General features: G+C 36.2%; 4 protein-coding genes across 6 annotated transcripts in view; 3 read left to right on the top strand and 1 right to left on the bottom strand.

Moving 5' to 3' along the window:
- lrrc9 (leucine rich repeat containing 9) overlaps positions 1–2391 on the top strand; it is a 37717-nt gene extending 35326 nt beyond the window's left edge. Inside the window, exons 28-32 of the mRNA XM_056470872.1 lie at positions 140–208; positions 310–435; positions 521–653; positions 1412–1568; positions 2222–2391. Of these exons, the coding sequence (XP_056326847.1) occupies positions 140–208; positions 310–435; positions 521–653; positions 1412–1568; positions 2222–2270 (534 nt within the window). The 3' untranslated portion in view covers positions 2271–2391. The remainder of the gene's footprint in view (positions 1–139; positions 209–309; positions 436–520; positions 654–1411; positions 1569–2221) is intronic.
- A 7247-nt stretch (positions 2392–9638) lies between these two features.
- pcnx4 (pecanex 4) lies at positions 9639–24099 on the top strand. Its single transcript, XM_056470401.1, has 11 exons — positions 9639–9750; positions 12427–13223; positions 14819–15001; positions 16229–16752; positions 18154–18254; positions 18352–18471; positions 18565–18925; positions 20246–20349; positions 20427–21568; positions 21668–21854; positions 23340–24099. The coding sequence occupies exons 2-11, from the start codon at positions 12520–12522 to the stop codon at positions 23589–23591; spliced, it is 3678 nt and encodes a 1225-aa protein (XP_056326376.1). The 5' UTR covers positions 9639–9750; positions 12427–12519; the 3' UTR covers positions 23592–24099.
- Positions 24100–25123: 1024 nt separating this feature from the next.
- On the bottom strand, positions 25124–32865 carry dhrs7 (dehydrogenase/reductase (SDR family) member 7). Its single transcript, XM_056470402.1, has 7 exons — positions 32590–32865; positions 30178–30330; positions 29873–29979; positions 27795–28034; positions 27560–27682; positions 25667–25882; positions 25124–25589 (listed from the first exon to the last, which is right to left on the bottom strand). The coding sequence occupies exons 1-7, from the start codon at positions 32717–32719 to the stop codon at positions 25542–25544; spliced, it is 1017 nt and encodes a 338-aa protein (XP_056326377.1). The 5' UTR covers positions 32720–32865; the 3' UTR covers positions 25124–25541.
- A 1646-nt stretch (positions 32866–34511) lies between these two features.
- On the top strand, positions 34512–57651 carry ppm1aa (protein phosphatase, Mg2+/Mn2+ dependent, 1Aa). Of its 3 annotated transcripts, none has more exons than XR_008838685.1 (7): positions 34512–34835; positions 37873–38744; positions 40430–40547; positions 40630–40741; positions 43399–43456; positions 45978–46990; positions 47089–47153. XR_008838685.1 is itself a non-coding variant. In XM_056470351.1 (6 exons), exons 2-6 carry the CDS (start codon positions 37890–37892, stop codon positions 57382–57384), a joined length of 1179 nt encoding a protein of 392 aa, XP_056326326.1. In that variant the 5' UTR covers positions 34512–34835; positions 37873–37889; the 3' UTR covers positions 57385–57651. The 3 variants fall into 3 exon arrangements, 1 of the variants encoding a protein (XP_056326326.1); XR_008838686.1 differs by having other exon boundaries at positions 45978–47006; positions 47089–47124; XM_056470351.1 differs by lacking the exons at positions 45978–46990; positions 47089–47153 and adding an exon at positions 57349–57651.
- Positions 57652–70303: the final 12652 nt, after the last annotated feature.

Raw genomic sequence — 70303 nt, 5'->3', positions numbered from 1 at the left:
GGGTGCTGTGTGTACATTGATGATGAAAAAAATGATTTTAGCAAATGGCTTCAATATAACAAAGAGTGAAAAAATTAAGAGAGTCTGAATACTTTCCATACCCACTGTACATCTAAAGTGCTTTTTACTTGTGTTATAGGATATTTCAGAGCTGGAGAAACTGGAGACACTGCCTTCCCTCCTAGAACTGTCTGTAATGGGCAATCCAGTGAGTCCCCCCACCCACACAATCAATGCTCTGCATGAAGAGACTTCACACTGAGCTCCTGACTGAACAACAAACCAACCATAATTACTACCATGTTGCAGGTGACACGGCGATCTCTGCACAGGCCGCCAGTGATACTGCATCTGTCCATACTGCAGGTTCTGGATGGAGTAACTGTCAGCCTGGAGGAAAGAACCAGGGCAGAGCTTTTAAATAATGAAGCACAGGTAACTCACACTTACTCTCCAGATCAACTGAACTGATCACATACAACTGACACAGTAAATAGAAACATTTACCTTGTGTGTGAAGAGTTCTAGTTCAGGTGGTGAAATGACGTTACCGGGTTTAGTACCAATGGTGACCCGACCGACTCCTTTAAGAAGTACAGGAATGCACACACTTGTAGCTGACCAGCAGGATGACACACACGATACCAGCAGATGTACGTATACATACAATTCATACAGACACACACTGTATGTGTAATATACTGAAGGTAAAAAAAATCAACAAATGATCTCTCCATACTTCTTTAGCTGATTAATTACACCACAAGTTGCTACCTTTTTTGTATTACAAGTTTTCTACAGTGTTTTGTTTAAATTTAGTTTAATTACATGCTAATTTGAATACATTTTTATTCTTAAATTTGAACACTGCATGAAATCAACCTCAGAGTTATTTTATTAAATTTTTTCTCAGTCCATAGTTCAGAAAATACTGCAAACAGACTGAAATAAAATACTTTTAAAAAAATTTTTGTTGAACAAAATGCTTTAACTGAACAGGCAAGTTGGGTATGAACACATGCCCCTGTAGAAACCTTCAGAATACAGATATGAATTAAAATGTGAAGTTTGTAGTATGTATAAGTGCTGCTGAAGTGGAGATTTATGCAGGGTGAAAAAAAAACTCATTTTGAAAAATGGCCTTTCAGAGTCTACAGTAATGATTTGTGTATGGTAATTGAAATCTACAGACACAATGATATACTTAGGATACTTAAACGTGTATTTATTTATTTATTTTACATTATACTGAATAAAAAACACTATGAAAAGCCAAAAAGCCCAAAATCTTAACATTGAGAGGTGTCTGAAAAAACGGTTTTTGCCTCGCGTTGTCTCGCCTTAAACACAAACGGATGCCTAGTAGACATTTCAAATCAAATCAAATCAGGCCTTTTTCGTGTGTTTCTAGATAAGAAGCAGAGAGCAGTTGCCTCTCTATTACGTGGAGTTCAGAGTGACGTTAACTTCAGACAGTTTAGAGGATCTTCCAGTCACTACATGACAGCACTGCAGCAAAGCGGATACAGAGTTCTGTCCACTTTCCCTAACACTGATTCTGAGACCAGGTCTGTAAACACACACAAAAACACACACACACACACACACAACCTTTATGTAAAGGTAAAATGTGAAGCCCGATTCACACCAAAGATGATAACTATACCATAACAATAAAATATGTGTGTATTCTAAGATGGACAAAAAAAAGACTTTTGTGTGTTTTTCTGTTGGTAGCTTGACTAGTTAATTTTATCAGTTTATTATCACACCAAAACCCCCAGTAGGTGGAAACAAGTCACTAATGAGTAATTCATTCAAACAATTTGTGCTAAATGTGTTCATAAATGGATCAGGGGCTAATTGTTTTGATCAAAAACAGATTCATTCAGAAACAGTAATACAGAACAAATTATGTCTAAAATGTAACTCACTCTTTATTAACTCGTTTGCTGAACTGTGGTATAAAGTGAATGTCAATGTCAATTTGTTTACATGCTGATATTCAGAGAAAAGTGCATTTTGCTTTTGTGATATTACTTAATTATTTCATGTATCAAATATATATAAAACAAACTCATACAATGATTTTTTACGTTCTAACAGGTTTTATCACACTGAATCATTTGTGCACTATCATACATTTGTATAGATAATAATATATATATTTATTTGATTGAATGGACCTTGATGGGGTTAATAATCATGGTGTTCTCTACAGGTATCAGTGTCACAGTGGACCCAGACCACCTCCTCCTCCTCCTCTGTAACATCAGGGCTATAGAAAGTATGTGTGCCACGAGTTTCAGCTTTGATCTTGTGTATTGTTGTTTACTGAGGCTCTCACATTTATAAACTCTGAATCTTAATATGTATTTATTTAAGATAGCAGTATCAAAGATATTAAATGTGTATTTTGCATTTAAGTCTCTGAGTGGGACCATTCTTTTAACAAATCAATGAATTCATGAACAGTATAGAGACATAGACAGTATATATTAGAGTTCATACAAGACATTTGTTAAAAATATTTAACTGTAGTTGCAAAACTTGGCCATTGAGGGGTCCCAGAGGACTGATTCATGCAAATTTATTTGACAAGTCTGTGAAAATCAGTAGCATATTTAAAATATTATCATACTACATATACACACTCATTGGCCACTTTATTAGGTACACCTGTCCAAGTGCTTGTTAACGCACTGAGCATCAGAATGGGGAACATGGCATGGTTGTTGGTGCCAGATGGGCTGGTCTGAGTATCTGCTGATTTACTGGGATTTTCACACACAACCATCTCTAGTGTTTACAGAGAAAAAGGTCAGAAAAAGAGAAAATATCCATTGAGCGGCAGTTCTATGGGCGCAAATGCCTTGTTGATGCCAGAGGTCAGAGGAGAATGGTCAGACTGGTTCAAGCTGATAGAAAGGCAACAGTAACTCAAATAACCAATCGTTACAACCGAGGTATGCAGAAGAGCATCACTGAATGCACAACATGTCGAACCTTGAGGTGGATGGCCTACATCAGCAGAAGACCACAACGGGTGCCACTTCTGTTAGCTAAGAAGAGGAAACTGAGGCCACAATTCACACAGGCTCAAGAAAATTGGACAATAGAAAATTAATAGAAGAAAACGCTGCCTGGTCTGATGAGTCTTGATTTCTGCTGCGCCATTCAGATGGTAGGGTCAGAATTTGGCATCAACACCATGATAGAATGGATCTATCCTGACTTGCATCAACGGTTCAGGCTGGTGATGTTGGTGTAATGCTGTGGGGGATATTATCTTGGCACACTTTGGGCCCTTTATAACCAACTGAGCATCGTGTCAACGCCACAGCCACCTGAGTATTGTTGCTGACCATGTCCAGCCCTTTATGACCACAGTGTACCCATCTTCTGATGGCTACTTTCAGCAGAATAATGCACCATGTCATATAACGAATGATCTCAGACTTGTTTCTTGAACATGAAAATGAGTTCACTGTACTCAAATGGCCTCCACAGTCACCAGATCTCACTCCAATAGAGCATCTTTGGGATGAAAGGGAGATTCACATCATGGATGTGCAGTCGATATATCTGCAGCAACTGCATAATGCTATCATATTAATATAGACCAAAATCTCTAAGGAATATTTCCAGTACCTTGTTGAATCTATGCCACGAAGGATTAAGGAAGTTCTGAAAGCAAAAGGGAGTCCAACCCGGTACGAGTAAGGTGTACCTAATAAAGTGGCCGGTGAGTGTATGTTATAATATACCAAAAAAGTGAATTAATCATCATGTGTATTTTGCATCATGTGTCAGATTTGCCAGTTGTTTGTAATTATAATGACCAGAAAGTAAAAGCTCATCTAGACTGTCTTTTTGATACATTTAGCGTTTTTCTTTACCCTAAACATTGTAGATATTCTAATTCCCAAACTAGCAGATGAGTGTATCTGGAATCTGGAAAAAAAACCCTGAAGGAATGAATGAATGAATGAATGAATAAAGTTTAATTCATTCATTCATTTTTTTTTCTCCAGATTTTGGCTGATATTTTTTAAATGTTTCCTTGATTTAAGTATATTAGAAAGATAATTAATAGAAAACAGACAGCAGTCATGATTTTTTATCAATACTACTATTCTAATAATGATAATAGGTTACTGTTTTTACAGTATAATACAATCTGCATTACTGTACATAATCAATTATGTAATTAAATATATTATTTTATGAAGGTTTGGTTAGTATTCTGTAAGTGTTTACACAATAATACAATATTGTATAATCTAATTACACAAATCTAAAATATAATAGTATAAAATAATACGGTCTGCATGATTGTACATGAGCACTGAGAAAAAAAACATTTCCTGATATTTTATACACACTAAACTACTGGTGGATTTGAGCTTTTGTGTTGGTTTTTCTTTTTAGGACAAACACATCACACACACACACACACACACACACACACACACACACACACTCACACAGTTCAGAGTTTTGCCATCAGCTTTTCTCCAAGACATAAAAGCCCACTCTGGGGTGAAATAGTTCTCGTTACAGCTCTAGCAAACAGTGATTTGTGTCAGACTGTGACACTGAAAAGAGAGCAGAGGTTTTAGTCTGATGTGTTTATTTTCAGTCGGCTGTATTATGAGGGCAGTTTAGCAGCACAGCTGAAAATCCAATGGCTGGAGAAATTCAAAGGCAATCACGCACATAATGTGTTCAGTAAAAACCTGTTATCACAGCTCAAGGTAATTCTCTTCCTGTTTTCCTCTGCAGTGTAATGGTGGGGGGTCGGGATAAAAAAGGGAAGAGAGAGAACCAAAACCGACAGAATAAAAGAAGATATATTAAAATGTGTGGAGAATGAGAAAGGAAGGCCAGAGTGAATGCTGTTGAATTTAATGTCGGACCTGCTGTGGAAATAACACAGAACAGGACAGAGATACACCTGAGCATTTGGCAGTAGGATTGCTTCTATTTGAGTTCTCTTTTTGCTCTCAGATTTGCCTGTAATTATAAGGAAATTAAAGATTAAACAATTTTTTACAAGTCATCATAACATCATAGATTTTTTAACTGTTATAATATTAAGAAGAACTAGAAAAGTAAAGTTTGTAGACAAACTTTATGGTGGCTTGAGAAAGCCTCGTCTGAAAGTCTGAAGTAGTTTCAAAGTTTAAATAATTGAAGTAGTTTAAGACGTTTGAAACAGTCGGCATAGATAGAGAACTACAAATATGTCAGCATGTTTCTAGTATGGATTGGCATGTTTCTTGCTAGGCAGTTGAGAGGGGGTACTGATTGGTTGCTAGGGTGTTCTGAATGGTTGCTAAGGCGTTGCTAGGGTTTTCTGAGTGGTTGCTAAGGTGTTGCTAGGCAGTTGCTAGGGTGTTCTGAGTGGTTGCTAGGTGGTTTCTAAGGCGTTGCTCGGGTGTTTTGACTGGTTGTTAAGACGTTGCTAGGCAGTTGCTTAGGGTGTTCTGAGTGATTGCTAGGCAGTTGCTAGGGTGTTCTTTGTGGTTGTTAAGGTGTTTTATGTTGTTGTAAGATGTTGCTAGGTGGTTGCTAGGTTGTTCTGAGTGGTTGCTAAGGTGTTGCTATGTTGTTGCTAGGTTGTTGCTAGGCAGTTGCTTGGCTGTTTTTTTAGTGGTTGCTAGGGTGTCCCAGGTGGTTGCTAAGGTGTTGCTATGCGGTTGGTAAGGTTTTCTGAGTGGTTGCTAAGGCGTTGCTAGGCAGTTGCTAAGGTGTTCTAAGTGGTTGCTAAGGTATTGCTAGGGTGTTCTGAGTGGTTGCTAGGATGTTGCTATGGTGTTTTGAGTGGTTACTAAGGTGTTGCTATACGGTTGCTAGGGTGTCCTAGGTGGTTTCTAAGGCGTTGTTAGGTGGTTGCCAAGGTGTACTGAGTGGTTGCTAGTGTGTTCTAGGTGGTTGCTAAGGTATTGCTATGGTGTCCTAGGTGGTTACTAATGTGTTGCTAGACGGTTGCTAAGGTGTTCTGAGTGGTTGCTAGGGCGTTGGTAGGTAATTGCTAAGGTGTTCTGAGTGGTTGCTAGGTGGTTGTGAAGGCATCGCTAAGTGGTTGCTTAGGGGTTGTTAGGCAGTTGTTAAGGTGTTCTGAGTAATTGCTAGGCAGTTGCTAACATAAATTTGCATGGTTTCTAGAATGAATTGGCATGTTGCTAGCATGTTTCTATTTATAGTATAAAGTAGCATGTTGTTAGCATGAATTTAGTATGAGTTAGCATGTTGCTAGTATGATTAGTATGTCTTTAGTATGTTTCTAGTATGGATCAGTGTGTTGTTAGTATGGATTGGTTTGTTGTCAGTTAGTCCAATGTTAAGTCAATGGCAGTTTTTTTTACAATAGTAGTTTATGGGACAGTTGCTAGGGTGCCATAAGTGGTTGTTAGGGTGTGGCTAGTAAGTTGAAAGGTCATCTGTGATTGGCAGATTGGTAGTCTTTGAGTTAAATGAGCCCAACCTTTAGTCTGTGACAGTCTAGCAAAAAAGTTATGAGGTCAGAATATTTGGTCTAATGTTAAGTCAGTGGGACTTTTCAGAATTTTCTGGGTCAGTTTTCGGAAACTGTAAGTCATATCAGTTAGAAAATATATAGCAACTTAATTCAGTATAGTTTGGAGGTTTGGAGTTAGTTTGGTGTTTGTAGTATGAATGGTAGGAGGAGATGCGTTCATAAAATAATAATATAAGAAGAAGAAGACGAAGAAGAATATTAAGTTTATGTAGTATGTTGGCTTTCTCAAGCCACCATAATAATAAATGTTTTACAAAATGGTTCATTTAAAAAAACGGTTTCAGATTACCTCATTTCTTAAAATTTTTCTGATTAGGATTCCATAATGTTTCCATATTATTAGAATCATATTATTGCATCATATTAATGCAATATTTAGTCATGTTTGCATGTGTAAATAAATAAAGAAATGTAATCCGCATGTAAAAGATAGAAATAATTAGTTTCTTTTATCTTGTAATGACGTGAACATAGAAAGAATTTTGATTAAGACATAAATAATGATTAAGAAGTGTTTCTTCGTTTTTAGGTTGAATGTAATGGCTCATTTAGTTCTTAATTTTCTTGACATTGTGTAAATACGTGGTTTCTGCAGGTATTATGGTGGCTTTTAAAAGCCTTTTCAAGACCAAGTAAAAAAGAACAATTAATTTAATAATTTGAATGGAACAAGTCAATATGTTCTCTAAATGTAAATTTCTAGGGAGCAGACAGTGAATTGTATTAGCAACATTTAAGAGCTTGAAATTACAACACATAACTACATCGATAAGGTTTGAGTTACTCTGCTCCCAAACATTAGAATATGGAAATAGATTTTACTGTATACAATCTGATCACACTGTAAAAATTATTGTGTGTGTGTGTGTGTGTGTGTGTGTGTGTGTGTGTGTGTGTGTGTGTGTGTGTGTGTGTGATTCTGGAGAAGCAAAATGTCATTTGTAAGTCTTGTTTTAAGAGAAACTGATCAAAATAAAGCAGGTTTTATCATTAAAACAAAAACAAATGCGCGACAGTGGAGACGTGTAAATGGTTTCCCGCTTTCTTCAAAAATCTTCTTTTGTGTTTAACAGAAGAAAGAAACTCATAAAGGTTTTAAACAAAGGGTGAGTAAATGATGACAGAATTTTCACTTTGGCTCACAAATACATCTTAAAGCTACCTAAAAATACATTAAAAAATGTTTTTAGATAAATGTTAAAAACTAATTTTATTATGTTAAATATTTAAGAAAACGGAAAAAAAGTCTAAATTTTGCACATCAAAAATGATTTATCCAAATATGAAAGTCGACCTCCTCAGATTGTTTCAAGCCTTTAGGCATTTCTTTCTTCAGTTGGACTCACACACACAAAATGAAGAGAGCTGAAAACCTATAACCATTGACTTCAGTAGTAGGAATAGAAAATATAAAAGTCAGTGGTTACAGGTTTCCAGATTTATGTATTTTTTTGCAGCCAAAGAACAGACAGACAAACCCACCATGTAACAATAATCTGTGCAAAATGCTAAATAAAGCATGAAACAAGGGAAAATTGTGACATACAAGACACATATGACCTACAAAAAGACACAGCAATAGATGTAAAGAAAAAAAATCACAAATCTTGAGAAATTACACAACATTATTAGTCTTTATGTTGTGTTAGGGGCATCATGGTGGTGCAGTGGGTAGCACGATTGCCTCACAGCAAGAAGGTCGCTGGTTCGAGTCTCGGCTGGGTCAGTTCTGTATGGAGTTTGTTCTCCCCGTGTTCGCGTGTATGTGTGTGGATGCAAGAGTGCATCCGCTGCATAAAACGTATGCTGGATAAGTTGGCGGTTCATTCTGCGGTGGCGACCCTTTAATAATAAAGGGACTAAGCCGAAAAGAAAATTAATGAATGTTGTGTTAGGAAAAAAAAAGACTGGATCCCAGGGTGGTAAATCTTCTTCCCAAATGTAAAGTGGAGGTGAGTCCAAGAATCCAGTCAGAAAAAAAGAGGCCTAACGTTTATCTTCAGGAAAAAGGATAACTTTCTTGCCATACTGAACAGGTAACTACATTTCAGTTTAGAGTCTCTAAAAACTCTGACCAACCAAAAATTGCAACCATTGGGCCAGGAAGGAAAACACAATCGTAAACCTTAGCAAAGAACTTCAATATTTCGAACCAAAAACACTGAATTTGTGCAGGACCAAAAAAGATGTGCTTAAGTACCCTCGGCAGCTAACATGTGTCGCATGTGGGGAAAACAGATAGAGGTAAAGTTAGTTTTATATTTGGATATTCAGACATTCTCCTTAATAATGGAATTTCAGAGAAGTATTCTTTGCAATTTTTAAATAGGGAAATCATATTAGAAGCAAATGACTATCAAACAGGGGCGTAGCAACTGGGGGGATGCGTCTCCCTCACTTTTAGAGACAGACCATTTAGAAACAGGTGATTAATAATTATATGAACGTATGATCTCATACAGCCGTCCCCCCACTTTTAAAATGTCTGCTACGCCCCTGCTATCAAAGTACAACATTGTTCACAGTGAATTAAATAGTGTTAATGTTGTTTAAAAGTCAAGCTTGCATGCTAATTCCGATTGAAAATTCAAGGTAACATGGTAAACAATATAAAGACTGCTAGATGAACGAATGTAAATATAAAACCAACTTTACCTCTATGGGAAACAGGGATAGAATTCACTAAGCTTTGTTTTAGTATATAGGGAAGTCTGTGTAATACTTTGTACTGAATAAGGTTGTGTCTAGAATGTATAGAACATGAACAGATAAAAGGCATTGATCCCAATCAGTGTCGGAGATTAAATTTGGTCTTCTTCCCAAGTGACTTTCAAATGAAAGGCGACTATTAGGACCACCGCAAAACATTAAATAAAACCGTATATCAGAACCGAAACTTGCTTGACCTGAATTAGTGTTTAGGTTACTGCATAAATAGGCCTCTTTAAGTTACAGTACAAATGTAAAGATGCTACCACATGAGAAGAAATATCTTGCTGACTTTGTAAGTTGTAATTTTGCCATCTTTTTTGTGAGGAACAATGGATTGCACACATGTAAGCAGTTATGCAGTCTAGCGCCGCCCTTTAGGCCGCATTATCCAACTGCAGCATAAGCAGGAGCGATGATGGATAACGGGTCCTCTTTATCCCCACACAAACCCTCTACTCGCCCGCCAGCACCTTTCCAGACCTTCTAATTTAGAGGTATGTGGTGTTAAAAACAAGAGACTGTTTTAGCTCATTTTCTCGCCCCGTGGGATAATAAACCGCTTTCTAAACCCAAGCGAGCTGCTAACGCTAGCCGCGCTAACCTTTATAGCCTCTTCATCGCCTCTGTTCTTCATCTGTTGTGTTTGGAGGAAACCAAGACGATGATATATTAAGTTAAGATATAATAGCTGTGTGCTTGGTTACTGTAATGAACTGTAAACCGGTTGTCATGTTCATGTTTGTCTCTTGTTGTCATAGCTGCTTCAGTGTTAGCATGAACAGATCCGAGGATACAAATCATCAACAAGCATGCCTGCATTAAAACATAAATCTGAGGATTATATCTAGAAATCAAGGGCTAAGAGCACATAATTTACAGGATAAAACCGTGAAGTCGCTGGTTTGGTGCTGATTGACTCCAGTGTTTATTTTGGCTCTAATCATGTATCCGCTTGTCATTTTGCTCGAGTAACGTCAACAAACAGGTAATTTAAACTAGGAAACAAGTGTAAAAATACACAGATGGTTTCAGGTTATTGTTACAACACTAAGCATGAATATGTTATATTGTTAACTAATATATTACCGATCTAGTTTCCTAGAAGATTGATTATTTTTATTAATTCATGATGTGATTTATTTTTGGCCTTTTTACAAATGTGTATATTAACATTATGATATTGTGAAATTCACCATTTCTTGTAAACGTTGTGCACCAAGTGATATCGGAAATGATCTATTTCAAATGCATATTTTGGTGAAAAATGAATAGGAAATTATTTACTGCAAAAATCTGAAATGTCTATAGTTAACTTGTTAGTATAGTTAATTATAGTTATTTTTTAATTTTCCTCAACTCTAGTTAGCATGAAAAAAGTACCTCATCCTTATCTCCAACATCACAAAGTGAATGCATAAGTGTAAAATGTTTTAGCAAAACTGTGTTCATAGATGTTAAAGCAGCAGATTCTTATTGTGTGTTTCTGTGTTTGGGGTGTGTGTCTGTGTGCCAGTAGGTTTTGTGATGTAAAAAAAAATGCTTTTATAGTTTTGGTGGGATGAAATTGACCCAAAGGACAACCGTTGTACCCTAAATGTGTAAAACCTTCATGAAATATAGAAATAGAATATAATTCATTTAATTTCAAATGTTGGGGTAATTAAAAAAAGTCATCAAAACTTCAAGATTAAAAAAAAAACATTGTTTAGTTTTTTCCGCTGTAAAAATGGTGCCCAGGTCATTTTGACCCATAAGACAACAGGAGGGTTAAAGCTTTAAAGATTTGAATGTGTTAAAATTGTAACAAAACCTACCCATTGATTTTTTTTTAAATACCAAGAACAAAAATCTTTGTGAAAATATATCTCAGAAAACAATTACCTCACATTAGGGCTGGGCCGATAAAAAAATATTGTATCGAATTGCAAAAAAAAAAATTGTTTATAAAAATTATAAGCTCTGGACTTTTTTTTTACTCTATATTAATCCAAAAGTCAATCACAGTGCAGAAATGTGCAACAATGGTAATCTGGAAGTGTGTTGATATTAGAGATGCACCGAATTTTCAGCCACCAAATATTATCTAAAAATATGTTGCACGCAAAATAGGCTTTGCTATTTATAGAACCTTTAATTTGTGGCTTGAGTAATTGTTACTCTTTTAAATCTGGAAGCATTACCAACTGATATCAAAATATATTTTGTTATTGTTCAATATGGAAAATAATTATTGGACCCGCTTTTCCTTCAGAACTGCCTTAATCCTTAGAGGCATAGATTCAACAAGATACTGGAAATATTCCTCAGAGATTTTGATTCATATTGACATGATAGCATCACGCAGTTGCTGCAGATTTGTTGGCTGCACATCCATGATACGAATCTCCCGTTCCGACACATCCCAAAGGTGCACTATTGGATTGAGGTTTGGTGACTGTGGAGGCCATTTGAGTACAGTGAACTCATTGTCATGTGTCATGTTCAAGAAAGCAGTCTGAGATGATTCACGCTTTATGACATGGCGCGTTATTCAGCTGGGAGTAGCCATCAGAAGATGGGTACACTGTGGTCATAAAGGGATGGACATGCTTTCATGTTTTTGATGCCAAATTCTGACGCTACCATCCAAATTTAGCTGCAGAAATCGAGGCTCACTGGATATTTTCTCCTTTTCGGACCATTCTCTGTAAACTCTAGAGATGGTTGTGCATGAAAATCTTAGTAGATCAGTAGTTTCTGAAATTCTCAGACCCGTTCATGCCACGTTCAGAGTCACTTAAATCACATTTCTTTGCCATTCTGATGCTTGGTTTGAACTGCAGCAGATCGTCTTGACCATGTCTACATGCCTAAATGCATTGAGTTGCTGCCATGTGATTGGCTGATTAGAAATTCGCGTTAACAATCAGTTGGACAGGTGTACCTAATAAAGTGGCCGGTGAGTGTATGTCCCTGAATACTACAATTTAATTGTGTGCATATAGCTTTGCTGTGATTAAGGACATTAGCTCTGAACAGATCTTATCTAAAAAAATATTCATTTTATATTACAAAATATACTTGTGATTTTTATTTAAAATTCTCTTGTTTTTGATTGGACAAAAATGATTCATAAAAGAAAATACCACATGCACATTATAATATCGTATTTTATCTGTGTGTGTTTCCAGTGACGCTGTGTCAGCGGGGCATGTGTATGTGTTGTGTAGCCTCTGGGAGGAGATGACTGAGTCTGTTCCTCCTGCGCTGCTGCGTTCATCATCATGGGGCCTGATGTGCCCCTGCTCAATGACTACAAACAGGAGTTCTTCTGGAAGCGTTTCCCTCAGACTGTCCTGGGGGGACCAAGGCTGAAACTCGGTTACTGTGCTCCGCCATATGTCTACGTGCACCAGCTGGTGTTATTCCTGACACCATGGTTATTGGGAGGCATCGGGACCCTCCTGTACCAGCTGAGGGTGCTGGATGAAGCCTTTGTAGGCATTGTTTCCGGTGCGCTCATGCTGGGAGTCGGTGCGATCGTTCAGGGAATGGCTCGATGCATGGCACGTAGGACCGGAGTGGTCCAAAGACTGCATGCTGCCAATAACATCCTTGCAGATGAGGAAGAGGTGGAGTTTACTCACTGCGTGGCCCCTGAGACGGTACGATTTGTGGTACCTGGGAAGAGGTTTATGGGTAATGTAGTTTTGCACACGTGTCTTGCTGGAGCTCTCTGTGGGTTGTCAACATGGTACCTGCTGCCGCACAGACTGAGCAGTTTGTATGGGCACACGGGTGCAGGATTGGGTGCTGTTGTGTCTTTGTTTGCTCTGAGCTGGGTGACGGTCTGTATTGGGGAGTATTCGCTCATCGTGAACACGGCTACCGAAACGGCCACATTTCAGCCACAGGACACGTATGAGATCACGCCGCTCAACAGGCCCATGTACATACTTGCCTTCATCGCCGTGGATCTGGCTTTAAGGTACAGTATAAACCCCACAATTCACCACTGATGAAGGATAGTGGGAAGGGCAATGATAAATAAGCTGGTTCACATAAAAGAAAAGGAAACAAGTTACATGTTTGTTTTAAATATCTTTAATATTTGGGGTTTTATACGTTTATTTTTACAATTTTTAAGAAAATATTAACATAGATGTTAGGCATAGGCAGGTATAATATTCTAACGGTGTGATAAGCTTGGATAAAAACATCACGGTGTTGTGATTGTGATTACGGCTGTAAAATATATTTTATATATTTTAAAATTTCTGGTTAAAAAACAAAACTTTTTTCACTTTGAACTCAATGGCTGCATCCGAAACCACATACTTGCATACTGTATATGCTAAAAACAATATGCAAGCTGAGTAGTATGTCTGAATTCATGGTGAGATTCTGAAGTGCACATCCGATGGACACTATGCTATCCCATGATGCACCGCAAGAGAATTCATGAATGGGAGTGAAGAGGGAATCATTGACTTCTGCTGTGTTCATTAGTTTCAAAAACACAAAATGGCATCTTTGGTTATCTTTTCTGCTGGAGATACTGTTGTCCTAAAAATAAATTAATAAATAAATCTTACATATACCATAGAAACAGTATAACAGAAAATTCTGGTGGTTTTAAAACCTTGACTTTTCCAAACCGCAGTATACCTTGAAAACGGTGATCGTCCCATGCCTAATAGATGTATAAACAAAAAAATAAAAGTTAATGGAAAATTAGTCTTGAAAATGGTTGTATATGGAGAATACTGTTTTAAATAATTGTACTTTTTAATACTTTACATAAATAGTACTTATGGATAAATCATTAATTTAGAGATTTGTTGTTTTACTCACTAAAGCTACATTCATTTGAAAATCTATAATAAAAGGAGTAACGTTGTGTAAATGAATACTTTTTAATAGGGCTGGGTGATTTAGCCTAAAATCTAAATCTTGATTAATTGAACATTTTAACTCGATTTTGATTAATGAACTATTATTTTATTTATTTATTAAACAAGTTTTGTACAGTAAATATACTCATATTACAAGTGAGAGATTTTTGAATGAAGGGTGCATTACTTGATTAAAAGTAATTGCACACTATCTACTATCTATGATTATTTATTGAACATCAATGTTGAACAGCTGATATTAAAACACACGTTGTCTTAAAACCAACAGTTACTGTCACAGGTGAAAATAAATAACTTGCACTTTTGGAAACAAAATTAATTATTTTAAATGTAAAAAATGTAATATTAAAAATATAAAATAAGCAACATCTCTTCTAAAGAAAATAACTATTGTATTTTCTGTAAATATTAGTTTAAACAGTTAATTTCTTGAATCTTCTGTAAACAAATACTGTAATGTAAATAATAGTTTTATTGTAATGAAAAATATGCCGTCTCTGGCGCAGCTACCAGTCATCGTTAATGACCGGAAGCTTTCATTTTTAATCAATTTAAATCTTTTGACATCAATTTGAGGGTTTTGTTATTGTACCTAAATTATTGACATATATAATGTCTGAGTATGAATGTCTTCTCATCCAGCGGATCTCAGTCTCTCTCCTCTCAGGTTTTCAGGTTCTGGTGTGGTGGAACTGCAGGTTGCATCTCAGGTGCTTCATGTGCTGTTTGTAGTTCTGCCAGTACTCTGGGCTTTGGGAATGCTCTCTCCGCTGGACGCTCTTCTGCTGTGGGCCATGGAGCAGATCTTGGTGTATGGTCTGGGTGGATCGGCCATGTCCACCAACATCAGGTGAGTCATGAACACTTATTTCACTGGTACTTAGATTTCTAAAATCAGATGTTAGGTCAACTTCACAGTCATAGAAGATTGATCTATGCTTATAAGTAAAAAGGAAAAGAAAAGGGTGAATACATTATATTTATATACTGATAATGAAAATACAGATTCTGCCCATGCTGCTTAGAGCAACATTTAGATGAGTATGTAAATATTAGAGATGCACCAATGCTTTATTTTAAATAGTTGATTATTCAGTAATATCTTCCAGCTAGCTCTCTGCAACTCTTACAAGGTCACCCACCGAAGCTAAGCAGGGCTGCACCCGGTCAGTACCTGAAGACCACATGGGAAAGCTAGGTTGCTGCTGGAACTGGTGTTAGTGAGGCCAGCAGGGGCGCCCAACCTGTGATTTGTGTGGGTCCTAATGCCCCCGTATATTTATGGGGACTCTATACTGCTCAGTGAGTGCTGTCTTTCGGATGAGATGATAAACCGAGGTCCTGACTCTTTGTGATTGTTAAAAATCCCATCCTGGCCAAATGGCCTCTGTCCATCATGGCCTCCTAACCATCCCCATATCATAATTGGCTTAATCACTCTGTCTCCTCTCCACCAATCAGCTGGTGTGTTGTGTGCAATCTGGCGCAATGTGGCTGCCGTCACGTCATCCAGGTGGATGCTGCACACTGGTGATGGATGAGGAGATTGTGTTAAGTGCTTTGAGTGTCTAGAAAAAGCGCTATATAAATGTAAGGAATTATTATTATTAGTGATACTAATAGTTTAGTAACTACCTGGTTGACATTATATCCACAGGTTATCATTAAAACAAAAAACTCCACATTTGCTTAGAGTGTGTCTGGAACACAGTCTAGCCAGAGAAACGGTGAGATATTTTTCCTTCAAGTGCAAGTTAAAGGATTAATTACACAATTTTAAAATAAATTCAAATAAAAACCTTTAGTCCATTTAACCAAGTTGTTTCAGAGAAACTGCATAAATAGAAAAAACAAACTCAAATGAGTGTTCTTAACAAATTATGAAGATTCAAGTAACAATTAATTTGATTCATATTCGCTCACCACAAATACTAACTGCAGTTTTGCCTTTGTCTCCCAACTAAAAGCAATCTCACACAAGAGACATTTTCCTTAATAACAGCACAAATGTACACTTTTCTAATTTTTAGTGTGACCCCTATAGTGATGATCCTGTGCTTTTTGTTTCCTCCATCAGGCTCTTAGTGATGTTTTTTTCATCAGTGTGTGTTGCCATCTGCACCTACTTCATTCCCTCTTCACTCGGTGTGGTTCTGTTCACCGTGGCCATGGGTTTCCTCCTCAGCCAGGACCTGACCCAGCTGCTGGTGCTGGTTAAGGGGGTCTCTCCGACCCTGGGACTGGGCTGGTGGGGGCTTCCTCTTTCCCTGCTCTTCATAATAGGAGCCTTGACCGAGGCTGGACTCCTTCATCAGCTGTACCTTGTCAACTCAGGGAATCTAACATTGAATACGAACTCTGTAGAGGACTGGGAGTCTTCCAGTGTGGTTCCTCCAAACCCACAGGAGGTGCTTGGCTGGCTTCTTATTGCTTTGTTTCTTGTCACTCGTCTGCTGAGAGAGCTTCAGGGGGCTTGCATTATTGGAGGAGCCATGCTCAACCCACTCTACCCCAAACGGGTAACAACTGCACAGGCTTTCAGGAGGAAAACCCGTGGCCTGCGTGTTGCAGGGATAATTCGGAGGATCCTATTGAGCTTTGGTAAGGAGACACGATACTGTACCAATCAATCAGTCATTTGTGTCTGTCAGAGATTTGCTCAGTTTATCAATATGATCTGTTGGAGTGAGATGTTGACAGGAAATAATAAAACATACACTCAAAAAAATGATGTTTTCTATTTGTTCAAACTACTTATTTAAGATTAGCTGAAACAACACAATTCTTGAGTTTTTTTTTTTTTTTTGGGACAACTTAATTGTTTTATGTTCAATCCACTTAAATTTGTAAAAACCAGTAACTTAATTTCTTTATGTTGCCCAAACTCAAATCACTTGTATGGAAACCTTTTTTATAGTGCACATAGGGATGTGTGGTATATTAATTTCAAATTTGTTATCTGTACAGTACTTGACAAAAGTCTTGTCATCAATCCCAATTTAAGAGCAACAAATAATAACTTGACTTCCAGTTGATCATTTGGAAAAGTGTCAGAAGGTAGATTTTTCCAATAAATCATCTGTTGAACTGCATCCCAATCATCACAAATACTGCAGAAGACCTATTGGAAACCACATGGACCCAAGATTCTCACAAAAATCAAGTTTGGTGAAGGGAAAATCATGGTTTGGAGTTCAGTATGGGGCGTGCAAGAGATCTGCAGAGGGGATGATAACATCAACAACCTGAGGTATCAAGAGAGGGCAAATTCTTCAGCTGGATAGCGCTTTTTCTCATACGTCAGCCTTCATATCAAAGATCCTGAAAGCTAAGAAGGTCAAGGTGCTCCAGGATTGGCCAGCCTAGACACCAGACATGAACATTATTGAACATGTCTGGGGTAAGATGAAGGAGGAGGCATTGAGGATGAATCCAAAGAATCTTGATGAACTCTGGGAGTCCTGCAAGAACGCTTTCTTTGCCATTCCAGATGAGTTTATTAATAAGTTATTTGAGTCATTGCAGAGATGTATGGATGTAGTCGTCCAAGCTTATAGGAGTCATACACAATAGTAATTCTTTTTCCACCGCACAATGACTTAATATTCTAAACTGTACATGATTTCTAGACTTCAAGACTTTTGTCTAAGCATAATCAGACCTTACTGTCCTAATTAAATAATTAAAAATCAAGGCATGATCATATTTTATTTTGGTAAAATAAGCGTAATCTAGAGGCCTTTGCCTTTCATATAACCCACTTCTGATATCATATGATCATCCAGAAGTCAAGTTATTATTTGTTGTTCCTAAAACTTGGATTGGCGCCAAGTCTTTTGTCAGGTAGTGGTAATTTAGAAAATTTAATTGCATGCATGCACATTTTGTCCTGATTTAAAATGTGTTCTTTGACATCATTTAACAGTCACTTAATCTTTAAATACTAATAATAATGATTTTATATGTGTCATTTAATGTGAACCTTCATATTTGATTTTTCAGTAAGTCCGTTGACGATGATTGCGTTTTTGTCCGTGGATGAATCTTTAGGGAAGATACACACAGCCTCTCTTGCCATTGGCTTCACTCGGGCATTCAGGATGGTATGAGATTTTATGTCTTAATAATGTCTTAAAGCATTATTAGCAGGTTTCACAAAAGTATTTTATTGATTTTTGACCTTTGGCCTTTGTGCGGCAGGTGTGGCAGAGCTCTGAGGTGGCTCTGCTACAGATGGTGTTGGTGGTGATCATCAAACGTGCAGGGGGACACAGAGTTGCACACTGGCATGACTTGGGCACTACAGTACAGCTGATACTGGTGAGAGGCAAATTAACTTAACTCATTTACTTTAATACTTTGCAGGGATGTTTGTATAATCACATGTTTTGTGTCAATCCACTTTTCTGGCAGGTCTCTCTGGTTGTGAATCGTGTCTCACAGTTTGTATGTAAGCTAATTTTTGCTCTTACGGTGTTGATCACATCCTGGACTGAGAGTAAACAGCGTCGACAGTCAGCAGGAACTCTTCTGGCACTCAATGCTGCTTTGTGCCCACTTCTACTGGCTGTTGTGGCTCTCTCTGCTCTTCTCTCTGCCCCTCTCCTTCCACTATTCACACTACCGGTGTTCCTGGTGGGATTCCCCAGGCCGCTGCGCTCATGGCCAGGCACTCCAGGCACTGCCTGCCCTTGCCCAGATTCTGTGTATTACCAGCAGCTCTGCAAAAGGCTGGCATCAGCTATTAGACCTGCACTTGCTAATGGTGCATTTGGTGAGTGAGACCTACTAAAAAGTGTATCTGAACTCCCATTTTATTGCGGTTAAAAAAAATAATAATAAGATTTCCGTCCACACTACACAGTCTAAAACATATGATACGTGACCATTCAGACTCACTGTGCATGCTTATAATATTCAAGCATCCCTATTTGCAGTCTATCAGTTGTGTAATTGTCATATGAGGGGGGCTTGCAGGGTTCATATGGTCATGGAAAACCTGGAAAAGTCATGGAATTTTGACATGGCATTTTACAGGCCTGGAAAAGTTTTGGAAAAACAGAAAAACCCTCAAAGTTTTGGAAAGTCATGGAAAATAGATATCTGTATACTTGAATATAGGTTATTTACTTCTTTTCTGTCCTTGGCCAATCACATACTCTCACAGTATTAGTGCGGTGTAAGCATTATCTAAATCATAGATATAAATATAAATTGAAACTAAATAGATTTCTGCATGTTTTACGATATGCTGCAATAAATTTGAACATGCATTGTTTTTCTTTTACCACACATATGTAGACATTGCATGAAACATTAGGTTATGAAAATTTACTTGAAAGTCATGGAAAAATCATAGAATTTTAGTAGTAAAAATGTGTATGAACCCTGGGCTTGATGAATCAGCAAATAATATGCAATATTCCAGAAGACCAGTTAGAGAGCAACTGTGGGAAGCTGCACCTCCATTTTCAAAAGTTTGTCTGTTCTGAAACAGAACACCATTTTTTTCTGAACTAAAATGGGGTCTAAATGCCAGGTCTAACAAAAAAATATGCTTTTTAAAGCAAAAATGCACTAGTGTAACCAGCACCTTAGTTAAGAATCTTCATACTAAATTGTTGGATAAATGTATAGCCATGGTAATATCAAAGCCCCTTTAAGGCAAGTCATTTCACTCGGCGGCCATCTTTGAAACACCTCTCGGCCAGTATGCTCGTGTATTCAGTCTGAATGGAAAAAGATCAAATTATCCAGAACTGCTTGCCAAGTTTACCATTTAATTTCATATTAGGAATCACCAATAAAATTAAACAACAACAGTGTCTTTAGTTTCATTTCTAAATGTCCAAATCACACATATCTGCAGGAACTCACGTCTGGTCCAAGCCCCTCCCCCGAAGTATCATCAGTCTATAGCGATCGATGATTGGCTTCTGTACTTGTAGACTGGGTTTTATTCACCATATTGACTGTTACACTTTCAAAAAGATATGAGTGACATGTCTTGTGTGTTCTATAGTCTTTGGTAATATTCATAAAACACTTTTATGCTTTATTATAAACTGATTAAAGTTTTTGTAACTGGTTGCAGGATCCTGCACTCCAGGGTCTCATTACCTTGGCCGCTTTCAAGGTCGTCTTCTGTGGATCTCAATTCTAGAAAAGGGCTATGGCTATTGCACAGTCAACATTAAGGTATACTTGTTTTATACCTTTGCTCTGAAATAAATAAACACCTTTAATTTCTCACTGGTTGGCATGTTTCACCACAGGGCCTAGAACTACAGGAGACATCATGCCACACAGTGGAAGCTCGGCGTGTGGATGAGGTTTTTGAAGGAGCGTTCGATCACGTGGAGCGGCCAGGCCAGTGTTTCAGACTATTGAACCCAAACTGGGGTAACGCTCTTACCCCCTGCTCTCTGTTGCCCGTCAAGGTTTACTCTGATGCCCAGAACGTTTTAACGGGAATTATTGACTCACCTGACCACCTGCGTCAGCTAAACTCTGACTTCCTCAAAACACTTGTCTGGATTTTATTGCGTTACTGTGTACAGGAATTCGCATGTGGTGCTCAGCGAACTAAAGGTCAGTCCTTACAGACCTCTGGACGTAAGTCACAATGCTCCCAGCATCCTGTGCCCTCAGAGGCAGGTCCAGCTGTGATTAAAGTGGAGACTCAAGTGCGCCCTGAATCCTCTTCGTCCTCTCACTTGAGGGGTCTGGACAGCTCCAGCCTCTCGTCCTTTGCTGATTGGTCAGATGAGGATGATCTGTTTGGTCCAGTCCCTGTGCGACGGCCGATGAGAATGATGGTGCGGACAGATGAAGCGCAAACAGAGTTAGGAATGGGTGTGTCTCTTCCAGGATCTGTTGAAATCCACAGCCTGTATGAGAGCATGGCTCTGTCTTCTCTACCCACCCTTAGACCTCTGGGTCTGGGTTTGGGTCTTGGCTTGCCCATTGTAGATAAAGGGAAAGAAAACATCCCTGCACCTACTTCGACAACTGTCCTGACCAACTCCCAGCCTCTCCTCTTCACCAGCCCTCACTCAGAGCTCTTCTCTCTGCCCCCAGACTGGCGAACCGCCAACTTGGCTTCCTCTAAACTCCAGGTTCTGCGACCCTGCTTCCCAGAGGCCTGGTTCTGCTTCTGTTTGTCCCAGCTGGTGGTGGAGAGTTTGGGGCAAGGAGACTTTGAGCAGGTGACACAGGGTTTACAGGAGGACCGTGCCTTGCAAGAGCTTTATACCCAGGTGGTGCTATCATGCTGTGTGGCGCTAGGGGCAGATGCTCAGGTCTTCAGCCCAAATCTGTTGTTCAGGCTGTACTGTGGGGACGGCCCCTGGACTGAGGGACTTGAGTGGCTCAGAGCCAATAAAGAGCTGCATCAGCTCACACTCCGAGCTTTCAGGTAATAGACAAACAACATTCAGTTCACATATTCAATCCTAATATCAGCTACATTCCCTAAAATATGACATCTGTTCTTTCTCTCTGTGTGTGTTTGCAGGTACAGCGTAAAACTATTGGTAGACCAGGCATCTCTTGGTCCAGTAGAGAGTCTGGATGAACTCTACACGACTTTGCAGGATTACCATAAAAACTGGTTCATCGGCCTGGTATCAGATCGCAGTTGGCAAGATAGTGTTGTACAGGAGAAGCCCTTCCTTTTCTCTCTTGGACATGACCTCACCATGGTAAGCACAGCATTACAGTGATTTCACAACAGAAGAGCGCTTTAATAGTTCCAATAATTATTTGTGAATCTACACACTTTTTGCTGTGTTTGGGAACATATTTAGTTGTAGGAATGTCTTTTGGGGGAACTGAATTAGGTATTACTTCAGAATAGGATTGGGTTTTTGATCTCAGCCTTGATGACATTTCAGTTGCATAGCTTACATTTTATCTCCATTATCGAAAACACGTTTTTACCAAACGGCAACCTCTCACTCTCCCTCGTGAAGCAAATACGCAAGTAACTGAAACTGCAACTTATCGAAATTCCGCTAGTCCTGGCTCCATAATAGAGCAGATTTCTATTGAACCCAATGTTAAAATGGCCAACTTTACTGCAGAAAAAAGGTGTTTACAGCCTTGTACAAAGAATGATATTGGTTCATATAGCTAATATTACCCTTTATTACAACTGTGAGCGGGTGAATTTTTTTATAACTCATCCGTTTCGTTTATATTAGGTATATTAAGTCTGCATAATTAAGGGCGTGGCCACTTGTGTGACAGCTAGGGCTCGCTGTCACATCACCTCAGCTGATTCTGGCTGATTAGCTGCTGAACTCAACATATTCATCGTAGTTTTGTTTTGTTTTATGTGGTTTTACACAGTCTTTTTGGTGACTTTTTGGAATTATTAGATGATATGGCATGCTGTGTGCACTTTTATTGTGCTCACAAACCATTCATGTGGCCTCCATTTGCCAGGCGAGTGAAATTAAACACTTGTATATCATCTCTTTAAATGTATTTGTTTTATTTAAGATCATTTATTATTTATATTTTTCTTTGGACCTGTAATGCACTCCAGAATCTGACAGGTTGATTTGCTGCAGGCTCTAGAACAGTCATCTGAAGCGTTGTCATACAGGGTTATGCCTGAATTTCATAAATAGCCTTGCACAGACTATATTTGAAGTATTTGGAAGTAATTTGCGTTTTCCGCCTGTAGAAAAAACAACATAAGAACGATGCTTAGTGGCTCAATGTGTTACACTAGTGTTTTAAAGCATTAAACACTTTACTGATATAGTACACAGCCAAGCACATATGGTCAGAACACAAACGAGTTGCAGGTAATGAAGTATTAAGCATTTCTCCCAAAGAAAACCTGTCTAAGCAAAATGCTAGCAGGTGTTTGTAGCTCCGCTCACTCTCTGCCTCTTTGCCCTTGTTTGGTATGCCCCAGTCTGTGCGATGACGGGCAAATAAAATGGCGATGGTTGGCCACACCTACTGGTAGCTCTTTTGCGTTCTTCAGAAACCTTTGGGTGACGTCACGGATACTACGTCCATATCTTTTACAGTCAATCGTTTTTACTCATGTTGTCATCATCATCCGGTTGTTGATTTGGCTGAATGTTTCCTGGAGTTTACAAATGTATTAAAATGTTGCAATATGATAACTTACACTTGTGGTACATGTTGTCTCTGTTTTTTTAAAATAGGGGACATACACAAGCCGTGTGTTGTCCCTGCAGGAGAATCTGGTCCAAGTGGGAGCTCTGAATGAGGAGGGGGTGAGGGGCCAGTGGGCCAACCTGTCATGGGAACTATTGTATGCCACTAATGACGATGAGGAGCGCTACAGCATTCAGGCCCATCCAGTGATGCTGAGGAACCTCACTATTCAAGCAGCAGATCCACCTCTGGGATATCCCATATACTCATCCCCTCCAATCCACCTCCGCTGCTTGTGATGCTACCAGCTAACCCATTTCACACAGTCACATAGTTGTGCATTCAATTTGCTGTTTGTGTTTAGGGTACAGAATTGCATTTTTAAATGTAAGTATGAAGCATTTACAAATGCTACAATGGTAGCAACATCTGGCTTCTGAAAGAAATGCATGAATATCTGAACATCAGCAGATCCCAGATTTTTTGGACCTCTGGTGAATCTAGACTGAATTTGAATTCACACTGAGCTTCCTTTCCACATTTTTATTTAATATTTTTTTCCCCGTCGTGTCAAGCAGAAAATATGTTGCCAATTTAAAGAGCCTGTTTGTCAAATCTCAAGGATGTGCCTTGTTTACTACTTTCATTGGTTATGAACAGTTTAGGTGACCACCTTGTGTTATAAATATCAGAGTAAACTGGCTCTTTCACCTTTGTTTATCCTATTTGGACTCTGTTATTGTATGGTTGTGTAATTGTGTGTACAGAAGAAATGCAGACGTTTCATATAAAAACAGTACATTTTAATACTGAGAACACAGAATGTACATTTATTTCTTATTGTTTTTAAGAAAGTGCTGTTGGTCTTAACATAAGTTGTTTTAATTTTTGGTTAATGAAATGACCTTGTTAGACTTGCCAGGTTTTTTTTTGAAGACATTACTGATTTTAATTTAATTCAGATTTCTTATGCATTTTATGATAGGACAGTATGCAAAAGCAAAGTTGGAAAGAAAGTGTGGAAGCAATCGAGAAGTGCACAAAATGAGACTCTAATTCGGAAAGTGTTAAAGCAGGGGTGTCCAAACTCAGTCCTGGAGATCCGGTGTCCTGCAAAGTTTAGTTCCAACCCAATCAGACGGATCTGGGCTGGCTAAACAAGCCCTAAGCTGTGGTCACACTGCACTTTTCTCCCGATAGACTTCCATTCATATGCATGCGAATGCTTCAGACCGGAAACGCAAGCTCTTGCAACAAGTTTCGCATTTCGTTGCATTGCAAAGTACAAGCTTGGTGAACTCTGACCTGCAAAATCACATCACTTGTCTTCGTGAGACCAATCAAGGATCAAAATATCACCTCTCTGAACAGAAATTTCAAACATGGACCAATTGCTCACTTTTTTTAATGTCTAATCATCTTGTTTGTGGTGTTAGTGAGGCCAGCAGGGGGTGCCCAACCTGCGGTCTGTGTGGGTCCTAATGCCCCAGTATAGTGATGGGGACTCCATACTGCTCAGTGAGTGCAGTCATTCGGATGAGATGTTAAACTGAGGTCCTGACTCTTTGTGGTTGTTAAAAATCCCAGGATGTCATTCAAAAAAGAGTAGGGGTTTAACCCCGGCATCCTGGCAAAATTTGCCCACTGGCCTCTGTCCATTATGAAGTGCTTTGAAGTGCGCATTTTTTATTCGATGTTTGACGTAATCTAAACTGAAAAATTAAGAGAGGGTGGGACATTAAGTAGCTCCAGACCTTTAAAAAAACAGCAGATAGTGTTTACTAGAGAGCATTTGAGTGGTCAGGATTTGATGAGAAACTACTGTATGAGGTGCTGTAAAAAAAAAAAAAAGTATGATCCATTTAGGCCATAGGTCACAAACTCAATTCCTGGAGGGCCACAGCTCTGCACAGTTTTACTCCAACCCTATCAAACACAGCTGATCCAACTAATGAAGCTGTTCATGACTCTTTTGAACACCTCAATTATTTGGATCAGCTGTGTTTAATAGAGTTGGAGCAAAACTGCAGAGCTGCGGCCCTCTAGGAATCAAGTTTGAGACCTAAGATTTAGGCAGAAGTAATAAACTGGGAGCTTTGGATGTTTATATGAGTTTTATATTTTGTAAATGTGAATTTTGGAGCACACAAGCTTTTTAGATATGCTTGTTTTCATTTCACTGGACCTTTAAGACACACTGCCAGCGAGGCTATCAGTGCCGACCTCATTGCAAATTGTTAAGTAGATTTTCAAGATGTCTTGGCCTTAGGCTTGCTGAAGTATGCTGAGTCTGCATCCTAGAAAAACAGAGAAGAAAAGACATTAATTCAGAAAAGACTGCATTATTTAACCTATAGTAGTCTGCACAACTCACCACTCCAGCTTTGAAGTTCTGCACACGTTTTTTGCCCAGAACATTAGTCAGGTACCAGGCCAGTGTTGGAGTGTACTGCCACACATAGCAGAAGAGCAGAAAGGGCTGCTCAGCGATCCACATCTCCTTCACACGGTTGGCCAGACCCACCAGAGTGAGGTGAACGCAGCGCTCAGTTGACATCTTATGTGTCTGATCACCAGCTGTGGCCACTGGCTTAAGAGAAAAACAAGGATACTTAATACAATATCCCTATAATCTCAATATCATTTCTGTATTTTTAGTTATCAATACTGTAAATTGTTTTTATTCTAGGGTGATGCGGTGGCGCAGTGGGTAGCACTGTTGCCTCACAGCAAGAAGATCGATTGTTCGAGCCTGGGCTGGGTAAGTTGGCATTTCTGTGTGGAGTTTGCATGTTCTTCCCGTGTTCGCGTGGGTTTCCTCCGGGTGCTTCGGTTTTCCCCACAATTCCAAAGACATGCGGTACAGGTGAACTGGGTAAGCTAAATTGTGCATAGTGTATGTGTGTGAATGAGAGTGTATGGGTGTAAATTATGATAATTTATTTTTGCTTAAGTTTTGTGTTACTATAAAATTACTTGCATTCTTACCATTTCTAAAAATGATCATAATTGCCAGATTAAAACGTGTAGGCAAATGCGTTAACCATAACTGATGGTGTACATGTATTTTGCAGCCAGTTTAGACCAGTCATTTCATCCTTTTCAAGTATACAGTGAAGTTTTAGAGTCGTTTAGATTAAAAAACAAATTATTTAAGGTTTCTCTTGTGACTGTGTGCGAGCGAAAGTAGGATTAAGTAAAAAAAGTTACAGCTATATGCTGAGTTCTGACTGCATGATTTTAGGCCCGATTTTGACACGCCAACAGGTTTTGAGAAATCGCCTACAAATGCCTGAAATCGCAGGCAAATCGGTGCTCATTTACACGAGTAACAATCACACGGTGTGAAATATCAAAGACACGATCTGAGAGAATCGCAGATGAGTCGCTGACGCCCGTGAGATATTTGGCATGCTAAATATCTGGAGCTGTCAGCGATTCAAACTCATGTAGTGTGAAATGTGTTCTGATTGAAAATAACACCGGCAGTTGCCTACAGCGAATGAGAGAGCAGCATCCACTAGTATGGGTATCTGCGGCCAGAGGGAGGTTGTGGGAGAAGTTAAAAGCGCCTGTCATCTGAGCAACAACACAATCGGGTTAAACAAGCTAAAAAGTTGATGAGAAATTGCTAATTCACTTCAAAGGCCAGGTGAGGAAAATAAGTACATTTTCTACCTCACTAAAGGCTTCCTTCTCATTATGTAGTTAATAACAAAAGATAAACTACGTCACCTCGTGTTATTATATCACATCTCACGTGTGTTTGGTTGTGAGGCGTAGTTTGGACAAAGTTGTCAGCAATTTTTCCTATTTTAAAGTCATGCAGTGACATCTTGCAGTGTGAACCCAGCACCGACAGAATGCTAGCCCAGATAGTCATGCACAGTGTGAAAACATCTGGGACACGACTACTTTAAAAAACATGCAGTCTGAACTCTGCATTAGAAAGTAAAGGCAAAAGTTGAATCCCGCATGGTTTAGGTAAGGAGATTTAAAAACCCAGGCCAAACTGTTGACAGGTCTAACGTGCACAGAACAAAACGGGTAAACAAGAGAAGATTTAACTACTTAAATCGATCGCGGATGTTTGATTATATTGGACAGATAGAAAAAGTGCAAATGGATGTTAATAATAGTGTCACTAAATATACTTGGGTAGCCGGTAATATACCTGGACATCCTGTCCAAGTAAAGTCTATGTGTGGGAAGCACTGATGATATAATTTAATTTTGAGATCATTCTAAACAGCAGTGATGTTGATACCTTTCCCAGCTCCTCAGTGAAGGCGTTCTGAACGATGCTTGATATTACAGGTCCGGGACAGATGTTACTGATCAGGATGTTTGGACAATCAGAAAGTTCAGTTCTTAGAGAATTAAAGAAACCCTGCAGAAACACAACAAATGAGGTGCATTTTCAATTGTGTATGACAGTTTCCCTTTATCTTTCTTAAGGGCTGGTGTAGTTTCAGGTCATTCTGTTACGTATTTTCCCTCACCTGCAGTGCATGCTTGCTTGCCGCATACCCCGTTGCTAAGGGTGCCCCTACAAAGCCGGCAACGCTGCTTACGGTTGCTATGATACCAGTGCCACGGCGGATCATGTGGGGCAACACCTGCTTGGTAATGGACACGGTGCCAAGATAGTTGAGCTCCATAAGAGCCTGATACACATCGACATCAGCATCAACACACAGAGCACGCTGGCTTCGGCCACCATTGTTTATCAACACATCGATCTGAAAATGCACATACAGACGCAAAAAAGTAAGAGGTTTGTTAGAGAGAATACTCCTACCTAAAGGGATAGTTCAATCAAATATAAACAGTACTGTTTATTTTAATGTCATGAATGCAGTTGGGAATGTTCATCAAGGGTGTCAAATAATGTTGGAATAAATAATGTTCAGTTTCTTGTGCATAATTTTCAGTGGTGTGAAAGAGTACTGAAAAATCATACTCAAGTCAAAGTACTATTACTGGCCTTAAAATGTAGAGCAAGTAGAGTAAAAGTATCTGTTGTAAATATTACTCAAAGTATGAGTAAAAAGACCTTTTAAAAGTACTGAAGAGTAGTGAGTATTACGCTGTAAAAAGCTGATGCATTTTCATGTATTTGTGGATGTGTGTAAACATAACATTCTGTAGTGCATTTAGTTATTGCCCAGCAGGCACACAACGTCATAAGACATTAATATTAGGCTAGATTTAGGTTGTGACGTCAGGTGACCAAAATTCAAAGTCTAGCATGTGTCTAAGTACAGTGTTGTTTCGTTGTTGATTTTTGGTTAATTGTGTGTTAGAATGTGTTAGAAAGTGACCAAAATCCAACGTCATATTGACGTCAAATACTAACATTTATTGGTCAGGTATGGCAACCAAAATCCAACATCTGATAGATGTCATAGTGGTAACGTCATTAGATGTTGATATTTGGTTGATTTTAGGTTGGACATTGACGTAGGCCTGACGTTGAGTTCTGACATCAACCTGATTTTCATTTCCAATGCAACGTCCCCACAACATTAGGGTACAACATCAATCTGACGTCATGTTGACATCTTGTGCCTGCTGGGTGTTTAAAGCTATTTCGATCATCATACAGTAAATATCTGTCGTCTTCTCATTGGTGGCATGCATCTAAACAGTCTTTGGGTCAATGCGTGTAAAGATTATGAACATCTTCTTGGACACTTTTAATGCTTTTAAACAGTTTGCTGCAATTATAAATCACCTACATCTTGAGGTAGTTCAGTATGATGCGATTTACCTTCTATGTGCAATTTGATTGGACAGGAATCACAAGGACTGAATTTTCTAATCCCCATAGACAAGAAAAAATAAAGTAGCGACTGCAGGTTAAAGGAAAGTAGTGGAGTAAAAGTATCGATACAGCACTAAAAATGTACTCAGGGGAAAGTAAAAGTACCCAACTACTCAGTAAATTACAATTCCTGAGAAAAACTACTCAATTACAGTAATTTGAGTATTTGTAATTTCTGATTATTTATCACCACTGATTATTTCCCTTCACAAGACTTCAATCAGGAGCCACAGGTATTAATTTTGTGTTGCCTGTTTGTGTTTTTTTACTCTCAAAGTAGGCATTACCTTGCATGTTATGAATCATAATGGGCCACAGATTTAACAGTTTTGTTCTATTTTCTGAAGAAAGAGTCACGTCTTGAATGACCTGAATTAAGTACATGTCCTTTTATTTTGTATGTTAAAATTAGTTTCTTCTATTTAACACAAAAGAAGATATTTCAAGGAAAGCTGAAAACCATTGACATTCATAATATTTGTTTTTCCTGTTTTCAACTTTCTTCAAAATATCTTCTGTGTTCAATAGAAGAAAGAAACTCAAGAAGATTTGGAACCACTTGAGGGAGAGTAAATAGTGAGCACATTTTCATTTTGGGGTGAACTATCTCTTTAAGTACAGCAGTGAAGTAAATATGCTTAGTTACAAAACCAAAAAAATCAAGTGTGGAAATTGTACTGTTACTGAATTGCAAATTCATAAGAAACAAACACTTCTGAAGATTGGAAATACTGAAATACAGTGGCCATTTACATCACCAAAGTGCTCCAGAGCTGCTGCAGTTTTTTCTGGATGTGATGCGCGGTCCATTAAATCCAATGGCAGAACAAGAATATCCTCATCCTTTAAAGAGGAGCGCTCTAATAAAAGGAGGGAAAGAGTGTATTTTGGGTCAGTAGGTCACAATGTGCAGGTTTTTAATCAGCAGTAAAGATACTTGTGTACACATTCTGAGCTCTGAGGGAAAGGCACGTGAATTACAGTATGGTTAATTGACCCCTGGGGGATTTAAGTGTGTTTGCTCTTGTCTGTGAAATGTTTTTCAGGATTGTTCATACCTAAACAAAGGCGCTTCACCCTCTCTAGCTCATTCTCCCTGCGTGCAGACAGAACCAGCCGAGTGCCGATCGCAGCCAGCTGAAGAGACAGCTCCTCCCCGATGCCACTGGAGGCTCCGGTAATCCACACCACTTTACCTCGGAACTTTGACTCTGTGAAAAAAATAATAACAAGATAAAAATCAACAAACATTCACACAATGTTTTTTAATGGGTTTTTTTTACAGTATTTTTTAAAATGGGTTGCAAAAATTATGCAAAAACAGCAGGGTTGTACTATAGCATAATTAATATGTTATTACATTAATAAATGAACTGTATAATAGGGCTTTACGATATTGGAAAAATCTAACATTGCCAATATTTTCTATATTGCGATATGAATACAATTTCACCAGATGACGTAATATCTCTATTTGGAAATATTTATAATGTTAGACCGATTAGGATGATTCTGCAGTGGGAGTGCATCTCCATAATATCTAATAAACAATCTATCTATAAAATCTATACAATTTTTAGGGTCCCCCGAGACATTTTTATAGTTGTCTGTGCTATTTGCAGTGCATTTCTGTATTTGCATGTGCTGTGAGTATTTTCATGCACGTTTAGTAAAAGATTGATGAAGAATGTTTACTATTTGCATGTCCATAAAATCTAATGAACAACCCGAGTATCTTTATGCATTACAATCAAGAACATGGTACAATTGAGTGTTTTATCATTTCCTGAGTCTATCAGTATTCAAGTACAGTAACTGAATGATAAAAATAAAAATAATTCAATAAAGTCAATCATAGTTAAGGTCACAAATGGTACAATTTCCTACTTGAATTAATCCTGCGATGTGACTATTGCAAATGATCACATTACGATATCAATGCTGAAACGATATATTGTGCTGCCCTACTGTATAATAAATTATATTTCAGCTATATTGGGAATCGGGATATACAGTTGAAGACAGAATTAGCCCCTTTTAATTTTTTATTCTTTTTTAAAATATTTCCCAAATGATGTTTAACAGAGCAAGGACATTTTCACAGTATGTTTGATAATATTTTTTCTTCTGGAGAAAGTCTTATTTGTTTTATTTCGGCTAGAATAAAAGCATTTTTAAATTTTTAAAAACCTATTTAAGGTCAAAATTATTAGCCCCTTTAAGCTATTTTTTTTCCCGACTGTCTACAGAACAAACCATCGTTATACAATAACTTGCCTAATTACCCTAACCTGCCTAGTTAACCTAATTAACCTAGTTAAACCTTAAATGTCACTTTAAGCTGTATAGAAGTGTCTTGAAAAATATCTAGTAAAATATTATTTACTGCCGTCATGGTAAAGATAAAATAAATCAGTTATAAGAAATTAGTTATTAAGACTATTTTGTTTAGAAATGTGTTGAAAAAATCTCTCTGTTAAACAGAAATTGGGGGGAAATAAACAGGGGGGCTCAACTGTAATTGTGCTAAGCAATAGCTAAGAGATGTACAATTATTTTGAAATTAAAATGTGGCTTATGGTGTGTGTGAAACTATTGCTAACATTTCTAGAATCACTCATTATTTATTTATTATAACTGTACTAATAAAAATAGGTTTAATTATGCAAAACAGAAAACAAAAACAGACTTTAATATACAAATAAAAATAAGTCTAGTTAATTGCTTTCTGATAACTGTTGAAAATAAAATGTCGAAATATGGCTGAAATCCATTGTCCTTCAGTGTGAATAAAATACTGTATATTCATGCAAAAGTGAACTTATTCTGTCCTGTATTTACCAAAAGATACGATAATTAATCATCCTACACTTTCATTCGTACAATTTATATAAACAAATATTTAGAAAGTTACACCATTTCTTAAATAAATAATAAATTGCTGCATTGTGATCTTTTTTAATGTTATCAAATGGTTCTTGTTCTAACTATGCCCAACCAGATTAGTTGTAGATTGTTAAATAAACTATTTTTACATTTTAAATTACATTTTTTTCTTGGTGTAGGCTATTCATGGCAAAAAATGCAAGAAAATCCCACTATTGACATTTTTTTCTACATACGTAAATAACACACACAAACAAGTATAGACATACATACATACATACCTTTTAATTCAACTATTACATAACTCATTAAACTGTACTTGTCACACATTACAATAGTGACCTCTGTACATATACACTAGTTAGGGCACTGATAGTTACTGTTAACGAGACAGTGCAAATTCCACATCTTGCAGCAGCAATGCGTCAGCACTTGACTTTGTTGCATAAATAGCCCAGAGGTTAGTCGATTTATACAGCAGCAGGTTTTTATACACTATAAACTGCAAACGTATAACAGCATAAATAGAAATGTGCTCATACTAAACTAAACTACACATTTCTAAGCGAAATCTGCGGTTTTACCTGGTGTTTTGCCGAACCTGGCCGCCCATAACAAAGTCAGATCAGCGTCGGCGAAGATGAAGCGTAAAAACTGCACTAGTAAATAAACTGCGGTCCCAGCAAGACCAACACACAGCCAGCATATATCCATCGAGACACTTCACTTGTTATGCCTTCACAGAGTGACGGAAACACTGGTGAAACTTGCGCAACCGGAGCGCTGACAAATCCCTGCGCTACAACTTATGACATGCTTAACGGCTTCTTCCGAAACAACGGCTACCCGGCAGAGTCTGGTGTGTGGTTCAAAGTCTTCCGGGTCACACCCCTGTTTCTGGTACTCACTGGAGCAGATGAACGTCGATTATCGGACTGTGATAGCTAGCTAGTAGACATGATAATAATGTGGTTTGCTATCTATCCATCGGATAGATAGATAGATAGATAGATAGATAGATAGATAGATAGATAGATAGATAGATAGATAGATAGATAGAAAATAAGAATGAATTCTTTGTTAAATAGGGCGTCATGGTGGCGCAGTGGGTAGCGTTGTCGCCTCACAGCAAGAAGATCGCTGGTTCCAGCCTTGGCTGGGTCAGTTGGCATTTGTCTGGAGTTTGCATGTTCTCCCCGTGTTCGCGTGGGTTTCCTCCAGGTGCTCTGTTTCCCCCCACAGTCCAAAGACATGCGCTATAGGTGAATTGAATTGGGTAAGCTAAATTGTCCGTGGTGTATGTGTGTGAACACTCTGGGTGTTTCCCAGTGAAGGCCATCCGCTGTGTAAATCATATGCTGAATAATTTGGTGGTTCATTCCACTAGAGACCCCTGATGAATAAAGGGACTAAGCCGAAGGAGAATGAATGAATAATATAAAAATTGGCAGTTCATTCCGCTGTGGAATTAATTGATTAATAAAGGGACTAAACCGAAAAGAAAATGAATTCTTTGTTAAATAAGAGGGTTATTGTATTACAATATATATATATATATATATTTACATTTTTACATTTACATTTAGTCATTTAGCAGACTATCTACATTTAGTCATTTATATATATATATATATATATATATATATATATATATATATATATATATATATATATATATATATATATATATATGTTGTTGTTTTTTTTTTACAAAAATTTGTACTCACCCTACACTTGTTGGAAGCCACCAGTAGCCATTGACATCCACAGAAAAAAGAAAATATTATCGGACCAAAACATTGGGTCACGCTTTACTTCACTTGTTCCAAACCTGTTTGAGTTTCTTCTGTCGAACAGAAAAGAAGATATTTTGAGAAATGTTAAAAAACGGTTTCCATTGTCAAAGTCAATAGATAAGGATTATTAACAGCCTTCAAATAATACGTAATCATCAAACATAAAAAAGTGACAATAAAATAACAATAAAACCAGCATCTATTGACAACGGATAACATTCTTCAAAATATCTTCTTTTGTGTTCAACAGATGAAACTCAAAGAGGTTTGTAACAAATTAATTTAATCAACATTTTAAATTTGGGTCGAACCATCCCTTTAAATGTCTTGGAAAAAACATTTCATTGAAAAGTTTTAGCCAATATTTTATTCACATGGTATAAGCAACACAATACACTATTCATTTAGGGCTCAAACCTTATCAAGAGTGAATGAAATATATGTTAATCTTTACACGTAACATATTATCATGCATTTATATCAGTGTTTCTGTTATTACCTGGCACTGAGAGCTTTTTTCAGCCTCACAAATGTTAGGGTTTTTTCAAAAAATGACCAGTGATTGACAAATGAAGGACGCAGGACTGATGATGAAGAGACAGTGGTGAAAGAATTATGTATTTGAGGGAAGATGCGAGACAGAATGATGTACAGATGGAGGGATGAGGTTGATGATGATGTCATTCTTTTAAGTGCGCAGCCCTGCTGAATCCACATCCGGGTCCTGCGCTGTTGCTGGTGTGCAGAGATTCGGTCCCGACCATAGCGGACCAAAACAGCGGTCAAACCCGACACTTTCCATTTCCACCAACATTCAGGACGTAGAATAAATGGGAATGATGCATCCCTGGTTTAAACAGATATGGGTGATCCGCTGTTTCATTGACTGAATGCAGAGCAAAACAGTCCGCCAGCCTGTCTCTCTCTCACCACCGCCGCGCTCGCTTTATCTCTCTCTCTTTCTTTTCGTCCTTCTCTCTAATCTGATTTTTACCTCCTCCACTACCGAACTCTCCAGGACTGATTTTTAGGGGGTAAGTGTTTGTGCTCTTATAATATACCTGTGTGAATGACAGAGCTAGCCTGTTAGCATGTTTGCTAAGGGAGTAGGCTGGCGTTGTGTGAGCTCAGCGGCCTGACCTGCCGTATGTGGCCATCGCATGGTGCACTGAGGGCCGCAGGTTTGGCAACTCAAGCCCGGGGATTCACACGATCCGCCAATTAGCATTTAGCTTGCTGTTTTGTCCTGGCTCAGATATTGGAAATGATATTCTGTTAGGCACATAGCCAATTATATGTGCTGATTACATGCACTGACATATTTTATATTGTATAAATATTTCGGTCGAGTCGATTGGTCCTAAACGTCAATGTTAGCATGAAGCTAGCGTGCTAACAGGCTCGCGACACCATGACGTAATGCGGAATACAGGCGCGTGAACGTGCAGCAGGTCTGCACGGGCAGAATTTCAGTTCACTGCTGTTCAACGCTAAGGGCAAAGAACATTGATTGCTCATATCTCGCAGTAAACCATGAATTTACTTTAGCAGTAAACCTAATCTGAGTCTAGATCATATTTACAGAGTGTATCTGTCAAACGTGTACACAGTTCAAGGCACTGGTTTTGTGGATCGAGTGAGTCGTAATTGATGTGAGCGGTGAACAATGGTCAGAATGCAACTGTACTTATCTATTTTTAGTATGTGAGTGTGTAGTGTGCTTAGCAGTGTGTTTGCTGACAGCCATACATGGCTGGGAAACCGCTTAATGTGTGACCGCCTGCCTTTGTGATGCTGTGTGTTTACACTTGTTTCTTGTGCCTGGTGGCATGCCATGGTTTATTTCTGAAGTGGCCACTGGCATGACAAGACTTTTGTAGTTTCAGTCGTCATGAATTATAAATAGAGTGATTGTGCTGGGTGTGTTACCGTGTGTGTGTTTTTAAAGTAGAAAACATTCACATTTAACATTCAAATGTAATGTAACCAGTTGTTTAAAATAAACAAATAATAAAAATGTCCCTTTTTTTCCTAAATGCAGTGTTTACATTGAGATCATATTTAAATAGCTGTGCATCCATGCATTCTTAAGATGTTATAACTCAGCTTCCATGTGTAATGATAAACTTCTGTCTAGTGATGCATGTCTGACTTCTCCAGTTATTTGGTTCACCTAAACCCTGCCTCTTTTTTCCCCAACCAACTGCAAGCTTGGATTCAGAATCGGATGCCTCCATCTAATCAACAAGCAAATTCCCATTCTCTTTTAATTTTTCTTTTTCGATCTCTTCCACTCCATATTAGAAAATCTGTACCTGTTTCCATCTCATAACAACTTTAAAGAGGCTGTTCACCCCAAGAGTAAAAAAAAATGTTGATCATGCGGTTGCATGTAAAAGAATATATTAGATTTTTTTATACGAGTATCCTTTAAAATCTGTAGCTGATATATTATTGTGCATATTAGGGCTGCACAGTATATTGTTTCAGAATTGATATCGCAATGTGATAATTCGTAGTAGTCTCATTGCAGGATATGCAGTGTTGACTCTGGATTGTAATTTATCATTTGCATGTGTGTTTGAGCCCTGTGACTATATGAGGTTTTTAAAAGTATCCAGGCATAAGAAATTATACCATTTGAAAGACTATGCAGTACTATTTTACATTTGATTACTCAATTTCAGCACCAGAATACTTCTAGACTCCTCAGAAAACAAAAAAGCACTATTTATTTAATTTGTATACATTTTTATTGCCTTCATGTATGCTTGTAGATTGTTTATTATATTTTATGGAGATGCATTTCCATACATAACTATCCCAATTAATCTAAGATTATATATTCTTTCCAAATAGAGCTATCAAAGCCATCTGGTGAAGCTGTGCCCATATTGGGAAAACAAAATATGGCAATGTCAGATTTCCCTAATTTTGTGCAGCCCTAATACATATTATGCAAAACTAATTTTTGTATTAAACCAGTAGAAAAAAAATCAAAAAGGTTTGAAACGAGCGGAGAGTGAGAGTATATAAAAATCATTTCAGAGTAAAGTCATTTAAATTAGCCTCTTCTATTATGTACATTTATACAAGTTAACTCAACTGTAGAGCTTTTATTGCTGCAAAAATATCAAGGTTGTTTGATGTTAAACAGTTGTTGCATGAAAAATTATGTAACTTGAAAGGTTATGATGAGTAAAAATATCAGTTTATTTTACTTGAGGTATATTCTTTATTTTTGGGGATAAGCACAGCATCCTGCATTATCACTGGACAACTGAATATTGCACACAGAGTTGTTTTTATTTAGGCAAATCATGCAGCCTCTTAATCCTGCCCTCTTGGTACACAAATGGTAATGTTTACCGTCAACACAGTAATATTGTAATTATTGTTTTAACAATGTGCAAGCTGACTCTGATTATGCTACTGACTATAAAAAAAAACACTTTTAAGAGTCTAAGTTATGTTTAAGAGTCTAAGTTTAAGAGTTTTTATTATTTACAAGAAATATATGATCTAGTTCAGTAATATCACACAAGCAATAGTGTAGCTTTGCAGAATACCACAGAGTGAGCACAACTGCAGTTGGAAATATTCTCTTTTTTTGTGGGAATGGAGATGGTTCCAAACAAATCGAGAGCAGATCATTTATGTATATCAGAGAAACAGTGATGTTTTGTTTCTAAATGAATCACATTGGTGTTTTGTTTCTTGAATAAATCAAGAAAGTCATTCACTGATTCAATCAGCCATTGATAAAGATGCTCAACTTGTTTCATCGTAAATGAATCCGCATGTTTGAATGAATCACTTGAATTAATCATTCAAAGTATGCATTAAGACAATAACTTATCGCTACCTACTGGTGGTTTTTAATGATATTTATGCACAAAATCCCCAAACCAGCCTAGGTATCAGCACAAAAACGCATTCAGCAAAATGTCAGTTAAATAATTGTTATTATTAACTCAAAAAGTATATATTGATGTCAGACTGATGCACAGCCCTATAAAGAATTGACCTTGTTCTGCTGTTACTCATCATTCTTGAACTTTTCTGTTTTAGATTCCTAAGCAGCAGAGATGGGTGCATTTCTGGATAAGCCAAAGATGGAGAAACATAATGCTCATGGGGATGGCAACAGTCTTCGCTACGGCCTGAGCAGCATGCAGGGCTGGCGTGTTGAGATGGAAGATGCGCACACTGCTGTCATCGGCCTGCCCAACAGTCTGGACCTCTGGTCGTTCTTTGCTGTTTATGATGGCCACGCGGGATCACAGGTGGCACGTTACTGCTGCGAGCACCTTCTGGAGCACATCACCAGCAACCCTGACTTCCAGGGCGGAGGCGGAGGAGGGGGACCAGCCGTGGAGCCCAGTGTGGACAGCGTGAAATCGGGAATTCGCACTGGTTTCCTTCAGATCGACGATCACATGCGGCAGATTTCAGAAAAGAAGCATGGTGGAGCTGACCGCAGTGGCTCGACGGCTGTCGGAGTGATGATTTCACCTCGCCATATCTACTTTATCAACTGCGGAGACTCGCGCGGGTTGCTGAGCCGCGGAGGGGCGGTGCACTTCTTCACACAGGACCACAAACCCAGCAACCCCCTCGAGAAGGAAAGGATCCAGAACGCTGGAGGGTCTGTGATGATCCAACGTGTCAATGGGTCTCTGGCGGTGTCCAGGGCTCTGGGGGACTTTGACTATAAGTGTGTACATGGTAAGGGTCCCACGGAGCAGCTGGTGTCGCCGGAGCCCGAGGTCTGTGCTATCGAGCGGTCAGAGGCGGAGGATGAGTTTATTGTTCTCGCTTGCGATGGGATCTGGGATGTGATGGCCAATGAGGAGCTGTGCGATTTTGTTCGTTCACGACTTGAGGTGACCGACGATCTGGAGAGGGTCTGCAATGAGATTGTGGATACCTGCTTGTACAAGGTGAGTACTTTTTTTTTTTTATTATTATTTTTTTATTATTAATATTTAGAAATCAGTAAGGTTTTTAGCAAGGATGTATGAAACTAATTAATCAAGTTTTCTACAACATTAATTAAAATAATAATAATAAATTGGCCATAGAATCTGCATATTAAAATCAGTATACACATTTTTTGAGCCTTTCCAATCATGAGACAGAATTTACTTGTGACATTCTTAACATTTATTAAAAGTGATCAGTTTTAACTATATTACTGATTATTTGATATTTTTTGATCGGATAAACGTCTCCTGTTCGTTCAAAACCACATTAACCCAAGCAATTGTGCTTTTTTTTTTTAAATAAAGAAATATGGCCTTTTTGCCTTTAAGTGGATAGGACAATATTTCAGACAGGAAGTGACGTGGGAGAGAGAGGAAGAGAAAGAGAGACGGTAGGGACGGGAAATGTCCTCGAGCCGGTATTCGAACTCGGTACTCCCTGAAGTGCTACTCCACCATATGTCAACGCGCTAACCACTAGGCTATCGTGCTGACCATTTGAGCTTTTTTTTTTTTTTTTTTTTTAGCATTTATTGATCTATGCCAGCATTTTGAAGTGATTTTTAAGTAGGGATGCATGGGATGATATGGATTTTTGGGTCGATATTGATAACTCTTTAGATTTAGAGGCGGATAACTGAAATATAGGCTGATAAATATAAATATTTCAAAACATTTCACATTTTTATACAGTGAACAACTAGATTTTATTTAAAACTTCATAAAAGTTTGAACTGATCTTAAAACATCCTACTCAAAGCAAAAAACTATAATATTTAAAATGGCAAGGTGATTCTATAGACCTATATTCACGATTTCACATAATTCAGCATGCCAAAAATAATTTCCATTTCTTCATATCAAGTTAACATGCAAATTGACTGTTACATAAAAATAATAGGTTAAATGACAAAACGGGATTTAATTAACAAACAAGTAAAATAATTTTTAAAAAATAAAATAAAAACGAAAATAAAAGAACTAAGAACTGAAACCAACTCAAATATTCTTGGAAAAAAAAACATGTACAGTAATCCACAATTGTTAGTCGCTGGGTCATTTGACACTTATTAACACACTCCCGCAAGATTCTCTTGTGCTCACACAAAAAGTTCTTTCATTTATACATGTGTAATATTTTTTCTGAGGCAATTTAAACCAAGAAACATGACGACTCTCTAAACAAATCTGCAATGATGAGCAAAATGGTTACTTACTGAATTATTTACAAACAGCAATACCACACAAACTTTGTGGGAATAGACTTTGAAGGAATAAACAATGTGAGAAAAGCTTATAGGGAACCGGACAAGTCTGAACAAGTTTGACCCACACATTGCATGAGGAAGGCAATACAATTACGTAATCTATCGGCTTAAAGATATCGGACTAATTTTGATATCGGACTGATAACCATAACATTAAAAATAGCTTATATTGGCTGATATCGATATGGCCGCCGATATATCGTGCATCGCTTATTTCAAGAATAGTGAAACCTAATTCTGTAGTATAGGAAGTCTTCATTACAAAATCTTCAAGTTTTAAATTTTCACTGCTATCTTTCCTCAATGTTTTCAATTAGTTTAAATTGGCTCAATTTAAATTTTGATGAACCTCTCCCTTCTTCTGTGTATTAACAGGGAAGTCGTGACAACATGAGCGTTGTGCTGGTGTGTTTCGTCAGTGCACCGAAGGTTTCCCCTGAAGCTGTTAAAAGGGAAGCGGAGCTTGATAAATACCTAGAGAGCCGAGTAGAAGGTTTGAGCTCAACTTACTCAACGTCATTAATAAATTAGCTATTGATCTGGATCATGCTTGATTAAGGTTGTTGTTATAACAGAGATCCTGAAGAGGCAGGGAGAAGAAGGTGTGCCCGACCTGGTACATGTGATGCGCACGTTAGCATCTGAGAGCATCCCAAACCTACCCCCTGGAGGAGAACTGGCCAGCAAGTGAGTACCATACTTTCCTAAACCCCAGCGATCTGTTCATGCAAGATTTTAGCAAATCATTAGTAAGTAATTCTCATGTCAATTGCACACTACTATTGAGATGCGATGTCCATACAGCAACGAGCATGTTTTTTTTTTTTCTGTTTGCTGATTCTACAAGTTTTGCACATACACACACACACACACCTATTGTTTCAAAGATGCACTAAAATCAAAGAAATATAAAGTGAGCATCTGCATGTAGTCCTTTAGCGCTCAAGCACAGCTCTGTTAATCCACCATTGTTGTTACCGGTTATGTGTAGGATTCTTCCTTCCTCTGTTTACTTAGTGCGGTTACGCCATGATTGCTAAAAGATAGCGTTTTGCCCATTCACACAGCTACGAGCCATTGACATTTTGAGATTTTTCCACACTGTAAACTCTTATCAAAAAAGTTGATTTTAGATTCCATTCATGGATAATAGACTTAAACAATATTACGTTTTGCTTGTTGACCTAAATTTATTGCCGTGTGGATGGGGCCTTAAGGCTGATTTATACTTTTGCTTGGAGGTCTTGCATATGGTCCGGTGCAGCCTTCGCATGGTCTTATACCTCTAGCCATGATGCTGACGCGCACCTCGTAATAAATGTAACTACACATTACATTGTAACTACAACGCAGATTGTACGCTCTGTGATTGGTCGGTTTGGTAATGTTGGCAAGTGTGGGTGGTGCTGAGAGCCGCAGTAGAGCAGTGAACCTGTTGGAGTGAGAGTTTACAAGTGTCGAGTCCCACGAAGGAGCTCCATATGGAAACTTGTTTTGTGTTTACCTTATGATCAAAGTTGTTGCACGTCCATGTGTTCCCGCCTCTGAATGAGTGAGTTTTAGCTACTTTTACATTGGGGTAGGATTCACAAAAAACTAAACACCTGTGAAGAAAGTCGACAGAGAAGAACCAGCTGCCAGCTAGCGTTTGGAAGTGTTATCGCAGAGCAACACAAACAGAACACAGAAGTATAAATGCACGACTACATGTGGGTCAAGGCTATCACTTGATGCCGAAGTATAATTCAGCCTTAATCAGATCAGATTAAGCAAGGACACATTACTGGTTACACTTAATATTGTAATCAGTCACATTTGTCAACGTTTACCTCCTTTTGAAGGAAGGGTCAGTGGATGGGTGTAGAGATCTGCACCGGACAAAATTTTTGATCCCGCTCCCGCCAGGTTTTAGTCCGAACCCTCTCGCTTATAGTCAGCATTTGTTGTCCCGCTGCCCGCCCCGCCCCGTTTTATACCCGCCGTGACTGTTCCTGAAGGGGGAGGGGGTGGGTATACAATGTCAGTCAGCAAAGTTGTAGTCTTGTCTGACTGGCTCGCTTCAACTACACATTTTGTAATGTTTAAAGGTCCTGTGAAGTGCTTTGAAATGTGGATTTTTTTTTATTTTTGATGTTTGATGTAATCTCAATGAAAAATGAAGAGAGAATGTGACATAGAGTAGCTCCTCTCCTTTAAAAACATCCAATAGAATTTCATTTATCACAGCTCTTCCAGTGAGAGTAGTTGAGATCAAGCGCATCAAATGAGAAGCGTTTTGAAGTAGGCGGGGCATACCAGATGCAAGCGAGCATTTGTTTGGTCAAAAATGTATGAGAAACTGAGGTGACGTGAAAGAAACTATTAATCGATTATGCGGTAGTGACTAACTGCAAGCTTTGGATGTTTATATCAATTTTATATTTTCCAAACAATTTTTTTCACTGTTTTGGAGCTCACTAGCTAATAGATATCCTTAAAACTAACAGACTGAAATGAATATCTAATATGTTTTATTTTAATTTCACGGGACCTTTAAGAATGATGTCAGTGGGCGTAGAGGAGGTGGTTTTTAGTGTCTATTCAAACACATTCGAGCACATCAGCATTTGTACTATGGAAGTGATTTGGTTTGAATGTTTTTTTTTAACTTCCTTGGAAGTGGTTAAAAGTGGACAATCTCGGAAATATTTCAAATATTTGTTTGTAGTGAATGTAGAAAAGCTGTCTTAATACCATTTGTAAACAAGGTCTGTTATGCTTACCCAGACTGCATTTAGCATACAGCAAACACCATAATACTACTGTACTATATTATACAATTTAAAATACCCATTTTCCATTTGAACACTTTTTAAAATCAATTGGCAAAACTGAATTTTCAGCAGCCTTGATTATTAAAATTACTGTACTTTTTTATATAACATGATTCTTAAAAAGTCATTAACATTTGATTTAGTGCTAAAGCAATTTTTAATATATCAGTTTTAAGCAGTTTGTGGAAACAGCAGATTTTTTTTATTTTTAGAAATTTAAAATGTAAAAAAAATCTGAGTTCGTTTGACATGAAACAAATTTGTAACATAATAATTGTCTTTTCTGTCACTTATTTAAAAATAAAAGAAGTTATTTTGTTAATAATGAATTCAAACATTTGAACTATAGATGATTTTTTTCTGTCGTGTCATCCCACAGTCTTACAAACTTATGTCAGTCAAGCTTGGATCTTCACCAGATTACACATTTTTAAGATTTATTCCAGTTATGATTAGGTATTTTAGTAGGTTTTGCAGCAGAATCCATGTTTCTTCCCATAATCTTATACACGTCTATCTTTTGTCATATAGGCGGAGTGTAATTGAAGCAGTATACAACAAACTCAACCCATACAGGAACGAGGATACAGTAAGTACATCAGCCTGTCGTGGCGTTTGCTTGCATGGTTTTTGTTGCGCTGTACAATTTACATACAGTTACGTTGCATGATTAGGTTGTTTGTCACCTGTTCAAGTCTTTTGTTCTTTCATTAGTTTTTTTTGCATGTTGTCATCCTATTCCATTATATTTATCTGCTCTCTTCTGGTGGCGCTGGATAGGCCGAGCTGTGCTTTGGAAAGGGTTTGGTTGAGTGCATGATGGAGCCCTCCAAATCCAAATTCTTTAAATAAATTGATAAAAAGAAAAACAATATGGAGTAGGGCTGCACGATATTGGAAAAATTAGATATTTCGTTTTTTTTCTTGCGATTTAAATATTGTGATTTGAGTAGATGGTTTGAATAGCTCTGTTTGGGTTTTTTTGAGTCTAACAGTAATTGGGTACAAAAATGGAATAACCACAATGCAAAAAAAAAATGCTTTTCTCTTTGCTTTGTCCTGTTTCTTGTCCAAATATCTAAAAATTCTAAGGTCAAGTAAAAATATTGTTTTGCTTTTTACCTTCAGAAGAAATGAATCATTTTTTTCTTTAAGCAAGCAAAAATATCTGCCAGTGTGGCATGTAAAATCTTGTTTTTGCTTTGGAATGTAGATATTTGGACTAGAAACAAGACAAAAATTCAGAGTAAGAAAATCTTTTTTTTGTTGTTGCATAAATCGTATCAATTCTGGATAAATAAATAAAACATCATTATTTTTTGTGCTCAAATGTTCTAAACTCTTATTAAATGCTCAGTCACATGGAAAATCTACAAATCATGTGTTCTGTGGCTCCTGGTCAAGTATATTTCAGAATTAACATTGCATATCTTGCGGTGTGACTATTGCAGATGCGCACATTGCGATATCACTGCTGAAAGAATATATTGTTGTGCAGCCCTAATAAAGCACTAATATACAGTTTTACCAGATTATTTTTTCATTGATTATGTCTCTCTTGAATTCAGCACAGTTCTGAAAAAAAGGGTTAATAAACTGTGATAAATAAATGTTTCAGGGTAGCCACGTTAGCAAACTAAATAATTTTAATACCTGTGAAATTGTATAGCTCCACAATACTGTCACTTTCAAAATTGCACCTTAAACATATCATATAACACGCAATATAAATATTACAACAATTATTCCTAATTTATGTAGTCTTTAAGCACAACTTTTTAATGTAATTACTCAAACACAGTAAAAAATGAATTATAGCAATAGAACAGATACAACTTTAAAAGCATTTGGACCAAGAAGTGCTTTTGAATATTTATAGACATACACATAACTGTAAATTGCCGTATCACTCTTTATAAATCTGGCGTTTTAAATCATCCATTTATTAAAGCTAGCTGGCACTAAAAAGATTGGTGTTAACAATTTTTTTTTTTTCAAAATAATACTTTTGGCATCCCTTGAGGCATAATCTGTATTTAATAAATCCTAACATTGTTCAATTAGTAATCCTGAAATGTTTTTTATTTTTTTCCTTCCACTCCCATATAGACTTGACTGATAATGTGTAAGAACTGACTGAAAATCCGGTACCTCTGGTGCTCTTTACTTCAGCACTCAGCTCTTGATTCTGATGTTTTTCATGACTCTCAGCCTTGACCTGCCACACCTCAGGCTGCTCTTCCAGTCAGTGTCACAACCGTTTAAAAAAAAAAAACAGTTCAGTCCTTCTCAAAATAACAATAGAACTATTCCTTTCAGTTTTTGCCATTTTTCACTCCTTTTTTTCAGGTTTTTTTTTGTACTGATAATGGCCAGTTCAGCCTGTTAAGTGTGAACTCTGGTGGGTTGGTTTTTATGTTAATGTGTTAAATGTTTATCTGTTGGTTGTATGTTTGTCTTTATGGGCGGTGCTTTTAAGGGCAGCCTCCTAGATTTCTGGGGTTGGGTGCACTTTTACAGCTACCCAACAGTTCCAGAGAGATTGCTGTGACTCTAACGCTTGTTTTCCAAATACTGATTTTGATTAGGAATATGCAGTCATTAGTGAGACTTTAACACATCTGAATTTGGAAAACTATCAATAGAGCCACAATTGAATTTTATTTTCATTTTTTTAATCTTTCTGGATATATTATATATATATTTGAATTGTAGTGTAAAGCACCAGTATCTTAAATATAACTCTGTTCACAGTGATACCAGTTTTATTTCTAAAGACCAAAGATTGATTGCTTCTACTTTTTTTTTTTTTTTTTTTTTTCTCCGCCTAAAATCCCAAAGTAGCCTGTTGGCACACAAACAACATCAAGTGCCGTAATTTCTGTCAGTTGCAAACAGCATATCAGTTTGGCCATTTAAACACAAGATTTGGATCCTTCCATCATTTCCATCAGCCTTGCCTAAAATCATTGGTGCTTTGTCTGCTTCATCTGTGTTTCATACTGTGACACCACACACACACACACACACACACACGTGTTTTCCTGAGTGGCTGACAGTTGGAGCTTGGTGGCGTCTCACAAGCTGCTCTCCTCCTCTCTCCATTCAAGGACTCTGCATCCACGGATGACATGTGGTAGCCCTGCCCCTTTAAACACTGCACAGAGTTTACAACCCTCCAGAACCCTGCACAACAACCTTTCCTCCAGGACCCGGCACCAGAACCTGCACAAAAACCCTCAACTACTACAGGACCCGCACAAGAACCCCTACCGCAGCCCGGCTCCGCTGCTCTGGACTGTTTGGAAAGAGGAGGAGGAGGAGGAGGAGGAGGAAGAGGAGGAGGAAGGGAACGAGGGCTCCCTCTCTTTGTTCACATAATGTTCCCTCTCAATGCAAGGCAATGGTACCTTCTGGAAATTTTCTGCATACTCTTGTCATCACTCTCTTCCTGAAACCTTTTATTCTTAACACCACCATCTTAAAAAACAAAACGAAAACAAAAAAAATCCAACACTTGTTTTTTTTTTTAATTCATTGCATTTTTTTGTTGGTGTAATTAATTTGATTCACATTTCCTCGTGTGTTTGTATATTTCAGCTTTTATTTCTGTGAAGTGCAATTGTCTTGTACAAAGAAAAGCCTGTATCAAATGCAGCTTGAGTTTTAAGTTTAAAAACAAAAAAAGAAAAACAAAAAAGGTGCCCTGCCTGCTTTTCGTTTCCTCTCCAAACGCTGAAGCCCAACACCTCTGCCTCTCGTCTGCCTCCCCATTTCCTTTCCTTTCATTTCTTTTTAAATTTTTTTTTTAATCAAAATATAACTTTTTGTATTGTTACTTGTTAAGTGAAACGGGTAAATGATATGGGCTCACGGCACAGTACAGTAAGCTTTTTTGTAAATCTCACAGCACAGATGACCGTAATCATTATGTTCATTCAGTACTACTGCTTTTTTTTCTGGTGGGGTGGGTCTTTTTGTTTTGTCCCTTTGATTTGTTGAGGAAACCGCTTTAACTAACTTAAACTAAGCTGAAATTGTGTGCATGTTTATGTGGGTGAGAGAACTAGAGATGAGGAATGAATGATTGTGTGTGTGTGTGTGTGTGTGTGTGTGTGTGTGTGTGTGTGTGTGTGTGTGTGTGTGTGTGTGTGTGTGTGTGTGTGTGTGTGTGTGTGTGTGTGTGTGTGTGTGCGTGTGTGTGTGTGTGTGTGTGTGTAGCTATAGAAAAAAATTGAGATCATGTGAAAATACTCAGTTTCATTGGATATACAATTAATATGTTAGAGTAACATTGTGTGTGTGTGTGGGGTCAGTTGGATTTTTAAAAGTTTTAAAATAAAATTAAAACTTTAATAAAAAATACAGTACAAATTGTGAAATGTTATTGCACTATAAAATAACTGTTTAAAAGTAGTTTATAATTTAGTTTAATCATTTATTCCAGTGATTTTAATGTTGAATTTTCTGCTTCATTACTCCAATCTTCAGTCACATGATCCTTTATAAATCACTGTAATATTAATGATTATTGTTATTATTATTTGTATTAATAATATAATTATTAATGGTAATAGTAATAAAAGCAATAATGACATATTTAGCAAGTAATAAATATTTAATAAATAAGTATTACATTTTTTTTATGTTTAATAAATGCCGCCTCGATGAACAATAATAATACAAAAAGGACCCCAAACTTTTGACCGTAAGTGTATATGTATGTATATAGACACAATGTACAGTAGTCAACATTTGAATTGGCTCAAAGTTTTTCAAAAAAGGCAAGAATAGGTGTTGTTTAATAATTTTAGGACAACTTTGATAAAAGGTTTTGATCCACTTCAGATGTTATACATTTATATACACACACAACCCCCCACAAAAAAAGTCATATTTCTGTCATATGAATATTTTTGGACCTGAATGTGAAATAATTCTGCAAAAAATGATACATTTTTCCTAAATTAAAAATAAAAATGTTGTCATGTAGAGTATAAAATGACAATTGGTCAGAATAATTATTATTAAAAAATGCCATGTTTTCACACATGCTTATTTATTTTTGGACCACACAATAGCAGTAACTTTAGATGAATAACCAAACACAACAGATTATACATTGGTTGTTTTGATCATCTGTCATTTCCTGCCAAAGAATGCTCTTAATTGACAGTATATTCGTTTGAAGTTTGGAGGAAATGTTATGAGACCCTTACAGACATTAACGTTTACTCAAAAACATATCTGTACATCCAAAGAAACATTTTAAGTGGTCTCTTAATTTTTTTTCCAGCTGTACCTGTATGTTTGAACCACCAAACTATTTTAAGTTTATGTCTGTGTGTGTCTTTTTGTATGTGTGTTTTGAGATAACCCTGATTTTCTCTTGTCATCATCAACACTAGGACTCTACAGTGTTCTGCACTACTGCAGCTCTTGATTTTTAGTTGTATTAGCCTGGGAGGATTTTAAAGGATCCCCTGTGCTTGCTGGAAAAAAAGGAATTAAGAAGCACTCAGCTGAGGCCCTCTTAAGTGTGTGTGTATGTATGTATGTCAGTGATTATTGTATGAATGGATGTGCAAGAAGCATGTTTATTGTACTTAAAACAATGTGGGTTTTAAAGGGGATATTTAGACTTTTGACACAAATATATAAGGCTTTAGCTATAGCGCTCGCTTACCCATCTGCACTGCTGAGAGACTGACTGGTGGATGAATGCATCTCAAATCAACACTCAACTCTTTTTTTCTTCTTCTTCTGCTTAAACCATTTGCTTCACTTTGCATTGACTTGTATGGTAACTGATTATCCTTATTGGATTATTATTTTTTGGATGTGGTGATTTTTATTTAGAATTTTTTTTTTTTTCTTCAAAGAACAAATCCAGTGTGATGCAGTGAGCTGGTCTGAAAGAAGCCGAATCCTGCATGTGTTCCTTTGACCAATAGGGAGCGCAACAGAGTACTGGTTGCTGCTAAAGTGTGTAATTGAATCATTTATTCATTCATTTGAATGCTCTTCGTTTATATTCTCCTGCACCTTTTCACCCCCCCCTCCCCCCAATGCTGTATGTAACATAGTTCCCAATTAATTAATAATCGTATTTTTCAGAGAGATTGTCACTTGTTCATTTGTACTTAGAAATGTGACATGGTAAATCACACCTTGCGTCCTTACTCCCCCAGACTGAATTCTATGTATGGAATAGATAATATGAAAAGGAATTCCTTTTGCGTCTGATAAATATAATTTTTTTGGTCTAATCCTGTATATTTGCATATAAAAAAGGGTAGGTAAAATGAGTCTTACTCACAGGGTGATTTGTTAAAGTTTAAAACTAATATTGTAACAAAATGACAATCTAACAGTGTATATCTAATGTAAACGTAAAAGAAAATCTCCCTGTCTTCTATGCTTTCAGCTTGTGTTATAACACAGGCTTAGAGATTGTTGTGTTTTGTGTGTGGAATGGTGAGCTGTGCATTTTCCCCGGTGGAAGCTGAAATATTGTGTAATAGGAGGATTTACAAAATGAATCTAAAATTAACAGGACGTTTTAGGATGGCCTTAGAGGCCAGGAAATGTTTCATCTGTCTTTTTTTAAAAGCTTTTTTCTCTCCGCAACGCTGTGTGGAATCACTTTAGGAATGTAGACATGAGGAACTATGACTTTTAATAGGATGCTGGTGGTTCGCTTATAACCCTCCATTTGTTTGTATTTTAAAAGAACGTTGACAAATTATGTGACTGCATTTTGTTGAATGCATTTTTTTAGATCTGTTTGATTTCTCATTGATGGTTTTTAAATGGAGGGGCAAAAATCTAAATTAGCTTAATGATGGTCAAAGGCAAGGTTTTAAGTGAGGAAATGTTATGTAATGGCTTAAAGTGAAACATTTAAACCCACTTCTAGGTGATAGAGATGTTTATGAATGTGTTTTACAATGTTGTTTCTTGTCACCCAAACTGACAAGCTCATTTGCAGTTTTTTTGGCTAAATATGCGTCACAAGCCATTTGATGCCCCATATTTTGGGTTTATGCTCTGAAATCCTATTTCCGTGGTCGCTAGCTTTGTAGTTTTAGCTTGGTAGTTCATTTCAGCTGATTTATCCGGACCTGCCTTTTAATGTATAAACCAAGTGATTAATGCAGCCTTAATGCCTCCTGCAAAACCCCACCCCCAAAACCCCCTCGGGCTTTACTCATATACTACAGAGCTCTGTAAAAAACACACCAGTTTTTTTGTGCTAAAGGGAACTAAATTTTCTAGCACGGTGTGTAAATCTAGTGGTTCAGCCTCATACATACACGCATATGGTATTTTACTCTGGTGAAATCCCACCTCCTACACCCCAACAGGATTATTATTATTTTTATTAATATTTTTGCTGATTTCAGTCATCTGCTGTCCTCATAAGCTAAGCTATTTTTGTTAAATAATTGATATGTATATTTGTATTCATTTATAAATATGTACACAAAATGAAGTGAGTAATCAAGGATAATCTCTCCTCCCTGTAACCCACTGTGACCCACTGGTCATCCTCTAACTGTTCCACTGTCCATTTTTTTGTTGTTGTTTTAATCTTTTCAGACTGGAAATAAACCTATTTCATTTGAGATCATCTGTGTAGTTTCGTTTTTCTTTCCTATATAAAAGGCTTATTTTATTTTAGATTGAGGATTTAATTTATGAAATTACAGCTCATGATCAATGACAGTAATGGGCAGTACACTTTTTTTTATTAGCATTTTAATACTGATGTTGAGTAAACATTCTTTTGACTTCTAAGGCATACATAAATAAAGCACATCTCTTACAACTGTAAAATTAACAATAAATATTTGAAATCATGAAATCAACCATTACAGAAATGATTCATTATCAAGAAACAAAAATAAAAAACTTTAACTACATAAAAGATTGAGTGTTTGGCAATATTGTAGATTTGTTACCTCAAACCGTTGAACGTCAGATGCAGATTTTTATGAATTCTCACAATATTAGATTAACTATGCATTTTACAGTGGGGAAAATAGGTATTGAGCACGTCACCATTTTACTCAGAAAAAAATATTTCTAAAGGTGCTGTTGACTTGAAATGTTCACTAGAAAATTAAACAGAGAAAACTAAAGTCATTGTGTTTGGGAACAGAGATGAGGTTCTCAAGGTGAATGCGTACCTTGGCTATAAGGGTCAAACAACAAAAAATAAGGTCAAGAATCTTGGTGTGATTCTGGAGTCAGATCTGAGTTTTAGTAGTCATGTCAAAGCAGTCAGTAAATCAGCATACTATCATCTCAGAAACATTGCAAGAATTAGATGCTTTGTTTCCAGTGAGGACTTAGAGAAACTTATTCATGCTTTTATCAGCAGCAGGGTTGATTACTGTAATGTCATCCTCACTGGCCTTTCCAAAAAGACAGTCAGACAGTTGCAGCTCATCCAGAATGCGGCAGCCAGGATTCTGACCAGAACCAGAAAATCAGAGCACATCACACCTGTCCTCTGGTCTTTACACTGGCTCCCAATTACATTCAGAATAGATTTTAAAGTATTAATACTTGTCTATAAATCACTAAATGGCCTAGGAGCTCAATACATTACAGATATGCTCACTGAATACAAACCTAACAGATAACTCCGATCATTAGGATCAAATAAACGAGAAATTCCAAGAGTTCAGTCAAAGCAGAGTGAATCTGCTTTCAGCTACTACGCCCCTCACTGCTGGAATCAGCTTTCAGACATCAGATGTGCTCCAACATTAGACACATTCAAATCAAGACTGAAAACACATCTGTTTAGCTGTGCCTTTACTGAATGAGCACTGTGCTATGTCTGACAGGTCGCACTACTATGCCTTTCTTTTCTTTTTTTATTCTTTTATAACATGTTTTAACACATTTTAATCTGGTTTTATCTGTTTTTAATCATTTTATTGTTTTTTTTTTTATTTTCTTATACTTGTCTTTTTTTATTCTTGTTTATGTAAAACACTTTATATTGCCACTGTGTATGAAATGTGCTATATAAATAAACTTGCCTTGCCTTGATGTTAGTAACAACCAAAGGAATCCACATATGCAAAGAAAACAATATTAATTAGTTTACAAATTGTGTAATAAAATGAAATTACAGGGAACAAAGTATTGAACACAATAAGAAAGGGAGGTGTAAAGGCAGTGAAAGCCCAGAGAGCAGCTGAAATCTCTCAGTAGTTCTTCAGCAACCCTCTTCCCTTTGTCATTGTAAATGAATATTAGCTGCTTTAGTCCAACATCTACATTATCAGGATGATGAAGATCCAATCAGGGTGGACATTTCAGCAAGACAATGATCCAAAACAGAGCCAAGGATACTCTCAAATGCTTTCAGAGAAAGGAAATCAAGCTGTAGAATGGCCCGGCCAATCCCCTGACTTGAATCCAATAGAAAATACAGAATAAAGTGCAGATTTGATAGACGAGACCTACAAAACCATTACGATTTTTACACGGTTAAAGTCTGTGAAAAAACTGAACAAATCATGTGACTTCATTCTCCATATGAGAGGCGTCTTTAAGCTGCCATCACCAAAAAAGTATTTTAAATAAAGTAATAAATATGTTTCAGTAGTTCAGTAATTTCTCCTTGAGCCATTTCATTGTTATTACACAACAATTGTTTTTTAGTTTTGTTTTATGTTTGTATTGTTTGGGTTTTTACCAAAATCAATTCCATGTCAACAGCTCCTTTAGAAATATTATTCACAGGAAAAAAACATGACCTGTTGAATACTTTTCCCCCCACTGTACACGTAACTCCTCTTTGTGAACACATTCAGCCCCTGAAATTTCACTTTACTAAGTCTTTAAATGCTTTTCAGTAAATGGAATAGAATACCGATAGATGTGTTTCTGAAACTCTAAATTCAATGTAGATACTCGTGCCTTAAAAGATCTTGCAAATATTCCCACTATTATAACTCAAAGACCTGCAAAAAGAGCTGAGGTTTTTACAGACCTCCATTGATAGTTCTTTCAGACTTCTAAGTCTAATTGAAGGTATTTAAAATTAATATATTTTTTCTTGTGTAGTGGGTGTGGCTTCTTAGGGGAGGGGCCAATAAACTATGGAAAAACATATAAATTGTCATCGTAGTTGTTGTATGAGATTCAGTAAAAAGTGCTTATATGTATTCATATTATACTGTTTGATGTTATTACGAAGTAACAGAAATCCTAAATATGTGTCATTTAGAGATTTGACCTCAATACTTAAGAACCAGCAACATTTATGAGTGATTTGTAATAGTCTGACTACAGTGTCCTTGAGAAGTAATTAAACACTTTAATTTTAGAGCTGAATTGCTGCTCTAACAGATTTTCTTTCATCTACCTTTCATATGCTGATGAATTTGTAAAGTGATTATTGATGTTTAATTTTGCCATTGAATAGGAAAGCAAATGTACATCTTTTGTGCAACATATTTTGGGACATTACAAAAGTGGTAAATTAAAATGCAGAATAAAAGTGAAAAACAGTAAAAGGATTTTTTATATACCTGAGAGATGTCCTATAGATTATCATTTTATCTTTATGAGACAAAGAACAGAAGTGTGTAGATGGTATGCAGGGTTTTACCTCTCAGACAAACTTTTAATTGCAAAATTCTTATCACATGTGGTGTTCTTGATGGATCTGGGTGATCTTTGATGCCAATTTTCTGATCATTTAGAGATTAAAAGTTAAATGTTTCAGTCCTTGAACTGTGTGTTTTAGTCACCAGTTGGGGGCAGTGTGTGTTGGACAGAATGAAGAAGACTTGAGTGATGCCACTGTCAAAACTAAAGTTAGTTCGTTTAGAATAGATCACTGTTAAAATAACAGCACTCTAAAAGTCATACAGAAAAATCAAGATATAATAATAATATAATTTCTGAAAGGTATATATATATGCCATATGGTAACAATTATTGTTGCTCGGGTTTTGAATTGCATTTGCAAAAATTATATTATTATCTGACTGGCTATATTACTTAAGAGATTTAGTTCACCCAAAAAAGAAAATTCTGTCATCACTCATTTACTCAAGTCACCTAAAAGACACTTGTTTTCGTAGAATAAAAGATCGTATGTTGATTAAAAAAAAAATAATTCTGTCCCTACATTGGATGTCAAATGTAACCACACCTGTTCCAGAATTGTTCAAAACATCTTATGTTCTGCAGAAAAATAATAATGCATGTTGGTTCGGAAAAACACTAGGTTGTGTAAATTACGATAGTTATTTTTGGGGTTGTTATATAAGCAAATAAAAAGAAAAGGTAATTACAGTTTACAAATAAATAGTGTTGTTTGAACAAGTAGCAAAAGTAATTTTTTGCGTGTACATGCTCTTTAATTAAGAATGCTAAAATAATGTGAGTTTACTTTTTTACGGTGTACTTATTTAAAATGAGTTGAAACAACACAATTCTTAATTGTTTTATGTTTAATCCACTTACATTTGTAAAAAATTAAATAATTGTTGACTTTTTTGTGTTAGGACAACATGAAGCAATTATGCTGAACCCAGCATTCCTACAGTGTATAAGAATGTTTATGCATCTTTTGCTTTGTATTGCTAATGTGTACATTTGAGACTAGACATATTTGCCTGGAAATAATTACCTATGACACATGATGTAAATGCTTAAGGGGATGGTTCACTGAAAATTTAAAATTCTGTTGTCGTTTATTCACTATTGATTTATTTCAAACCAGTTTAAGTTTTATTGTACACAAAATAAGGTATTTTGAAGAAAGTTAAAAACAGGTAATTGTTCACATCCATACTAGGAAAAACAAATACTATGCCAGAGAAGATCTGAACAGCTACTAGTACTAAACTGAGTTGAGACTGTAATTATAGTAAGATATTCATAAGGCTGGTCTGCAGGATTTTTTTTATACCCCTCATAATTTTGGATGGCAAAAAATTTATAAAAATAACCTGAAATAATGACTACTTGCCTTTGGAGGGTTCTGTGAGGTCAATCTGTCCTTTTACTGTTTCTATATTTTCCTTCAGTAGATGCCTCCACAGATATTGACCCAATTAACTTCTGCAATTCTCCAACTGCACTCAAAAATGCCTTTTGCAATTTGTTCAAACTATTTATTTAAAATGAGCTGAATCAACACAACTCTTGAGGTTTTTTGGGGGACAACTTAATTGTTTTATGTTCGGTCCACTTAAATTTGTAAAAACTAATAAGTTAACCTAATTCCTTCATGTTGCTGCAACACATAATTTGTGTGGATTCGCATTTTTTACAGTGTGAGATTTTTCTGATAACTTTTTATACCCCCAAACCACCCTCCTGACAGTTCACTTGGACACACTAATGGTGGAAATAGGCACATTTTTATAGCCACTTGCCATTTTGGGAAGCTCTGCATTTTTTTGTCGCAAATCACAGCTCTGTCCTTTGGTCTCACCCATTGTGTTGAATAACTGAGTTAGTTTGGACTCATATTTATATGTTTCCTCAAATGTATACCCTTTGAAACAGTAGGCAATAGGTAAACAATTTCCCAGTTAACCAGCAGTAACAATAGAGTAAAACATCAATAGGCAAATACTCAAAAAAATGTTTTATACATTTTTAAAAATGTTATTTAGAGTAAGAATCAAAATGAGATTAATTTCCAAGTGTGCGCAAACACACAAGGATTTTTTTTTTTGTGGTTTACAGGAGTTCAGTGCACAAACATACTAATCAAAACAAGAAAAACAGAAAGAACATTCAAATAGTCAGTCAAGTACTTCATAAGTGGGAAATAAAGTTCCATAGTGAAACTAATTAGAATAAAATGACTTAAAACATGACAAACAAACAATAGCAGTAATAGTAGAGGAGCTCCAAACCAAGGCAGCCATACACTTTGCCATTTTGGATTTTTAAAGTCACCAACCGAAGTTAGGATTGTCCTTTTTTCTGATATAGTGGAATACATTAAAATGGTCCTGAAATTAGAAAAAAAAATTGGGCGGTGCATGATTGCGTTTTTTGGGAACTGATTAGATTGTTGACAAATGGGTGTCGTTAACAAATTTGAGGAAGATTGATGAATGGACGAATTGAGAGCAGAAACGGAACACCCACTATTCCTGCCCTTACGAACTCCATGTGACTAGGAAGAGAAGGAAGGTTATGGTATTTGATTAAAGTTTATGAGGGAAAGTTAATTTTTCCAAAATGATGTTCACAGATACATCGTTTATAACATGAACAACTAAATACAATTAACAACAAGAAGAGTACATTGTGATTTCATGATGACTTTAAGTTGTTAGTTCATACGAATTTGTATTCATACACTGTAAAACAGTCAACTTTATAAGATGAAATGAGTGTAGTTAACTCAAAATTGACTAAAAGTTAATTCTACTCATTTAAAAAGAGTTTTGAAGTCAGTGTTGAAGGTGATGAGTTAATTAAATACCTCATTACTTCAACTTAAATGAAGTAAGTTCACAGTACTCATAAAGATTAGTTTTTTTTTTACTCAAATGGTTTGTTGCTATCAGTTTCCTCAAACGGTGTGAGTTGCCTTAGCTTATTGGGTTTTACAGTACTCAGTTGGTTTGAGTTCTTTTCATTTATTGGGTTTTATTGTGCTCAAATTGCTTCGTTTACTCAAATTTATTAAGTTCACAGTACTCATTAGGATTCATTTTTGAACTTAAATAGTTTGTTTCAATTGGTTTCCTCAAATGGTTTGAGTTACCTTAACTTTAAGGTTTTAAAGTGTATACATTTTAGAATGATTTGCTTATCCCCTAATGAGGTTTAAGGACATGCCTCCTTTTAAAAACCACATTAGCCACTTCTGAAAATACGTAAAATAAATACTTTTCCTCATGAGATCGGGTTGGTTTGTTCACAATTGAGCAAAAGATCAAAAGGTTAAAAAAAAAAAAAATTTCCCATACTTCTTTGCTCATATTTACCCAGGCTGCCAATATTATAGACACGCATGTGTTTTATAAAGCATGTGTCATTCACAGTCTTAAAGCCGCTCAGCCAGACGACAGCAGACGGACGATATTGACTGCGCTATTACGCTTTTGTGTGTGCTCTCTCATATTCTCTCATACTTCTTTCAACAGTTATCACTCTTCTACAACAGCATGCCGTTATTTGTGCGTCTATCTGCCAATGACAGCACTTCTGTGTGACGCTGTGTTGCCAAATGAGCTATTTTCATTTAACTCTTAATTAAAAGCTCCTGCGCATGTTTGCTAAAATATTCAGTAGAACCGACAGTGATTTTTCTTCCATAAGATATAAAAGAGATATACATTTTCTCCCAGCCAGTGTGCAGTTTTCTGTGTGTGTGTGTGTGTGTGTGTGTTTTGTGTTTGCTTTGACTGGGTATTGTATAGTTTAACTCATCTCTTTCTTTCTGTGTAGTCAATTCTCTCTATTCTTCTCCTCCAGGATCCAGACATCCTTTTTTTCAGGGGTTTCTACTAAACACTGCACAAGTCTGTTATTCGCCCCTTTCACCTTTTCTCTTGGCAGTTTTAGTTTGCCTTTAAGATTTCTGCTTTTTAGGGATGATAACGTTAGATGATCTTCAGTGAGTGTCGTATTGGTTAGCATGTGCACATTTTAGCTGCATCTGGCATCTCGTTGTTGGCTTTTGTTTTATGGTTTTACTTGATGTGACCCAGTCATTCTCTCTGTGTAGTTCATCTGACCAGTATATTACTATAAATTGACAGCTTTCTTAGTAAGGCATACAAATAATACATACAATAATCTATCGTTCAAATGTTTGGGATTGGTAAAAATTGTAATGTTTTTGAAAGAAGTCTCTTGTTTTCAGCAAGGCTGTATTTATTTGATCAAATATTACTTAAAAATGTTCCTATATTTGAAGACTAATTTCAATTTTAAGGGGACCTATTGTGCAAAAATTTCTTTTATAAGGGGTTTAAACAGTTTTGTGGTAAACAATGTGTGAATATAGCCAGCCTCTAATGCTAAATATCTATTAATTCAATTTATTTATTAAAAAAAGTCTGCAGAAGCACTTTAATTGATGTTCTCCATACATGTAGTCAGAGGGGGGAAAGTCCCACCCAATAGTGAAAATCTCACCCTCATTAGCATAAACAGCCCTAAATGAGAAGCAGCCATCCTCTATTACAATTTTGAATCTGCCAATATGCTGGCACATAGGCGTTTGTAGCCCCACCCCCTTTTAAAAAGAGGTTTTGGAAGACGATCTCATTTGAATTTTAAGCGTCTGTAATCAAAAACACCATCAAAGCCTACAAGGGGAAGAGTTATAAAAAAACTATTTGTGTGGTATTTTGAGCTGAAACCTCACATACACACTCTTTCACATCTTGCTTAAAGGGGCATAATAGGTCCCCTTTAAAATTATGTTGTTTTTTAAATTATCTTTTTTTTTTTTCAGTTTCACATGATCCTTCAGAAATCATTTTGAGATAACGATCTGGTGCTCAAGTAACATTTATTGTTGTTGTTTTATGTTATTATGTTCATTTGGGGCTCAAATAACATACATTGTTATTATCATTATTATTATCATTATTATTATTATTATTATTATTATTATTATTATTATTATTATTATTATTATTATTATTATTCATTCATTTTCTTTTTGGCTTAGTCCCTTTATTAATCTGGGGTCGCCAAAGTGGAATTAACTGCCAATTTATCCAGCACATGTTTTATGCAGCGGATGCCCTTCCAGCTGCAACCCATTACTGGGAAACATCCATACACACTCATTCACACGCATACCCTACGGACAATTTGGCTTACCCTATTCACCTATAGCGCATGTCTTTGGACTGTAGGGGAAACTGGACCACCCAGAGGAAACCCACACCAACACTGGGAGAACATGCAAACTCCACACAGAAATGCCAACTGATCCAACCAGGACTAGAACCAGTGACCTTCTTGCTGTGAGACGATTTTTCTAGAAACTGCGAAACCGTGTCACTATTATTATAATTATTATTTTTTATTATTATTTTTTCTTAATTAAAATAACGTTTATTCCTCTGCCGATTAAGCTGAATTGACAGTGTAATTACACCAGGTTTAAGTATCACATGATTATTTAGAAATCATTTTAGAATGATGATTTGGTGCTTAAATTACATATTTATTGTTGTTGTGTTATTTTATTATGTTGATTTGGGGCTCAAGTAACAAGTATTATTATTAGTATTAGGATTATTATTATTATTATTATTAGAATTATTATTATTATTATTAGAATTACTACTAATAATAAAACAAAAGCTGAATTATCAGCGTAATAACACCAGTCATCAGTATCACATGAACCTTCAGAAATCCTGATGATTTGGTGCTCAATAACATATTTATAATTGTTGTTTTTTATTTTATTATGACGATTTGGTGCTCAAATATAATCTGTTATTAAACCGTTGAAAAGGTGCTTAATATTTCAGTGAAAGCTGCTGAGAATTTTTTTCCAGGACTTTTTAATGTGTTGAAATAAGCGTTTATTTTGAATTTGTATTATAATTATTATAGTGTATTATCATTTTGACTCAATTAAACACATCCTTGCTGAATAAAACAATTTCTTTCTCTCTAAACAATGAACTAACAAACATTTGACCAGTAGTGTATCTATTATTCTCCACCAGAGGTGACTGGGTCTTCATCTATTAGTGAATTATATAGTAGTAAATGCTTTAGCTATAAAGGCAAAAGGCATTATTTGATGTTTGATTTGTCATCAAAACAAAAGCAAATCTTCTTTATAATGACATCCTTTCTCTATGAAATGTGGAACAGCCCTATAACTGCATTTATCATACAAGGGAACCAGCTTCAGAACAGTGTTTGATTGCAGCCAGTTGGTGTTTTTTGTCTGCTCTCTGTTGTTGTAATGAGAGTGAACCACAGTGCAGTTTCTATCTCTCAGAGAAGAGAGCAGTCCACAGAGAGCCTTTGACTGCTGCTGATGTACTGATTACCTCAGAGGATTCGCTTTCTCCACAGAGAGACAGATCGGCCTCAGACGGGTCCAGCTGTGTGCTTCTATAACTCAGCCAGAGCAGTGCACAGCATCTCATGTTGATTCTGGGTTTTTTGTTCCTTTCTGAACTGAAAGTGTTACACTTGTTCTTGTTCACACTGTTGTATGGAAAGCAAAGCTGCAAATGCATTGTTTAATGTAGGGATAGTAGTTTGGATTTGAACGTGTCCAAAATTTAAAGTAAAATTTAAACTTATAAGATTCACTTTCAAATTTTAAGACAAAAATATGTTAGTATGGTTATAAACCTTAACTAATTCAAAATATTAATGTTGTTATTTTACATAACTTACAGTGTACTTTATGAAAACATGAAAAATACTGTATAAATCAATAAAGAATTACTGTAATTTGTCATTAATCATACAATCAGGAATGGGCAAAAAAACAATCAAATGGATTTAAAAAAAAACAAAAAAACCTAATACATCAATTTTAAGTGCATCAAAATAAACTGCAAAATACAGCAGCCACAAATGGATCAAAATAAAATACTGTAAAATACTAAAAAATACTTTTAAATATTAAGTTTCATCACAAACCTTCCATTTATAGGCCTATTGGATCAATCCCTTCACCAGTAAACTGACAAATTGAAGGAAACCGTGATTGATAGCAACAACTTTTCTCAGCACTTCGTTCACCTATAAGGGGAAGTTGTGGCCTAGTGGTCAGTGAGTTGGACTTGTAACCCAACTTGTGTTTCTCTTTGAGTTACAAATTACAATGCATACATTGTCTCATTGTCTATACTCATTCTCCCAAGACTCTTTCAGTTAAAGATTCTTGGTTTACCCTCTTAAAAAACATTAGTACACCATCTTTAGGTGTGTTTTATTCCTAGAATTCCTCTGCATTTCCACAAGCAACACTGAGACTGATGATGTTCTAAAGGCTCCTCATATTGATGTTTTAAAAGATGCTGAATTCTTCACTATAGCCATTATAAATTTCTGGTCTTAGCATTGCTCGGTAGCAAATTTCAGTAGTTGTTGACTTGCTCCTGAATATACCCTCGCCATTTGTCTATTACTTTCTGTTAGCATAACTTGCATCCATCATTAAGCACCTTCTTAGAAATAAATTAAGTTTGTGTTCTGATCTCAAGCTTAAGTAAATAACCGAGAAAGCACCAATCAGAGGTGCTTCATCATTTTTAAGATCAAGTCATTATGTCCGATCGACTTCTCGCAAAGTATTTTACAGTATTTTGAAACTACAAAAATACAAGACACTATAGTAATTTGATACAAAATATTAAGCCATTTTCATCAACCCTATCAAATACAAATTACAAAATACTATCTTGTATTTGAAATATGTACAGTGCTCAGCATAATTGAGTACACTCCATTTTGAAAATGAACATTTGTATCCATTTCTCAGTGAATATAGGCAATTTATTTTGCCGCATTTAAACAAAACTGATTTATTAAACAGATATATTTATTAAAATAATATTTTAGTCACCAAACGTATTTAGAAATTGAAAGATAATACAATTAAATTCAAGCTAAATATTGCAAAAAAAATTTTTTATACAACCTACAAAACTAAATTTTACATTTTTATTTTTGCTTCTCATGATTTTTCCTCTTTTTAAAATTTGTGTTAAATATTTTTCTATAACATATACATTTGGGTGAACTAGTTTTTGGACCATTATCGTATGTTATTTTGTTAGATAAGCTCCAGATTTGGCTTCAGTACTGACTAATCTAATAAATATGTACAAATATAATATTGTTAAGCTTCCTATTAAAAATATGAATTTAAAAGATAGATTTGTGAGGAGTGTACCTATATATGCTGAGCACTCTATATGAAATACATGTAACATAATTACTGCCCATCCCTGTATACAATATATAAAATAACATTAAATACAATTTCAAATATAGGTATTGTTTGTAATTTTTACTGCATTTTGAAAGTATTTTAAACAGTACAAATACTGTATAAACAATGAAGTAATTCCCTGTCACGAACAAAAATGACTTTAATTTGATTTTAACAATATAGTACTTATAACAAAAGTCAAGCTGTTAATTTACCAATATTATTGGTAATTTTGCTGCATTTTGAATATAATTTGAAATGATAAAATATTACTGTAAACATTTACAGATGATTCTGTAAATGTACAGTTGAAATCAGAATTATTAAAACCCCTTTGTATTTTTTTTCTTTTTTAAGTAAATGATGTTTAACAGAGCAGGGACATTTTCACAGTATGTCTGATAATATTTGTTTCTCCTGGAGAAAGTCTTATTTGTTTTTTATTTCGGCTAAAATAAAAGCAGTTTTTAATTTTTAAAAAAATATTTTAAAGTCAAACTTATTAGCCGATTTACGCTATATAATTTTTCGATAATCTACAGAACAAACCATCATTATACAATAACTTGCCTAATTACCCTAAATCTGATTAACCTAGTTAAGCCTTTAAATGTCACTTTAAGCTGTATAGAAGTGTCCTGAAGAATATCTAGTCAAATATTTTTTACTGTTATCATGGCAAAGATAAAATAAATCAGTTATTAGAGATGAGTTATTAAAACTATTATGTTTAGAAATGTGTTGAGAAAATCTTCTCTCTGTTAAACAGAAATTGGGGGGGGGGGGGAATACACATGGGGCTAATAATTCAGGGGGTTTATTAATTCTGACTTCAACTGTAGGTTCTAATTTACAGATGTAGTTTATCATTTAAGACATATTCTAATCTAAAACCCATAAGGTTTGGGACATGGAAGAAAACGTGCTTTACTTGTTAAAAGTGTAAAAAAAGCAACATGTAAAGGCAAGATGTCCCATTTAGATGTCCGCATCAAATTAAATGTAAAATAGTTATTTTGTATACATAAAAGGCCTATTACGTGCAAATGACATGTGTGCTTTAATGTTTCAAGTAACTTTTGTGAAAATAAAATGTCAAAATATGGGTGAAATAATGTTGCATCCCAATGAAACATAGCACTTATTATAATTATGGACAAACAGTGCAGATAGAGCACAAATAAGACACAAAAACATTGTCAGTTTTGATAACATTGATAACAATTCTTACAAAAACATGCAAATACAGAAACGCACTACAAATAGCACAGACCACAATGAAAATGTGTTGGGGAACCAAAGAAATGATTATTGTCCTAATTATTGTCCTCTGTGTGGTGCTACATGTATGGTGCTACAAAAAAAACTTAATAAAGCTTTTAAAAAAACCTGCATTGTCTCATAATATTTATTACGACAAAATACACTCGACTGCATTGGATTACATCAACAAAAAGTCATATCAGGTAGAAAGAGATGCTTCAGGTAACAGCAGCATGTTCTCTTCTCTCTCTCACTCTCTCTTTCTCAGGGGGGAATGTGGTACTCGGTAAAGGTCAGTGTTGTGTGTTACTGACACCCTTAGGTGTGAAGTTTCCTCATCGTGGCATTTCATGTCCAACACACACAGACACCAACATTAGCTCTCAGCTTGAGATCAGAGTGACGGCTGGTGCCTTAAGAGCAGACCCTGTGGTATTAAATCAACCCGTATCAACCTTTCTCCTACACCCCATGATGCTTTGCGTGAGTTATGAGTAACTTCTGTTACACTGTAAACAACCAGTGATATGTTAAAAAGAAACTGGGTACGCCGAGGTGTCATTATTCTCATTATTTAACTATCGAATAATAAAAGACAACTTATTAGACTCAACAAATGTATTGATTATTTTAGTTTGGGTATACGAAAAGAAAATAATCTGGAGGTACAAAACACAGTTTTGAGACAGTTGTGAGACAAACGTCACTATTTAAAACCAAGCATAAAATTATTCTCATGGATAAAAACAAAGCCAAATGGACCTCTCACTTATTTTAGTAAAGGGAAATTAAAACTAAAACTAAATGGTCAACAAAACAAACAAACAAACAATTCCCAATAAATAAAAAAAGAAGCCAACTACAGTTAACTGAAAAAAACTATACTCATTCTCCCAAGACTCTTTCAGTTAAAGATTCTTGGTTTACCCTCTTAAAAAACATTAGTACACCATCTTTAGGTGTGTTTTATTCCTAGAATTCCTCTGCATTTCCACAAGCAACACTGAGACTGATGATGTTCTAAAGGCTCCTCATATTGATGTTTTAAAAGATGCTGAATTCTTCACTATAGCCATTATAAATTTCTGGTCTTAGCATTGCTCGGTAGCAAATTTCAGTAGTTGTTGACTTGCTCCTGAATATACCCTCGCCATTTGTCTATTACTTTCTTTTAGCATAACTTCCATCCATCATTAAGCACCTTCTTAGAAATAAATTAAGTTTCTGTTCTGATCTCAAGCTTAAGTAAATAACCGAGAAAGCACCAATCAGAGGTGCTTCATCATTTTTAAGATCGAGTCATCATGTACGATAGACTTCAAGCAAAGTATTTTGCAGTATTTTGAAACTACAAAAATACAAGACACTATAGTAATTTGACTATTGAATACAAAATATTAAGCCATTTTCATCAACCCTATCAAATACAAATTACAAAATACTATCTTGTATTTGAAATATGTACAGTGCTCAGCATAATTGAGTACACCCCATTTTGAAAATGAATATTTTTATCCATTTCTCAGTGAATATAGGCAATTTATTTTGCCGCATTTAAACAAAACTGATTTATTAAACAGATATATTTATTAAAATAATATTTTAGTCACCAAACGTATTTAGAAATTGAAAGATAATACAATTAAATTCAAGCTAAATATTGCAAAAAAAAAATGTATACAACCTACAAAACTAAATTTTAAATTTTTATTTTTGCTTTTCATGATTTTTCCTCTTTTTAAAATTTGTGTTTAATATTTTTAAAGTCATATCAGGTAGAAAGAGATGCTTCAGGTGAAATAAAATTATAATTAGCAAAATCAAATGATAGCTTTCGGATTTAATAAGCACTCATTTTATGACATAAAATCTGACCGGTGGCTGTTAGACAATATTTGTGGTGGCGCTTTTACCACTTAACGCATCCATCAAGAGCATGTTTCTATACAACAACAAAAAATGAAATACCTATTCTATCTTTTCTTTATCTGCCAAATAAATAAATAAAACAGCATATTTAACTACATATAAACATAAGAAGTGTAACTTATATGAAGCAGTTTGAATTCTTCATGATTCTTACTCGTTTTAGTTGCAATTGTGGTTTTGGGTTCAGAGTTTTGTTCAAACAGTTGTTTTATTTTTTATTTCTGAGAGGTTTGCAGAAGAGTTGATGTAAGCTGTGCAAACATTGAACTTTTAACACTGAAAGTGCTTTGTTAATGCAGCTAGAATTACTAAAACTGAAGCAAAATATATAAAATCTAAATAGAAAATGTGTTCACAAATTAAAAACTAAACAAAAACTACCCAAACCAATCATGAAGCTAACTAAAACTAACTGAAATCCAATAATCATTTGTTACAATGTACTTAATGTGTTAATACATCTTCTTACATTTTACAGATTGATTAAATACCTGCATGTAATTACATCTGTAATTAATTTCTGTAATTACATGTGTACTTACAATGTTGACCATCCCTTACGTCTTACAATACCCTTAAACCTACCCATACCACCAAGCCTGTTTCTAACCCTACCCATATCCCACCTCAAAGAGCACCAGAAGTGTTCTGTAATATGAACACAGTAAGCATGTTGTTTTGATTTTTGATGCATAGTAGTTAAGACCACTTAATATATTACATTTAAAAATACCTTGCCTCTCACTCTGTTTTCACTGTGCATGTAATGTAATGTGCATTTATATAGCGCATTTATTGTGTATGGCCATACACCAGAGCATTTCACAATCATGAGGAGGGTCTCTTCACACCACTAGTGTGCAGCATCCTCTTGGATAATGCAACGACAGTCACAGGACAAGAGTGCCAGTGCGCTCACCACACAAGCTCTTGGTGAAACGGAGAGACAGAGATAAAGCCAATTCAGTGGATGGGCATGACTGGGAGGCCATGATCGGTAAAATCCAGTGAAGAGTATTGGGCCAGGACACCAGGGGTTACACCCCTACTCTTTACGAGAAGTGCCATGGGATTTTTAATGACCACAGAGAGTCAGGACCTCAGTTTATCGTCTCATCCAAAAGATGGGGTTCACTGACAGTGTCCCCTTCACTTTACTGGGGCATTAGGGCTCACACAGACTGCAGGTTGAGCGTCCCCTGCTGGCTTTACTACCACCACTTCCAACAGCTACCTAGTTTTCCCATGTGGTCTCCCATGCAGGTACTGACCAGGCTCAGCTTCAGCGAGTAACCGGTTTTGGCCTGCAGATTGATATGGCTGTGGCATTATTTGTAGCACAACCTTATTATCTAAAATGACTGGTTTCAGTTCTTTTGAATGGACGCTCCCCTAACCAGAAGCACAGCCCATACGTTGAATAGATTTTGATGACAAACACTAATACTTTTTGATTCATACACATTGCTGAGACTTGTCATTTCCTTCACTCTCTCTGCCACTTTTTTTCCTTTTGTTGAACAGGTGCCACTTTGACCATGCAGCAACAATAGTGCTTTAAGTTTAAGCCTTTCAGCTGCACTGTGGGATGTTTTTCTGCTTCCGTTTGCCATTTGGAAGACGGAATGAGGCAGAGGGAAGTAAAAAACAAAAAAACAAAAAAGAGATTATTTGGCACATCATCCTTGTTGATTTGACCTTATGCAAGAGAGTGGAAGTGCTTGTTGGTAAATATGTAAATGGTGCACTGTGAAGACATCCTGACTGGCATGAATCTTCAGCCAAACAAAGACAGACTTCAGAAAATACTGTTGGCGTTTGAATTTGAGCTTTGCTGTATATGGAGTTGTTGATCCTGTAAGCTGGCAAAATCAGACAGATATCATTTAAGCTTTGTATTATATATTATTAAATGGTAGAACTATAATAAAAAATCAGTATCTCATTATGCGCATGAAATGAAAGCTGCTATATTTCTTGCTTAAAAGATAAAATTGTTGATTAATCAGTCAGTTAGCTTATTCATTTTCCAAAGGCTCAAATCCACTAAAAGACGTGAAAGTTTGATTTAAACAAATCAAATGTTTCTGCAGTGATGTTAAAAATCCCACTGTAAAAAAATCCTGGTTGCCTTAATTTTTTAAGCTGAATCAAATTACCCTTATAAGTCCATAGCACTTATTTTATGTTAAACCAGCTTAAAACTCTTGCTTAACTCATAAAATTAAGCTAAAACATGTATTAACTTAGTTTAATAAGTTACAATGAACTAAAAACATGCTGTCACGACTATTGATCATATTTTTTTACAGTGCACTTATATTAGGAGTTCAAGATAGAATTTGTAATATTAGTTGAAAATACCATAGAGGTGCAATCACAAAAAAAAAACTTACAGTACAGAAATAAACAAATAAGTGAGCTAGTAAAATGCAATCCTATTATGTTTGGAGTTCAAGATAACTTGTAAGATTTGCAACACAGCTATTTTTTTATTTAAATCAAATGAACCTTTCTAGTCATCTAACTTTTATCAATCAAACTGACTAAAATATGAAGTTATAAATTTTATAACTTAAAAAAATTTTGAAACCTGATTAGTTTATTAAAATAAGTCAAAGCAACATTAAATATTTGTTATCTTGACTTTTTGTCATTACACTTTTACACACTGTGAAAAAAATCCTGGTTGCCTTAAAATTTTAAGCTGAATCAATTGAAGCTTATGAGTCCATTGAACTTATATTATGTTAAACTGACTTAAAACAGCTTGCCTAACTTCTAAAATTAACATGATTAACTTAGTTTATTAAGTTACAATGAACTAGAAACATATGCTGTCATGACTATTGATCATATATTTTTTAAAGTGCAGTGCTACTGTATATGTAAAAGAAAATTAATTAATGTGTGATGATTTTTAGTGTTTCTGATGTGAATAAAAATAATAATAAATTATATTGTTATTATTACTATTTCGGAAACTTTTTGCATGTCAAGTAAGTCATTAAAACATATTTTACTTGTATGTATTACAAATTTGTTGAGGTCTTAAACTACATCCCAAATTATGTATTAAACCTATGTATAAAATCGTAAATTATTATAGAAGCTTTTCTTCTGAAAATGTTATCTTAAAATGTGTGATTCTTGCTCAAGGGGCGGAAAATGCCCCAAGTACCCTCATAAATCTTCAGAAAATTGTTTCACTGCCTTAAAATATTTTCAGTATTACTTTTTGTTCAGTGTTATTATATTTAGTATTATATTTTATTATTTCCTGACCTATTTATGAGGATGTTAAAAATTCAAAAGGATTTAAATTAATTTGAACAATATGATCAATAAATTGGATTATACATCTTACTGCTATATAGCTTTAGTTTTATTTGCAGTGTAAATCATTTATATGTACACTGTAAAATTAAATGATCAATTATGACAGCATATGTTTTTAGTTCATCGTAACTTATTTAACTAAGTTAATCATGTTCTAACTTAATTTTATAAGTTAAGCAAACTGTTTTAAGTCAGCTTAACTTAATATAAGTTCAATGGACTCAAAACGTTAATTTGATTCAGCTTAAAAATTTAAGGCAACCAGGATTTTTTAACAGTGTATGGGGCAAGTTGTCGATCTACCAGTATTTGGGAAGGTTTAGTTTCCAGCTGTCCCCAACATGTTAGTAAAACCTCATTCTCAAGTCAATGCAATTTTCAATCATTGCTAATTGCAGTTCAAAGCAGTTCGCATGGCAGAAACGAAGCCGGAAAGCTTAGTGTTTTTCTTTTTACTCCTCTGTGTTTCCAGTGGAGGTGAAGGACAGACATTCATTAAAGTCCCCTAAAGACACACTGTGTGCCTTGCCCTTTTATTGTTCACTTAGATTCCTGATTAAACATATATTCGCGTAACTGAAGATCTGTTGTTTTGATGTAATTGGCAGGCAAATATTATAACATTCGAATTGAATAGAACAGGGCAGCAGTTATTACAGCCTGTGACTTTAATGGATCCAGCAAAGACTGCCAGATAAGAGGAGGTGAACACACCTTCACCTTCAATTTAGCAACTTTGAAAGCGAATTTTTAGACAATGTTCTCATAGTCAAAGGTGATTTAATTTGCATGCTGGAAATAATTGTAGGCAGCGCTTCTGCTTTTCATTTGGGAATGTTTAGTCAGGTCTGATTACTGAAAAATTCACCTCACATCTTTTCAGAATGTTTTTAATATTTCTGGTTTATTCATGAAGAAGCAGACGGATTCGTAATTAAGAAAAATAAGTAATATTTCAGACAGGTGTATTTTAAATTATAACATTTCAGCCTACCTGCTTGTGTGTCTTCATCAAAAAGCAAAGTTTGCTGTAATTAGTGAAATACTTTGGCTTAAGTTAGTCTGACCTTTTAATTGATCTTTCAGGGGGAAAAGTTAACACTTTTTTTATAGCTGGAGATACCAAATTGGAAAAACAGCAACTTTTATGGTGTACTTTTAATCCAAGCAATCATTAAATTATCCAAAAACATGCATTTCAGGAATGTTCAGGAACATATCTTCTTGCTCTACTCTAACAGCACGACACACTGAAACATGTTAATAAGTGTCGGACTTGAGACTTGTTTCTAGTCAGGCTTCATTCCAGAGTCCCGGTGCGTGGCCGGCTCGAGTGGCCCGCTATTGTCCCGCCGTACAGGCCGAAGGGAGGAAGTTTTTTTGGGTGGTCTTGCAGACCCCCGCGGCCCACAATAGTGCGAGACCCAATTACGATGAGGACGTTTTTCTACTTGAAGGTTGTTGATTTACGGCTCGCGGTTCAACCGCCTCCAATTATCATCCTGAGAGAAACAGCCATACACATTCAGAGCACTTTCTGTATTAATGTAATCTATGAGGAGTGAACGAGCAGTCTATTATTACGGTAAGAAATCATGTGTTGTTGCATATTAATTTTAGTTGTAGATTAAATCGTTTCTGTTTCTTTGATTTAATATGATGATTAACATTTTGAAGGCCTGTTTACGCTGACATGCAGTTATGAATAAGTTTCTTTGGTGAGCACTTTTATTTCAGATCTGTCAAACTTGACATGACTTTACATTCGAATCAAGTACTAATAAAATAAAATTATATGATGGTTGAAAATGATGATAGCAATCTTGTTTGATTGTGATCTGTCTAAAACGCACGAATGTAAAATTTATCCCAATATGTTTAGTCTGTTAAATTTTGTTTGATAATGATTCATATCATATCTTAATAATAGGCTATAGCCTAATAGAATAAATAAATGAGTAGGCT

This window comes from Danio aesculapii, chromosome 13, assembly GCF_903798145.1.
Source record: "Danio aesculapii chromosome 13, fDanAes4.1, whole genome shotgun sequence".
Taxonomy (NCBI): Eukaryota; Metazoa; Chordata; class Actinopteri; order Cypriniformes; family Danionidae; genus Danio; species Danio aesculapii.
This window is presented reverse-complemented; position numbering and strand designations above follow the sequence as displayed.

Excerpts from the sequence above, each read along its gene's own strand:
- pcnx4 (XM_056470401.1), top strand. The coding sequence starts at position 12,520 with ATGGGGCCTGATGTGCCCCTGCTCAATGACTACAAACAGGAGTTCTTC. Across the intron at positions 18,472-18,564 it reads CTACAGTACAGCTGATACTG|GTCTCTCTGGTTGTGAATCG; the intron begins GTGAGAGGCAAA and ends CTTTTCTGGCAG. Across the intron at positions 21,569-21,667 it reads CTCACACTCCGAGCTTTCAG|GTACAGCGTAAAACTATTGG; the intron begins GTAATAGACAAA and ends GTGTGTTTGCAG.
- dhrs7 (XM_056470402.1), bottom strand. The coding sequence starts at position 32,719 with ATGGATATATGCTGGCTGTGTGTTGGTCTTGCTGGGACCGCAGTTTAT. Across the intron at positions 28,035-29,872 it reads CTCTGGAGCACTTTGGTGAT|ATCGATGTGTTGATAAACAA; the intron begins GTAAATGGCCAC and ends GTGCATTTTCAG. Across the intron at positions 25,590-25,666 it reads AGAACTTCAAAGCTGGAGTG|GATGCAGACTCAGCATACTT; the intron begins GTGAGTTGTGCA and ends CTGTTTTTCTAG.
- ppm1aa (XM_056470351.1), top strand. The coding sequence starts at position 37,890 with ATGGGTGCATTTCTGGATAAGCCAAAGATGGAGAAACATAATGCTCAT. Across the intron at positions 40,742-43,398 it reads GGAGGAGAACTGGCCAGCAA|GCGGAGTGTAATTGAAGCAG; the intron begins GTGAGTACCATA and ends TTTGTCATATAG. Across the intron at positions 43,457-57,348 it reads CATACAGGAACGAGGATACA|GATCCAGACATCCTTTTTTT; the intron begins GTAAGTACATCA and ends CTTCTCCTCCAG.